The 72,089-nt window shown below is 45.7% G+C and overlaps 1 protein-coding gene and 1 long non-coding RNA gene across 2 annotated transcripts in view; both read left to right on the forward strand.

Annotated features, from left to right (window-relative positions):
- The first annotated feature begins 3,525 nt into the window (after positions 1-3,525).
- LOC149334677 (uncharacterized) lies at positions 3,526-42,316 on the forward strand. Its single transcript, XR_016285011.1, has 3 exons — positions 3,526-4,144; positions 41,516-41,624; positions 41,714-42,316. It is a non-coding gene; the product is annotated as an uncharacterized LOC149334677 (long non-coding RNA).
- A 14,557-nt stretch (positions 42,317-56,873) lies between these two features.
- LOC149334678 (uncharacterized) overlaps positions 56,874-72,089 on the forward strand; it is a 186,825-nt gene continuing 171,609 nt past the window's right edge. The window contains exon 1 of the mRNA XM_089555289.1: positions 56,874-57,359. Coding sequence (XP_089411415.1) covers positions 57,171-57,359 — 189 coding nt within the window. The 5' untranslated portion in view covers positions 56,874-57,170. The remainder of the gene's footprint in view (positions 57,360-72,089) is intronic.

Consider the following 72,089-nt stretch of genomic DNA (forward strand, 5'->3'; position numbering starts at 1 on the left):
CTGAGCTACGGCGACGGCTGTCAAATCTGCTGCTTTCGGGGGTATTTATGTTTACAAGTAACCTAACCTTGAGAGTGTTCATCAGCGCCACCAACGTTCATAAGCGGCGGACGTAGAACGTCCTGAGTTACCGCAGGTGTGACGTAGAACGTCATCGAACGGAGAGGGTGGAAGCTGCGTGAGAACCCTCTCACGCAGCTTCCCCTGTTCCCCTTGGTTTCTGTGGCTGTTGGCTTCTGTCATATTTATAACGAGCCCCTCAATCCCCTTCCCGTGTTGACAGTATGTTTAATACTCTTTTTATAGTGCCTATAAATGCCTATTTTGGGTGTTAGTGCCTATAAATGCCTATTTCCGACTTCGGTGCCTATAAATGCCCTATTTTACAGAAAAGGGGCCTGAAATATGCTGTGGTTTTGCTTTAAGATTCTGTTTGCTTTCGGATCCAGTTCGGTTCTGAATAGAGCACAGACGTGGCAACATTAGATGACCTCGTCAATTGGCTGTGGTGAACACGGCACCTACGCCGGCTGCGGACATAATACCAACCACGTCAGCCGAAAATATCGAAGCAACCTTTTTCCTATCTTCCGCCATTTTATCGTGACAGCTTGTTGATGACTTTGGCTGTTAAAGTGGTAGTTGACCAGATGGCACCACATTTCGGAGTAAGTTATAGGTTCTACTAAATAATTCCCAGTTTGTTCCAATTGAAACGAACTGTAAAATGTTCCATAAACCTGCTGGAAACAGTTTAACTGATTTTTTTCTGAAGATTTTTTTCTTTCTGAAGAACTTAGAAAGCACTTCAAGGACGTTAATAAACTCATTGCTTCAGTCAAGGGTGTGTTTTTGAAAGCGCCTTCTCGTGTGTGCGCGTTTAAAGATCAGTTGCCGGAAGTGCCTCTCCCGCCAGAGCCTATCATCACACGTTGGGGAACGTGGCTGGAAGCCGTTGAATACTACAACTACCAAATTTCTGACCTGAATACCGCCATAAAATTTCTCAGGTGACGAAAGTGCTCTAGTCAGGAGGGCTCAAGCTGCCCTCTCTCAGGACAACCTCTAAGGAGACCTCGCGTACTTGTGCGCTAACTTCACTTTTCTTGCGAGCACTATAAAAAAAATGGAATGTGGAGGTGTAATGCTCACTACCAACATTGGACTAATTGAGAATGTGCAGCAACGAATCGCTGCTCTTCCTCACGGAGAAGTTGCCGAGAAAATCCGCGTAAAGTTACAGTCCGTCTTGGACAAGAACGAGGGGTTCTCAGTTCTTTTAACAGTACCTTTTGCTGGGCTAGTTGGTGTGACATTGTGTTCAGAAAAGAAAAAACAGCGCTAAATTCTACACAAACCACACAGAAAGACGGACAGGACGGGATAAACTTAGTTGGAGTCAGCGCCCGTCCTGTCCGTCTTTCTGTGTGGTTTGTGTAGAATTTAGCGCTGTGTTTTGTTTTCTGCACACAAGTTCTCGGTTCTCAAGCAAATTTCAGGAGTACTTACCGGTGAACATTCTATGATACCGAACAGTGTAAAGCCATCAAATGTTCCTAAGTACAAGCACGCTCCTGGAACATCCGTTGATGGTGAGCGTTACTTTTCAGCATACAAGCTTGTTCTTACTGATAAGAGGCATACATTTGAGTCCATCGACCTGGAGATGGTGCTTGTCTGCTACTGCTTCCATTGCTTTAACAGTGATTTCTAGATGGATGATGTTTATTTTACCATGGATGCTCGTGGATGTACGTAGGCGCGTGCTGAATTATAATTCTTCTCGGCATATTCTGCATCAAGCAGCACTGAGTGTAACATTTTCTAGCATCTCGTATTTATGGTTTCCAGACCCTTCTAATGGCAAGCACCATATGATAGTCGCGTGGCTCCAGACACGTGAAGCCACAAACTATAAAACACTGTTCAATTCCTGTGTGAGCGAAGACTGAACTCATTTGTCAGATGCTTTGAATTGACAATGTCTCTATCAATTTCTATATCCATGGCCTCCTGTTAAGGTGTTCATGGCTTCTACTTTGTAGACAAGCTAATTGTTTGTTTTGAGGTATACCAAAGTGTTTTAAAACGGTTGGTAACCGTCCCTTTTGCTCTGCTGAAGCATGTGTATTGTACGAAAAGTTGCGCGACAGCATTTTAAAAAACGGTTTCTAATGTTCGCACCTTGCTTAAGGTCTCAAATCATGCCTGCTATGTTTTTGTTTTATTTTACGGCAGATATTGCGCGCTGAAGTTCGGGACTGCGCGCACTTTTGATAAAGTTTATAGTGCCTATTTTTCTCCGTTGGGTGCCTAAAATACAATTTTAGCCGCCTATTTATGGCGCCTAAAACGTGCTTTTTAGTGCCTAAAAATCCGGCCTCTAATTATGAACCATCTCACTTTTTCCTTATCGGGAGGGCCTTGATCATTTATTTAAGTTTTAATCTAAACAAAAATCAATATTTGCAGGCCTTTGAAATAGTTTTCTTTTACAAATACTTGGTTTACCAATTTTAATATATTCTGATATAAATTAGAGCAATAGGTGAAAACTGAAAAAAATTATTGTGGCTTAAATGTTCACAATGTTTTTCTAAAACAATTCTGAAAGCGGCACATTTTTTTTCTTTTATTTAGTCAACCAGGAAAGCGTGGAAAATTCTTGCATGGCTTCATTAACAAAATCTGATTAAAGAACAAGGCAAAGAAAAATTAAAATAACATTTAATTTAATCTGTTTCACGTTTGATCTTAAAATTCTTAACTCCAACCAACATTGCTTCTTTGCGAGAACTTCAAAGAGCGCTCACATGAACAACAAAAATTGTTGCAAGGAATCTTTTGATGAAACTATAATCATGTCACGGGTTCGGTGATCACGCGAATCATGGCAATGAAAGTGTGGTCGTTCGATGCCCGGCGTAGCCGGTAAGCAAACGTAGTGAATGAGACAGAGGCCTGTTAGGAGGTAACAACAACAAAACAATGTTTATAGGTTCGACACGAAGAATACGAAGTCTTTTGCAGGAGCAGAATGGGCATTCTACAAGACAATTACCGTTGATTGCGGAAAAACAAATCGCATTAAATACACTAAATTAAGCTATACACAAGAATAAACGCTTTTCTACACAGATCAGAATGAAAGCGAGAGTCAGCGACATTCGAAAGAAAGTTGAGAAAGGGGAACGAACAAGCTGACTGCGGAGCGCGGTGGCAGGCGACGTCCTTCCTCAGAAGCTTCCGGTTTCGCGGATGCGGGGCGGCGGCTCGTGGTCCCGGGAGTACGCGGCGTCGGCTTTTCCTCGTGCCCATCCGGCCTCTTTTTGAAGTCCTCGGGCGCTAGCGGACGAGGAACTCGCGGCACGCTGGGTTACGCACTGTGATGTGCACACCACACTGGTAAGGGATTTTTGGAACGCGGCGTGTCGGCAGTAGTGCGTCGGACAGCGGAGCGCCGTGCGTGCCAGCCCCGCGTTGCGCGTGTGTAGGGTGTGCGCGAGGCAGGCACGAGGAGCGGATTGCTGACGTGTCAGCAAACCCAGGTGTAAAGGAAGACACCCTTGCACAAGTCTGGTCGTTCAAGCGTGGAAGTGGCAGCTGTCGGACGTTGGATCCGAGCTGCCGATGGCTTCCCTTGAATCACCGACTCAGGTCCATCGAGTCCTGGTTCAAGCGGGGAAGTGGCAGCGGTCGGACGTTGGGTTCGAGCGGCGAGTGACTTCCCTTGGATCACCGACGCAAGAATATTAAGCCTCATTCAAGCGAGGAGGTGGCAGCCGTCAGACTTCGGGTCTGTGCTGCCGTGGACCTCCCTGAATCAACGACGCAGGCCTACTGCATCCATTTCGAGGTCAGAAGAGGCAGCAGCCAAGGCTTCCTTGGATAGGCTGCACAAGCCTACGGTGTTTTGGAACGCCATCGACAAGACCTGGCCACGGTTTTCCCGCTGCAGCTGCCCAGTTCTTGAGGGCGACTGACAAGCGTTCGTCAGCGTCTCCCGTGTCATCTCCGTTCCTCATCTCCTGGCTCTCTACCATGCCCTCCCTGAACGCAACTCCAGCGACGCATCGCAACTCCCGAACCCGCGTCTGTGCTACCTGCAAGGCATTCCCGCACCACCTGGGACGCTTTGTAGCCGGTGAACTCTCTCCTCTTTATCTGTTGTGTTTTACGCGTGCCTAGTGTGTGTTTTCCTTAGTGTTTTCGCTTCTTCTATTGGCTCTCCTTCCTTTAAAATATGAACACGGCTTCGTTTTGTTTAATTTCTTTGTTCCTTTCTTCGAACCTGCATGCGAAAGCGTTCCCCTTCACCAGTCGGGGACGCGTCACCCCGATTCGCGACAATTTGGCGTCCGCGCGACAGGACGAAGCCGTGTTTTTTTTATGCGAAGCATGTTACTAGAGGCACTATAGTACACTACAGCCCTTCGCCGTGGTTACGCGCCGTGCACACCACGTGGTACAGTGACGTCACACCACGTGACATACCACGTGACACATGACGTCACGACAGAGGAAGACGGAGGTACACTACAGCCCTTCGCCGTGGTTACACGCCGTGCACACCACGTGGTACAGTGACGTCACACCACGTGACATACCACGTGACACATGACGTCGCGGCAGAGGAAGATGGGGGTCCACCTCGTGCCGTCGCTGTGGTTGCACGCCGTGCAGACCACGTGGTACAGTGACGTCACACCACGTGACATACCACGTGACACATGACGTCACGACAGATCACCGTCACGCGCTGGGAGAGGGAGAACGATGCCATCGCACAGACACCGGAATGTCCTCGAGCAGCATTCCCGCGCATTTCGAACGCGCGTTCACACTCGGTGTAGGTGAAACGCTCGCTCCACCGGGCAGGCGGACGCGGCCATGTAATTACCAAGCCTAGCCATCAATTTGCTTCGCATCTGACCAGGGTAAACCAAGTTAAGCCTCAGCCATTTTCTTTTTCTTTATAAAGCGCGACAATGGCAACGCTAAAGGAGTTGGTTGAATTAGGCGAAAAAATTACGAGGAACTTTAGCGGCTAAAGTGGCGAAAGGCGAAAGCCTGAGTGCTGCATTCTGCTACGCGATTGTTCACTGTACATTATGTTGGTGCATTAATTAACTGCCAATTAATGACGCTTAAGCTTCGCCTTTAGGAGTGGAACGCGACAGCGTGTTGTAGCGCTGCCACGGAGTCCAAGGAACGCCACCACCCGTTCGGCGCGATGCGTTGCCCTTTGAACGCAACTCTTTTTGAGGAAAGGAAATGGGGCTGTAATTCTCTGTCGGTGGACACCTGAGCCGCACCGTACAGGAAGGGAGGAAGTGTGAGTGAAAGAAGAGGGGCCGTAATGAAGAAAATGAAAATTGTATTTGAGGAAAGGAAATTACGTAGTAACTGTTTCACATATCTCAGTAGACACCAGTCGAAAATTGTATTTGAGGAAAGGAAGTTGCGCAGTAACTGCCTCACATATTTCGGCGGACACCCGTCAAAATTCGCGCGCGGTGACGTCACGCCAATTTGGACCAATCTGAAAGGCGGACAAATACGCCTTGCTCGTCGGTAAATTGGTTTTTGAGGAAAGGAAGTGTATCTGACTCTGATATATTGGTGGACTCCTAAACCTCACCGCAACGGGAAGAGAGGAAGATGGGAGTGAACGAAGACACCGTATTTACTAGACGAACCTTTGTTCATTCCAAACCATCGAGCTGGCATGGCGGAGTGGTAGCGTGCTCGGCTCGCACTCCGGAGACCGGGGTTCGATTCCCAAGCTCGGCAAATTTCCTACTCGGTTTTATTTATTTATCTAGTCTGACTAGAAAGGTTAATTAGACTGATTGGTTAAGTAAGCAATTAACTAAACCGAATCAAACTTACTTAAAGCATCACTATATGATCCCTTTAATTGGTTGCGTTGTTAGCAGCCAAGGTACAATTGGCCCCATTCGAAATTCGCGCACTGTGACGTCACGACCGTTTCGACCAATTGAAAAGCGTGACATTTCTGTCGACAGCTTCTGCTTACAACGATGAGGCATTAAAGGCTTCCGCCTTAAAAGATGGGGTTGAGAGATGTCGAGCTGCGTTCGTACGTGGGTTTCTGCTGAGCAGGAGAAGGAACGCGCTGCACGTGCAGCAGAACGTGAGCACGAAAAAGCCCAGGCAGAAGCCCAACGCACTGCACGTGAAGCCGAACACGAGCATGCAAAGTCGCTGGCAGAGGCTGGAGAGCGGAGATTGCAGCTCCAATTAAGGCTTGCAGAAGCTGGTGGGGGTAATCAGAACCTGCACCGGGGCCCTCAGCAGCAGTTAGCCCACATAAGTTGATCCCGCCTTTCGACGACCGCAGGGATGACTTAGATGCATACCTCAAACGTTTTGAGCGTATCGCAGAAGGGCACAGCTGGCCCAAGGAAAAATGGGCTACAGCACTCAGTATGTCTCTGACTGGGGAGGCTCTCCGTATGTTCAGTCGACTATCACCAGCAGATTCAATGGATCACGATAAGGCGAAGCTAGCGCTGCTACAACATTTTCGGTTCACAGCGGAGGGTTATCGCGAAAGGTTTCGTGAAAGCAAACCGCTTGATAAAGAATCAGGCAAGCAAAACGCAGCACGCTTGCTCAGTCTTTTCGATCGCTGGGTCGAGATGTCGGGAACGGCCCCAACGTACAATGATTTACGTGATTTGGTGGTGGCCGAACAGTTCATGAGGAACTGCCATAGTCGTCTGTCGATTTTCCTCCGAGAAAGAGAATGCAAGACGCTGGACAAAATGGCTGAGGCAGCAGACAACTTTCTAGAGGCCCAGCGGCAAAGGAACTTGTCTGTATATGTGATGTGCACACCACACTGGTGAGGGATTTTTGGAACGCGGCGTGTCGGCAGTAGTGCGTCGGGCAGCGGAGCACCGTGCGTGCCAGCCCCGCGTTGCGCGTGTGCGCGTGCATAGGGTGTGCGCGAGGCAGGCATGAGGAGCGGATTGCTGACGTGTCAGCAAACCGAGGTGTTGAGGAAGACACCGCAGCACGTCTGGTGGTTCAAGCGTGGAAGTGGCAGCTGTCGGACGTTGGATCCGAGCTGCCGATGGCTTCTCTTGAATCATCGACTCATGACCATCGAGTCCTGGTTCAAGAGAGGAAGTGGCAGCGGTCCGACGTTGGGTTCGAGCTGCCAGTGACTTCCCTTGGATCACCGACGCAAGACTATTAAGCCTCATTCAAGCGTGGAGGTGGCAGCCGTCAGACTTCGGGTCTGTGCTGCCGTGGACCTCCCTGAATCAACGACGCAGGCCTACTGCATCCATTTCGAGGTCAGAAGAGGCAGCAGCCAAGGCTTCCTTGGATAGGCTGCACAAGCCTACGGTGTTTTGGAACGCCATCGACAAGACCTGGCCAAGGTTTTCCCGCTGCATGTGCCCAGTTCTTGGGGGCGACTGGCAAGAGTTCGTCAGCGTCTCCCGTGTCATCTCCGTTCCTCATCTCCTGGCTCTCTACCATACCCTCCCTGAACGCAACGCCAGCGACGCATCGCAACTCGCGAACCCGCGTCTGTGCTACCTGCAAGGCATTCCCGCACCACCTGGGAAGCTTTGTAGCCGGTGAACTCTCTCCTTTTCATCTGTTGTGTTTTACGCGTGCCTAGAGTGTGTTTTCCTTAGTGTTTTCGCTTCGTCTATTGGCTCTCTTTCCTTTAAAATATAAACACGGCTTCGTTTTGTTTTCTTTGATTTCTTTGTTCCTTTCTTCGATCCTGCACGCGAAAGCGTTCCCCTTCACCAGTCGGTGACGCGTCACCACGATTCGCGGCACGCACAGAGTCGGTGTCCAAAAAGTAGGCGCCAAAAAGCGTACCAAGTAGTTCACACACAACGGAGGCAGCACGTAGGCACCTACACTATGACACGGCATGGCCACCATCTTGGAGTCTGGAAAAACTAACGGATAACTCAACAGAAGCCCTAGGTTCCGACTCCGGATTCGGTGACTTTGGAACAGAAAAAGTAAGACAACTAAAAAAGAAGACACGTCCTTTCACAACTTCTGTACTGCTAGCAGTCTCCGTGCAGACGAGAAATGAACTAAGAACGTAAACCACGCAAAGGACGATACACAGGGAAGAAGTAGACAGGACGGGCGCCCGTCCTGTCTACTTCTTCCCTGTGTATCGTCCTTTGCGTGGTTTTCGTTCTTAGTTCATGGATTACCAACTAGCCCCCCATCGTACACTCCTTCAGACGAGAAACATTTACGAATACACAAAACGAGCACAAGAATTTGGCAGTGCTAGGGATGGCTTTTATCTAGCAAAAAGTAAGAGATAGACAAAACAAGCAGCACACCCGCGCCCGCTCGTGCACTGCGATGCAGTTGTCGCACTACAAGAATCTAGAGTGAAACATGTTTACGCAAAAGGCGTACTGGCGCTAAAAAACGAAGACAACACACACAACAGGACAGGACTGGCGCCAACTTCCAACTAGTTTATTCACAGAAAAAAACCACTTAAGAACCACACTGCATGCAAAAAGATACAGACAAACCAGAAACAAGGGGTGATTTAACAAAGATGCACGTGCCAAACGGACCAAAGGAATGATTATAACGCTGCAAGAGACCCACTCAGAAACCTAATCTCTTCTTCTGACAATGACACAGATGGCTTGCTTATGCAGATATCGCCCCTCTGCTTGATGTAATAGGCTTCTATTATTTCACGCTCTAATCTGTCTTTTGATCTTGCAATGAATTTGGTGTTCTCAAAACCAGGACGGCATTTGCAGCTTTTGCAGTGAGTGGCCATGTGGCTGCCATAGCCATTTTTTACAGCAATCTTGTGCTGCCTCACTCTTTCATTGTAGCACTGACCTGTCTGGCCGATATATTCCTTGCCGCAGCTTAGAGGAACAACATACACAACATCAGCCGTGCATTCAGTGGCGCGAATTTGGTGTTTCTTTTTGCACTGCTTAACCTTTCTTACTCTGTTGAAAGTGCAAACGCGCGACAGCTTGCAGGGAGCAGAAAGCACCACGTTGATCTTATATCTGCTGGCCACTTTCTTCAGGTTGTGCGAAAGCCGGTGAATATAGGGAATCACCACCGTCGGTTGTTTTTCTTTATCCTTGTTTTTTTGACCCTGTTCTCCCATCAACATCCGCTTGCGCTTCTTAACCAGGTCCTCACTAATGCTAGTGATGAGGTGTTCTGGGTACCCGGCTTGATGAAAGCGTTCAATTTGCGCATCGAAGCTCTGTGCCATCTCATGCTCACACGATTTATCCAAGGCTGCATTCAAGCATGTCGCAACGATTCCTCGCTTAATTAGCTTGGAATGTGCACTACTAAAAGGCAGTAGCCCTTTGCACGATCTCGGGTTGTAGGACCAACAAACATGGCGGTCCTGCTTAAATTGAAGTTTCAAATCAAGAAACTGCAGGCTATTGTTGTGGGGAACTTCATGCGTGAAACGGAGCCCTTTTGATTCACTGGTGAAAATGGTGACTATGTCTTCAAGGATGGCGCTTGGTTTTGAACCTACATGATCGGTTAGCACAATTAGGTAGTCATCCACGTATCTAAATACCCTAACAACGTTAGAGGTCAATAAAAGCCGGTCACTAACACGTTTGTCAACACACGATAAATAAATGTCACTTAAAATAGGGGCAAGGGACGACCCAATACAAACACCATCACGCTGAATGTAAAACTGATCGCTGAAAAAAACTGCAGTAGATGAAAGGTAAAATTCTAAAAGTGTTAAGAAATCATCACAGCTAATGCCTGTCTCGTCCTGAAATGACAGTTTGCCTATGCATGCAATCTTCTCTTTGATACAAATCAACATTTCGGTATGCGGTTTGGAATAGTACAGGTCGGTAACATCAATTGAAAAAGCAGACAGTGCTCCAGGCAACCCATTGCTTAGTTCTTGAACAACCTCATTGGAGCTGCGGATAAGAAAGGGGTCGTCTAGCGGAAGGGACTTTAAGTGTCGCTGAAGAAAACGGCCAACGCACAACTGCCAGGATCCTTTCTCTGAAACAATCGTGCGTAGGGGGCACCCTGGCTTATGAGATTTGCCCGTAAAGAAAACCTCCAGGAACTCTCTGTCAGCATCCTTAACCAGTTTCTTCAGCGGATCCAAATTCATGTCAGTTAACAGCTTTACTGCGGTGTTCTTAGCCTTGGCGGGATTGAACTTCACTGCGACGAAGTGCTTCTGCAGAGCTTCAGCTGCTTTCTCTTTCAAAAGCTTCTCGGGAAGGACAATAAAGCCCCCTTCCTTGTCGCTTTGAAGTATCTCAAGGTTGTTTTTCCCCAGGTAGTCCTTGATCTTCTTAAAGGGAGGATAAGAAGTCCGACTGCGACTCACATGGTGCATCAGGCAATCCAAGGCATCCGAAGTCGCTCGGTCTTCATCCTTGTCCCCAGCTCTTTTGGCGACATTCCTGGTCATGGCAAGGTACCCAGAACACCTCATCACTAGCATTAGTGAGGACCTGGTTAAGAAGCGCAAGCGGATGTTGATGGGAGAACAGGGTCAAAAAAACAAGGATAAAGAAAAACAACCGACGGTGGTGATTCCCTATATTCACCGGCTTTCGCACAACCTGAAGAAAGTGGCCAGCAGATATAAGATCAACGTGGTGCTTTCTGCTCCCTGCAAGCTGTCGCGCGTTTGCACTTTCAACAGAGTAAGAAAGGTTAAGCAGTGCAAAAAGAAACACCAAATTCGCGCCACTGAATGCACGGCTGATGTTGTGTATGTTGTTCCTCTAAGCTGCGGCAAGGAATATATCGGCCAGACAGGTCAGTGCTACAATGAAAGAGTGAGGCAGCACAAGATTGCTGTAAAAAATGGCTATGGCAGCCACATGGCCACTCACTGCAAAAGCTGCAAATGCCGTCCTGGTTTTGAGAACACCAAATTCATTGCAAGATCAAAAGACAGATTAGAGCGTGAAATAATAGAAGCCTATTACATCAAGCAGAGGGGCGATATCTGCATAAGCAAGCCATCTGTGTCATTGTCAGAAGAAGAGATTAGGTTTCTGAGTGGGTCTCTTGCAGCGTTATAATCATTCCTTTGGTCCGTTTGGCACGTGCATCTTTGTTAAATCACCCCTTGTTTCTGGTTTGTCTGTATCTTTTTGCATGCAGTGTGGTTCTTAAGTGGTTTTTTTCTGTGAATAAACTAGTTGGAAGTTGGCGCCAGTCCTGTCCTGTTGTGTGTGTTGTCTTCGTTTTTTAGCGCCAGTACGCCTTTTGCGTAAACATGTCATGCTACAAACAACTAGCTCAAATCAAAGTATTGCTAGAGTGAAACAGCGTGCACGTACTCGTGCTCCTCCAGACGCACATAGAGGCTACATGGGCACACAATGTTTAAAGAAACGCGGACACATCCGTTTATTGCCAACATAAGTCAAGTGCAAAATGTCGCCACTTCTGAGACAATTCACCTAATCTCTAAGTAGACCAATATTTTTCAAGAGAGGCGGCTTTCGCGGTCTGGGACGTTTCACGTGCAAGGACACCTAAGGAAATTAACTCCTAGTATCGTGTAATACCTTGGCGCTTTTCGATACCCAATAACCACGCTAGAAATTTTCCTTGCATATGCTGCTTACTAAATATAAAATTTTGCAGTGTTCACTTCGGGGCTTGTTTGCTCATAGTAAAGAACGGATGATCTTGCTTGCAATCGTCGAAATCGTTCAGGATGCATACGGGACTAGCGCTCATGCTTTCTACCTCTTTTTGCTATCTCATGGTAGCGCTAAATAATAATCTGTCGTGAATGGAAAAGTATGCTTAAAAAGGAGTTCAACCTTACCAACGAGGTGCGAATCAGAAGGCCGTGCTGAGTTTCACGTGAGATGAAACGTTTATTGATGTGTTAGTAAACGCAGCGGAAGAGAAACAAGACCGAAAGGACGAAGTTCGAAAAAGGTGCTAAGCTCAAACTTCCTCCGCGGATTGTTCGCTTTCTAGCTTCTGACTACCCTGCAATCAGGAGCTTACTTAAGTCAAGCTTCTATGGTTCCCGCGCAAGTGGTGCAGTAAAATAATGTGGCAAGTTCTTTATTGACTTTTTTTATTATTTGATACCTCAAAGGCCCCTGGTATGGGGCATTACATTAGGGATGGGCATGACAGTTATACAATAATGGTCTTGATGGCGTTCTTAAAATGGATGGCGTTGATGTGATGCACGGCGTCCTGTGGTAGATCATTCCAGTCCCGGGATGACGTGACGAAAAAAGATCGAGAATGAGCGGTAGTTCTTGCGTTGGGGGCGTAGACGGCCTTATGGTGGTTAATAAGGCTTGAGAGGCGATAAGCGGGTGATATGACTGATTCTCCTAAAGATGAATGATAAAACATATGAAAGAGGCACAATCGAGAAATTTTTCGTCGCGTTTCAAGGCTGGGTAAGTTAGCTTTAGTTTTTAAGGCAGACACACTAGTGTAGTACGAATAGTCAGAATAAATGAAACGGATAGCTCGATTTTGTATTTTTTCTAAGGTTAAAGAGAGGTTAGACTGGTGAGGATCCCATATTGCCGAAGCATATTCTAGTTTAGGACGGACAAAAGTTATGTATGCTAATGATTTGATGGATGGGGTGGCAAAACGTAGATTGCGCCGTATGAAACCAAGGGTACGATTAGCTTCGTTAGCGATGTTCGTGATATGAGATGACCATGTTAGGTTTTGCGTTACAGTAATACCCAGGTACTTACAGGAAGAGACGGACGATACTTCTGAACCGAAAAGAGTGTATTTAGAAGGAGTATGCATCTGCCGACGATGGAATGAGATTAAACATGTTTTGGAAATATTGAGAGACATTAACCAACGTTCGCACCAAGTTTGGATTCGGTTAAGATCTTGTTGAAGAATGCCAGCGTCAGTACTGTTAGTGATTGGGCGGTAAATTACACAATCGTCAGCAAATAAACGGATGGTAGAGGAAATACTGGAAGGAAGATCGTTAATATATATGAGGAAAAGCAAGGGTCCTAGGACTGTACCTTGGGGAACACCTGAAATGACCGGGTTACGTGGAGAAGAATGATTGTTAGCATAGACAAATTGCTCTCTGTTAGTGAAAAAGTTAGAAAGCCATTCTAATACTAACGAATTAAGATTTAGACACGATAACTTTAGTAGCAGTCTTTTATGCGGTACTTTATCGAAAGCTTTTTCGAAATCAAGGAAGAGAGTGTCAGTAGGAACGTTTAAATCAAGGTTGGAGCTTAGGTCATTAATAAAGAGAGCCAATTGGGAGTCACATGAGCGTCCTTTCAAAAAGCCATGCTGGTTAGTATGAAAGAATTTTACGGAGACAAGGAATTTGACTATGTGCGAATAAATAATATGTTCCATTAGTTTCGAACAGACGCTTGTGAGAGAAATGGGGCGGTAATTTTTGCATGAAACAGGTGAGCCCTTTTTGGGGACTGGAATGATCTTACCAACTTTCCAATCTTGTGGAAGGACACCTGTTGATATGGACTGCTGAAAGAGGTGGCACAATATTACACTTACAGTGTTTTTAGTATTTTTTAGGATTTTAGAATTTATGCCGTCAACACCAGATGAAGAAGTAAGTTTCAATGATTCAATAAGTTTCATGATTCCATTAGCATCAATTGTAATCTGTGGCATAGCTGAGTGGCCGAGAGCTGCGAAATCCGGTAAGTCACCGTCAGGTTCTTTAGTAAAAACTGAAGAAAAAAAGTTATTAAGAGCGTGGCTAGATTCGTGTTCCGGGATAAGATTGTTGTTGTCGTCATGTAATGTTATAGGCTTCGAATGTGATGGGTTTATAGTTTTCCAGAACTTGCGGGGGTTAGTGTGCAACATGGAAGGTAGAGCAGACGAGAAAAATGTACGTTTAGTTTTGCCTGTTAAAGATGAGTATGTTTTTTCTGCAGAATAATATCTTTCCCATGCAGATGCGGTGTCAAAGCGTTTTGCGGATCGAAAAAGCCTTTTCTTTTTGTTTCTGAGGCGTTTCAGCTCTTTGTTGAACCATGGTGACGATGGTTTTTCGGTGATGGTGATAGTAGGGACATGTTTATCTATAAGTTGATGCATTTTGTTTCTGAAAAGGGACCAGTTATCTTCGATTGATCCTGCTGAAAAATCTCGGAGAAACCACATGCAGAAATCAGCTAGTTCAGAATTAATGGCTGCATAGTTACCTTTGTCGTATAGAGTTAATGTTTTTTGTATTTTTTTTGTGTGTGACAACTGGCAGGAGTACGTGGATTGAATTACGGAATGAGCACTGAGTCCTGGTAAATGCAGAAGCGGCGGGATGTTATCAGGGTGAGAAGTTAATACGAGGTCGAGTATGTTGGAGGAATGATTGCTTTGTCTTGTCGGGTTTGATACGAGCTGGGACAGACCAAAGGTTAGGCACGTGTTGACAAAATCGCTTTCGATGTTATCTTTACATGTAGTGGTGGAAAGGTCGGACCAGTTTATTGCAGGAAAGTTAAAGTCGCCGAAAAGAACAATGGGAGTATGTTGGTGAGCCGCTGTTATCGCGCGAAGTGTTTCGTGAAAATTAGCAACAAAAGAATCGGTTAAATCAGGTGGACGATAGCAAACTCCGATGATTACGGGAGGAAATGAAGCGTGGCACTGAATGAACAATATTTCTAGAGGGGATGAAGTTTTAATTTCAGAACAACGAAGCGAATCATGGGTTCCTATTAGTACGCCTCCTCCCCGTCTATTAGTTCTGTCGCGACGGAAAATGGTGTAGTTGGGAAAAACGGAAAGTATTTCAGAGTCATGTATGGCTGATGTTAGCCAAGTTTCAGTGAGTATGAATATGTTGCTGTCTATTGTGCGCGTAAGGCTTTCAAGGGCGTCAAGTTTTGGCAGGAGGCTTCGGATATTAGTGTAAAGGAAGGACAAGGAGGAGAACTTCGGAGTGACGGGAGGTTTATGCAGTAGCTATGGCGTGCGGTCGGGGGAGGGAGTGCGGACGGGGGAGGGCGTGCGGAGGGAGGAGGGCAGGGGGTGGAGGGGGACTACTTTCTGTGAGGAATGGTCGAAAATATAGACAGTGTTATCAATAATTAGTTTATTATGGCGGAGTTTGTATGTCTGTGGTTGGAGTTTCGCAAATTGCAGTAACTGTTTCCTAACAAAGAGGGTAGGTTTTGAGTAGTCTTCCGAGATTCTGTAGTTACTGTTTTTTAGTTTCTTAGCGCAAGAAAGAACTTTATCTCTAGTTTTGAAGTGAGCGAATTTGACGATGATAGGTCGTTTCTTGTCGCTTTGAAACTTTCCAAGCCTGTGCACTCTTTCAACATCCATGGGGCAGATTGTGACGTCGAGATTATCCCTACATAACTCCGTAACCAACTTTTCAGACTCGGCCCATAATTCATTGTCAGTGTCTTACAAGCCGAAAAATAATAAATTGTTTCTGCGGGATCTATCTTCAAAATCAGCCATTTTGGAAGACAGATTTGCAACTTCAACTGAATTTTGCTCCGCAAGCGCTCGCACATCGCTAATATCTTTCCGAATCGCAGCAAAGGTTGAACAATCTTCTTCTATTTTGACGAGCCTTGTTTTAATTTCATCGAATGTTTTATCATTCTGGGACAATTTTGACCGAATGCTTTTCATTTCTCCTAACAAAGCTGCTTGCCCAGTACGTATTTCGTTCAAGGCTTCCATTATTTCATCTGATGCATCAGTAGAGCGGGTGTTAGGTCCGGGATTTTCCTCGACGTCACCTGCCAAGATTAGTAATTGATGAATGACACTGATGCAGTCATGGGCAATCACTAAACAACACTGTGGGCTTGGCAGCACAAGCAAGGCAGCATGACCGGTAGGCTTTGCAAATAGTGGGTAGCGGTAATTTACCTGTGCAACAAAGAGGCGACGCAGGTGAGCGGACGTGGCCATTGCTGCTGTGCTGCCAAGCCCATAAAAGGCGGCGGGAAGTGGAGTGGTCCTTTTATGCCATTCACGGGTTGGTGACGTAGTAGTACGTATGCCGATGATCGATGTAGAGAGGGGAGGGAGTGGTCCAAGGCGCGCATGCGCCACATTAAGCCAGATAGCCGAGTCGTTGCTGATGCAACAGTCCAAGACAGGCCACACGGAAAGCTGGGGGGGCCGAGGGCACTGGGAGTGTTGAGCTGGGTCATGCGATTGTAGGCGGGCTGGAAAGTGGATCCGAGTGACGACACGTACAGGCGGCGGCGCAGGAAGGACCGGGGCGCCCACGACCCATTCGATGCCGGCGTTGATACCCTCAATTGGACCTAGCGGCCCAAGAGCAAGCACCAGTACCTGTGCAACAAAGAGGCGACGCAGGTGAGCGGACGTGGCCATTGCTGCTGTGCTGCCAAGCCCAGGCCGATTTCTTCCAGGCCGATTTTTCTCCAGCTTTTGCCCTTTCAGCGGAAACCGTCACCAAGAGTAATAGTCCGAATTTATATCGTACTTACGTAGCAAGTGAACACTGTCTTGCTCTTACCATGAAAATCGGGGAGCAGTCTTCAGACAGAGACAACTCTCCGCCATTTCATTTCGTACCGTTTTAGTTATCAATGGCCGAAGTTCTCACCGACAGATGAACGCAGCAGCAACTGTACTTGTGCTATTAGATATATATCATTCATTTTATAGGTTATGTTTATAGCAGCGAAGTTAAAATTGATTTAACGCTCTTACCGGACAATGTGCCCGTCCAAGCAAGATTTTTGTCCTCGAAAATATTATGCTGCGTTACACAGAAAGACTCTGCGACCGACCTTGCTGGTCATAAATTTCAGGGCACAGAATGGAGGCTGTTTACATAGGGATGACGATGCGGTTATTATTCAGCTAAAGCCTCGATGTCACGAGCAATCGCGAGCGCATTTATCTCTGTGCAGTTACACTCGAGCTCTGGTAATTGTGAGGCTTATCGAAATTTCCTCATATTTGGAGCGAAAGAGAATTGTCCTTCTACACATCGACGTGAAAATGCAAAAATAATTTCAGAATATAAAATACCTCTCAATTTGCCTTACTTCTCACACTGGCGAACAACTACCGAAGTTGCCACTTTAAAGCGGCAGTTCTCCAAGGCTGAACTTTGATGTTGCTCCCATAACGGCGCGCAACAGCGATAAGCGCGTACATTTGGGCGATTTATGTGAGGTCATCTAGATATATCTTTAAGCGGTGCACTTTAAGTCGCGCATGCAGTTTGCCTTTCTAGTGCACCTTAGACCACCGATGGTAGAAGGGTGCTATTAGTACGGTTATTTTATTTGATTGTACCATTGCTATGGTGGGCGGTATCAAATAATTTTTATGCATACACAAAAATCTCACTCTGTCGAAACAGGCAGATCGCGGCAGACTAGACTGACCGGACTCGATGGTGGTGGTTTTGTTTTAATGGCAAAAGCGCCGTTGTGCCGCTTAGGTAATGCTCCATTGAGAAAAACTTTAAGGTAACAAAGTAAAGTAAACTGAAGAGCCATGGCACAAGGAGTTGTCTACATCCGGTGGACTCAAAGACTCTTTTCTTCAAGCATTTTCCTGCAGGGAGACGAGCACCAGACCAGAGGAAACCGTCTACTCGCTGGAAACCGGGCAGCACTGGGCATATCGAAACTTGCGTCTGCCGCATACGAAGCGAATGTTAGAACGACTAAGGCATCGCAGCGGCGGTTCAGCGAATCTCTAGCAGGTAGCAAGCTGCTTTATTACGCACACGAACTTGCAAGGTACGAGCTAACAATGATCATATTTGAAAATTGCATCAGCTAACTGTAAAGTTTCTGCAATGCAAGCATGACGAAAGAAAATAAATAAATAGATCAATCAATCAATCAATCAATCAATCAATCAATCAATCAATTCAAGAATTAATGAATGAGCTTCATAAAATTACAGCGCGCGTGCATAGAGGTACCTGCTACGTTCAGTAACTTTAAATTCAGACCGGATAGGAAACCAAGCTACGCTATCATGTAGGTTGCATCGATAGTTACCCTAAAACGAGAGTAAAAAAAAGATTTTGAAATAAACTTAAGTTTCGCCTGCAGTCCGTAGTTGTCACAGTTGGAGTCGTGAGGGGCGTAAGACAGCCTGGCGAAAACGAAAAGCCTTTTTCAGGGCCCATTGTCGCCAACATAGCTGGCCTGGTTCTATTGTGCTCACATTTTTTTTTTTTACGTAGCCGAATCATTTTTCGGTTGCATTAACTTGGTTGTTGCTTTGCGATTTCTGCACAGACGCGTTTATCAGTATTAAAGACGAGCCTGTCTCTCTTTAAGGGAGAGTGTCGTTGGGTGAGTCGGCCAGACAATACAAGAGAGAGTCGCATAGGCAAGGACAAGAAGGTTAACACAACTCTCCTAACGTAAGCGGTTCTTTGTTTTATTTTTTTATATCTTCTATATTTCTATATTTTCTATCGTAATTTCCTGGCGTCTTAGGACTATCCTAATAGCGTTTCAGAGGTTGGATTGTTCGAACTTTGCAGAAATATTATAGGAATAGAATTTGTAACGTGCGCAAATACTGTGAAAATATGTGCGGTTAGCTGGCGAATTCTACACAGTAAGCATTAGTCGTCACGGACGAGTTATCAACTACTGATCTTAAAGCAGCGCGATACACAGGACGAGAGAAAGAAACAAGGGAGGACACGAGCGCAGTCTAACAACTGACTTTTATTCCTAGAAGAGTTAGTTATATACGCACCAAACACAACGATAAAACACAGACACATCGCGATAGCCCCCACAAACCCGTACGCGCATGTAGCGGACTGCAAAAACCGCCTCATCCCAACAAAGCCATTCAGCATCTCAGCACATGACACGCACCTTCAATCACCCTGTCGCCACACATTCCCCGAGAGCGCGAATCTCTTTTTCTACGAGATTAATGGAAGGCGAGGTGACACATGTTTCAGACTCCTGGCTTATCAGAAACGCCTCATCTAACTCCCTGCAGGTCCTACCTGGGTGACAGAACAAGATATTAGTCCTGTCCAAATGGGGGAAACAATCTTTACATTTCCGCCAGTGCAAAGCCAGGTTCGATTACACTGCCCCTTTTACTAACCTGCGGTGCTCAAACAGCCGCTCATTAATACAGCGGCCTGTCTGGCCGATGTATGTCTTGCCGCAGGAGAGCGGTATCGAATAAACCACTCCAGTGTTACAAACGACCAGTGGTTTTTTGTGGGAAACTGTGCATTCATTCCTTGCTTGGTCGTCCCGGCACTCGATCTTCCTCCTTACCGCACTGCACACTCTGCTCAGCTTATCCTTCGCTGTAAAAACCACTTTCACCCCAAATCTCGAGCCTACCTTCTTCAACCGGTGAGACATGCCATGAACGTACGGAATCGCCACGGTTCTTGTAAGCGTGCTGTCTTTTCCTTTCGCTGGACATACGCCCCTAGTCAATATCCTCTCGGATATTTGAGCCAGAGCCATATCTGGATAACCAGCGTCCCTCAGTCTCTGAACCTGCCCCTGGAAGCTAGTCTGAACCCTATGGGAGCACGATTTCCGCAATGAAGCCGTGAGACATGCCGTCGCATTCTCATCTTGACCAACCTAGAGTGCTCTTAATTGTAACGGAGGAGCGGCTTAGCTGTTCTTGGGTTATATTCCCAACACGTTCCTGTGTCATGGCAATTGACTTTCAGGTCAAGGAACTGAATCGAACCCGAGTCTGGTAATTCAAACGTAAAACACAGACCCTGGCTCCCCTCTTTGAAAATCTTAATGACATCGGTAACACTCCTGGGGGACCCTTGGTTCAGAAACACTAAAAAATCATCAACATAGCGAAACACTTTCACAGCTACGTCCTCAAGATCTTCATCCAGTCTCATGTCCATCCTGCTGAGGAAAATGTCACTCAACACCGGGGCGACCCGAGACCCAATGCACACAGCAGACCGTTGGACGAAAACTTTCTCACCCTATCCAACGAAGGTGGAACGCAAGTAAAAGGACAGAAGTTCAAGGAAACTTTCCACTGAAATGCCACAATTGGCAATGAAGTTCCTTTCGTCGTTATCCTTGGCAATGCAGTCCTTGACCTTCTCCAACAGCTGAGCATGGGGTAGGGAGTAACCAAATCCACCACGTCCATGCTAAAGGCATAAAGCCTCTGGTCCTCCCTCTGAGATATGAAATCGACTACCTCAGTAGAGTTCTTCACCAAAAAAGGGTCGGACAGCTTGAGGGAGCTTAAATGACTGCAAAAAGCCTGAAACAGCATGCTGCCAGGTGTCACGCTCCGATACTACTGCCCGAAAAGGGACATCGGGTTTGTGGGTCTTGACCGTGAAAAACATGTCCAGCACCGTACCTTTTCTTTTGTTGACAGCAGCAGACAGTGCATCCAGGTTCATTCCTTGTAGCATACTCATGGCCGGCTTCTTGATGGCAGCAGGCTTCAAAGCCACTTGCATGAAATTCTTTTTCGCAGCTTCCTCTGCCTTCCTGGTGAACACATCTTCTGGTGCAAGAACGAAGAACACTTCTTTGTCAGAAAGGGGAGGCCTCAGGCGTTCAGCTGCCAAGTAGTTGATCAGTCCCTTCATAGGTCTTGACGCCTTCTTGCCCTTGTAGTGGCCGACGATTTCTGAGCACTAACTGATGCACCTCTGTCTATCGCCTTCGGGAACGCCGTGGGAAACTGTCCGCGCAAGCGCCATCCTATCCAGAGGTCTTAATGCTGGCTCAAAACAGAACTTGGGACCAAGCTCAAGAGTACGTCGGTGACGATCTTCAATTGTTCCATTGCCAAGAACACAAACCTTTCCTATCGCTGCTGAAGCTTTTCTCCTAGTGGGTAACGTAGGCCGCACGGTATTCCACAAAAACTCGGTGACGCGGTCCGCCGTCTTGGACCAGTCCGCGTAAAGCCGGAGTTGGTGTTTCTCATTCCTTGCAAGGCCGCAGTGGACTCGAAGACAAATCCTGTAGAAACGCGCCTGCCTCCACCACTCAGAGCAAAGGATACGGCACATCCGTCTCGTGTGCCCAGCTTTCCGGCTTTACACGGACTGGTCCAAGACGGCGGACCGCGTCACCGAGTTTTTGTGGAATACCGTGCGGCCTACGTTACCCACTAGGAGAAAAGCTTCAGCAGCGATAGGAAAGGTTTGTGTTCTTGGCAATGGAACAATTGAAGATCGTCACCGACGTACTCTTGAGCTTGGTCCCAAGTTCTGTTTTGAGCCAGCATTAAGACCTCTGGATAGGATGGCGCTTGCGCGGACAGTTTCCCACGGCGTTCCCGAAGGCGATAGACAGAGGTGCATCAGTTAGTGCTCAGAAATCGTCGGCCACTACAAGGGCAAGAAGGCGTCAAGACCTATGAAGGGACTGATCAACTACTTGGCAGCTGAACGCCTGAGGCCTCCCCTTTCTGACAAAGAAGTGTTCTTCGTTCTTGCACCAGAAGATGTGTTCACCAGGAAGGCAGAGGAAGCTGCGAAAAAGAATTTCATGCAAGTGGCTTTGAAGCCTGCTGCCATCAAGAAGCCGGCCATGAGTATGCTACAAGGAATGAACCTGGATGCACTGTCTGCAGCTGTCAACAAAAGAAAAGGTACGGTGCTGGACATGTTTTTCACGGTCAAGACCCCCAAACCCGATGTCCCTTTTCGGGCAGTAGTATCGGAGCGTGACACCTGGCAGCATGCTGTTTGAGGCTTTTTGCAGAGTCATTTAAGCTCCCTCAAGCTGTCCGACCCTTTTTTGGTGAAGAACTCTACTGAGGTAGTCGATTTCATATCTCGGAGGGAGGACCAGAGGCTTTATGCCTTTAGCATGGACGTGGTGGATTTGTTTACTCCCTACCCCATGCTCAGCTGTTGGAGAAGGTCAAGGACTGCATTGTCAAGGATAACGATGAAAGGAACTTCATTGCCAATTGTGGCATTTCAGTGGAAAGTTTCCTTGAACTTCTGTCCTTTTACTTGCGTTCGACCTTCGTTGGATGGGGTGAGAAAGTTTTCGTCCAACGTTCTGGTGTGTGCATTGGGTCTTGGGCCGCCCCAGTATTGAGTGACATTTTCCTCAGCAGGATGGACATGAGACTGGATGAAGATCTTGAGGACGTAGCTGTGAAAGTGTTTCGCTATGTTGATAATTTTTTAGTGTTTTTGAACCAAGGTTCCCCCAGGAGTGTTACCGATGTCATTACGATTTTCAAAGAGAGGAGCCAGGGTCTGTGTTTTACGTTTGAATTACCAGACTCGGGTTCGATTCAGTTCCTTGACCTGAAAGTCAATTGCCGTGACACAGGAACATGTTGGGAATATAACCCAAGAACAGCTAAGCCGCTCCTCTGTTACAATTAAGAGCACTCTAGGTTGGTCAAGATGAGAATGCGACGGCATGTCTCACGGCTTCATTGCGGAAATCGTGCTCCCATAGGGTTCAGACTAGCTTCCAGGGGCAGGTTCAGAGACTGAGGGACGCTGGTTATCCAGATTGGCTCTGGCTCAAATATCCGAGAGGATATTGACTAGGGGCGTATGTCCAGAAAAAGAAAAAGACAGCACGCTTACAAGAACCGTGGCGATTCCGTACGTTCATGGCATGTCTCAACGGTTGAAGAAAGTAGGCTCGAGATTTGGGGCGAAAGTGGTTTTTACAGCGAAGGATAAGCTGAGCAGAGTGTGCAGTGTGGTAAGGAGGAAGATCGAGTGCCGGGACGACCAAGCAAGGAATGAATGCACAGTATCCCACAAAAAACCATTGGTCGTTTGTAACACTGGAGTGGTTTATTCGATACCGCTCTCCTGCGGCAAGACGTACAGAGGGCAAAACGCATGTCTAGAACAGCCGAACTGTGTGTTCTGTGGCTCCCAGAACCGCTGCCACCAGGAAGGAAAAAAATGACGTGAAATCCTACGAGTTTAACTCAACATGCTTACATCCGGACCATTTTTAACCTAATGTTATCGCTAGACATCGCGTGTTCAGCCCTAAACACGCCCAGAACGTGTTGTAGGCAAGCGTTTTGCCCTGTGTACATCGGCCAGACAGGCCGCTGTATTAATGAGCGGCTATTTGAGCACCGCAGGTCAGTAAAAGGGGCAGTGTCATCGAACCTGGCTTTGCACTGCCGGAAATGTAAAGATTGTTTCCCCCATTTGGTCAGGACTAATATCTTGTTCTGTCACCCAGATAGGACCTGCAGGGAGTTAGTTGAGGCGTTTCTGATAAGCCAGGAGTCTGAAACATGTGTCGCCTCGCTTTCCATTAATCTCGTAGAAAAAGAGATTCGCACTCTCGGGGAATGTGTGACGACAGGGTGATTGAAGGTGCTTGTCATGTGCTAAGATGCTGAATGGCTTTGTTGGGATGAGGCGGTTTTTGCTGTCCGCTACATGCGCGTACGGGTTTGTGGGGGCTATCGCGATGTGTCTGTGTTTTATCGTTTTGTTTGGTGCGTATATATCTAACCCTACTAGAAATAAAATTCAGTTGTTAGATTGCGCTCGTGTCGTCTCTTGTTTCTTTCTCTCGTCCTGTGTATCGCGCTGCTTTAAGATGAATCCGTTCCAACTTGCCCAGTTTTCTGTTCTCGTTATCAACTACGAAAAATGCGCCCCGGTTTTCTGCCCTTCGCGCCACTAAAGAAATGCGAATGACAGCAGTGCTCCACACGGCGTGGTCTCCCTATACAGGAAAGATATCACCTTTTTCGTTCTACAATGAACCGTATCCACCTAAACAGGAAATGAGCAAAACACGGGAGATTCTCCTCCGCATAAACATAAGGGCTATCCAAGTTTTTATACGATGTGCTTTATACGTAAGTTAGCGTAAGTCTACTCCACATCGTACTGAAAGGTTATGCGCATAAATTGGCAAATATCAGCATGGAAACCCACAGAAGAGGGGTAACAGACAGGACGTAAGAGAACACAAGAGCTGTTCTTCTCTTACTTCCATCAACATGCACCAACCAGCTCGACTAAGCGTTTTTCATGACCCGGGTCATTTCCGATACATGATTTTGGTTGATTTAGTTTAGGTTCTGCTTATGAAAACAATGAAGGAAATGAACATGACCTGGATTGGGAAGATGAGCAAATTAAAACACTGATTGTGAGCAATCGAGTACCGCTGTACTTCACCAACAAAAGCAAGAAAGAAGTTGTTTACCGAGATACGGAGGCTGCAGCTGGCAAAGGACAGGCTTAATTGGAGAGACATGGGAGAGGCCTTTTTCCTGCATTGGTCTTTGTTAGGCTAATGATGATGATGTCATTAGCGCTCACGCGATAGTCCTCTCTGCTTGTGTTCCCACTTTGGCAGCGGAAAAGCTAACCAAAGAAGGACAGAAAGCTGGAAAAGTTGGTTACGATCCATTTGACAACAGCACAGAAGACAAAGGCACAAAACGAAGAAAATATGACACGAGCGCTGACTTTCAACTGAAATTTTATTACGTGCTAGTATACATTTCAACCCCTCCTGCCTAGACAAAGTTAACAAAAGACCAAACTTATCAACAAAGACTACTACCTATGTTTCCGCAAAAGCACCCTGCAAAAACCCCAATTCACGGCTGTCAAGAGATAATGACGGTTGGCTGATGCAAGAGGAACCACCCTTGGTAAAATGATAAACCTCAACCACCTACCTTACGGTCTGGTCGCTGTGTGCGAAAATTACTGACGTTTGATTGAACAATGGGATGCACGTGTGATTTTCTTGCCCACAATGAACATCAAGATTAGAACCCCTGCCTCTGCTCAGCGAATTGTTGTGTTGCATAAGGCGAATGTTTAAACACCGACCCGTCTGACCCACATAGTAGCCGCCACAAGAAAGCGGTATACGGTAGACAACGCCCGTTGCACAATCCACCATCCTACTACCATGTACAGATCTCATATCAGGAACGTACGCACACCCCTACCATCTGGCCAGCAAACAATATCCTGCCGGCCACGAAACATTAATTAAAGCCCAAGAAAACACCTGGCGCCGCTTACAGACAAATACGTACCATCATCCCACAATTTACTCGCACATTTACCCAGACAAGTACACGGAAAACTCTGCCCTCAGCCAGCCAACCTCACGCATATGATGTGGGGTCGTTCAAATCTTCCCAAAAACAATATGACCAACTACAGGCCGATATCGATCCTACCGGTCCTTTCTAAGGGAATTGAAAAATTGATGCACGATAGAATTAACCGTTTTCTCGCAAAACACAACTTGCTAACACCCTTGCAGTTTGGGTTTACTAAACACCGTTCAACCGAGACAGAATTACTAAAACAAAAAGAAATTATCCTGGACTCTTTCGAACATGAATATTACGTGCTAGGAATATTTGTAGACTTCTCGAAGGCTTTTGACCGAATTAATGATACTACTCTCACAACTAAGAACACTACGGATTTCGCGGCACATTCTTGAAACTTTTGCATAGTTACTTAAATAATCGACAGCAGCTAGTACAAATACACGGGTACACATCTAATTTTTCTGGTCTCGGGAGTGGCGTCCCACAAGGAAGTATTCTCGGGCCATTGCTATTCAATATCTATGTAAATGGCATTGTTAACATTAACGACGACACTAAATTTATCATATATGCCGATGACACCAGTTTGTTCTTTCCAGGGCCTAGTTTGACTGCGATCGAATCTAAAGCCAATGATGTACTTACGCTGTTAGCGGACTGGAGCATGGTGAACTCATTACTTATAAACGTTTCTAAAACAAAGGCAGTCTTATTCCGCCCCAAAAACAAGCCGATGAACGCAAGCTTTAATCTTAGCCTAGCTGGATCTAACATAGAAGTGGTGCCCGTTGTAAAAAGTATCGGTGTTCTTTTCCAAGAGAACATGACGTGGGACGATCACGTTCAAACGACCTGCTCTAAATTATCTCGTAGTGTTGCAATGTTATCGCGCCTGCGATTTCTTTTGCCCCCAAACATAAAATTGTTGCTTTATCATAGCCTCTTTTTTTCAACTTTAAGATATTGTTACCTAGTCTGGGGCACCACAACTGCTATTAACCTTGCCAAAATACACAGGTTGCAAAAGAAAGCTGTGCGCATAATTTCAAATGCTGCTTATGATGCCCACACCAAGCCCATTTTTGAAAGCTTGAACCTAATCTCATTACCAAATCTTTATAATTCAGTGCTTGCATCACGCTATCAGACCTCGATGAAAAATAATGATATTTATCTCAAGGAACTTGCAGAAATGAAATTACGGCACGCTGCTTATAACACAAGGAGCACAGAACAATGGCAGTTACCATATACACGAACCAATTACGGTCGCCAGATGCTGCGCTACACCTTACCAAGTGTATTAAATGCTGCCCATATCGCTCACTCGTAATCAATGTGCTCTGAAACTTCTTACCACACTTCTGGGATTTTTATTTCTATATCTATTTTTTGTGAGTTTTTCAAATTTCCTAGCTATTCCTTGCCTTGTAACTAGTCTTTTTCGCCTTTCTTATATCTTGTGTTCTTGCATCGTATTTTTTGTATTGTATTTTTGTATCTTGTATTCTTGTATTTTTTCGCCTTTCTTGTATCTTTGCTACGTGCACTGTAATTCCTGCCTTGATGTATCTTTGTTTCTTCTTTTTGTTGTACATGAAATAAGAATGTACTTGCCTTTTTTTTATCATGTCGGTTTCTGCGTCGCTCCGCCATCTGCAACGGGGTGCAGGCCCTGTCAAGCCTTTTTTCAGGCTTTTTGCTTGCCCCCCCCCCCCCCCCTCAACATCACACCTGTCGAGCGGACGTTTGATGTTGTAAATAAATTTGACTTTGACTTTGACATAGCAACATTGAAAATATGGAGCAGAGGGAGGCATTGATGCGCAGCTCGGACCCAGCCGTCCAAGTGGCGGCATGCGAGTGGGCTGCGGAGGCCGCCGGGGCTCAAGGGCTCCCGTCTGCCTGATCCCATCACCCTTCCCTTTAAAATTTGCGCACAAATAAAATCTTAAACAACAACAACTACCATGCCTTACAGAGCACGCGTTCTGCTCTATCCTTGCGTCCGGCCGCCGCATTCGTAGCACTGCTGGGCAGATATTGCTGGGCACTGCTGGGCACGCAGGTTCGAGGCCCAAACTCCGGGAAACAGACCGGCGAAGGGTCGCTGTTATAACATACGTGCACAGGCTGGCGCCATGAGCTTTAGAACATAGCCGGGCGTTACAGCGTTCCTGTAGTGTTTTCCGCCCCTAGAAAGTTGGCTTCAAACTGTTCACAGGTGAGCAGCCGGAAGGAAGGAGGCGGCAAAAGGAAAGGAAGAAAAAATGAGTGCAGTATCAAGAGCACAGCCCCGTTTGTTCCTTGTGCCAGGGGATTTGTGTATAAGCTGCCGCTATCCTGCGGTGCAGTGTACAACGGCCAAACCGGGCGATGCGTCAACGAAAGATTAGGTGAACACCGAAGATTATACACAGAGGAGATTCCCTTGACAACCTCCCAAAACATTGCCGCGCTTGTGATACGAGCGTTAAGAAGATGCAGTGTAAACGCTTTTGGACAAAGCAACAATTCTGTTCAGGCATAGGGATCAACATGTGCGAGAACTGATGGAAGCGTTTCATATGCGTATCAGCGGAGATAAACGGATCAGCCAGGCTTCCGTCCGCTTCTCTGATAGGTAGTTCCGCTTTTTGGCCAAATAACTCGGGTATCTAAGGGGGTGACATGTGATATTCTTGATGCTAGCTTGGTGTGGTCTGTTTTGTTTGTTTTTTTCCTGTTTATATGTGCATGTGTTTTGGAATAAATCTTCAGTTGTGAGTAGCGGTCGTCCTTGTCTGGTCCCTGCTTTGTCCTCGTGTTTCTGAGCAATTTTTTGAGTATAGATATCCTCCATTTTCCAGCGCGAAGAAAAAAAACTTCATCGTTATACTTCCTGCCCACTTTTCTTTGATTATCACTTTTCTTGATTATCAAGAGTAAGTGTCATAATAATCGCTTGCCCAAGGAACCTGATTCAAAAAATCATAAAACGGTTGCCATAATTCTATACGCATACATACTTTGTCGCACAGAATGAGAAAAGTGGCGAGGAAGTACACCGTTGAAGTGGTTTTTTCTTCTCGCCGGGAAGTGGGAAATATCTGCCCAGTAGTGCTGCGAAGACGGCGGCCAGATGCAAGGAGGGATCAGAACACCTGCTCTGTAAGGCATGGTATCAGGATGGTGGATTGTGCAACGAGCGTTGTCTACCGTATACCGCTTTCTTGTGGCGGCTACTATGTGGGTCAGACGGGTCGGTGTTTAAACATTCGGCTTATGCAACACAACAATTTGCTGAGCAGAGGCACGGGTTCTAATCTTGATGTTTATTGTGGGCGAGAAAAATCACACGTGCATCCTATTGTTCAATCAAACGTCAGTCATTTTCGCCCACAGCGACCAGACCGTAAGGGAGGTGGTTGATGCTTATCATATTGCCAAGTGTGGTTCCTCTTGCATCAGCCAACCGTCATTACCACAGACAAAACCCATGTTTCTACGTGGCATCGAGGTATGCAACCTCACTGTCATATAATGAAATAGATGGCTTACTGACACATAACCTTGTTTTTTTCCTCACGTGATATGCTTCCATGATCTCACGTGTTAATCGGGACGGGTGTTTGTAGAGGATATCACAGTAAGGCAATGAAGGAAAACAAGATTGGCAGTCTCGAACATGGTCAACTAGATTATTAGACTTGTTAGCTTCCAGATAATTTGGGGTGTTGCATCAATACACGTTTGAAAGATCATGCAAATAATCTGGAAGCTAGCAAATCTAATAATCTAGTTGACCATGTTCGAGACTGCCAATCTTGTTTTCCTTCATTGCCTTACTGTAATATCCTCTACAAACACCCGTCCCGATTAACACGTCATTATCACTTGACAACCGTGAATTGAGGTTTTTGGAGGGTGCCTTTGCGGAACATAGGTAGTAGTATGTGTTGATAAGTTTCGTTTTTTGAACTTTGTCTCGGCAGGAGGGATTTAGTATACTAGCATGAAATAAAATTTAATTTGAAAGTCAGCGCTCGTGTCGTATTTTCTTCGTTTTTTGCCTTGTCTTCTGCGCTGTTGTATAATAAAAGCTAACCGTATAGAGTGTGTAAGATACATAATTTATTTTAATTCATTTGCAGCATCCCAAATTCACGACTAGTTGCGAAATGGTAGATGCAGACAGCACGCGGAGCGACAGGACCACCGCTAGTCCTTTCGTTTCCTGTCGGCGTCCTGCTAGTTCGCTGGCAATAATGAACTTAACGATCCAAATATACTGCGCAAATACATACGGGGACACAAGGAAGACAAACAGAACACACGTGTGCTGGTGTCTTCATGGTGGAAATGTACAGCGCAAATACAGACGAGCACACAAGGAAGACACATACAACACACGAGTGCTGGTGTGTTCAGCGCTCGTGTATTCTATGTGTTTTCCTTGTGGGCTAGTCTGTATTTGCGCTGTACATTTCCATCATGAATCGCCAACAAGCCCAGACTTAAGAAGCGAACGTCAACAAGCCCAACAAACACTTTTATCTATTTATGTTTTGCAATATTCTCCGGGCCCTAAGGCGTTCAGAGAGGGTGGGTGAAAAAAAAAACAATACATAGTAAAAAGTACAGGCAAAAGGAAAAAATCAAGATGCAGACGCTTGTTCGATAGAATATTTGGTGGTGAGTGGCTTGAAGGATGCTGCGTCTTGAATGCAGGCGATACGGGGTGGAAGGTGGTTCCATTCAGGGCTAGTCTTCGCTAAGAAAGGTTTGGTTTGGTTTATGGGGTTTAACGTCCCAAAGCGACTAAGGCTATGAGAGACGCCGTAGTGGAGGGCTCCGGAAATTTCGACCACCTGGGGTTCTTTAACGTGCACTGACATCATCGCACAGCACACGGACCTCTAGAATTTCTCCTCCAAAGACGTTCAACCGCCGCGGCCGGGATCAAACCCTTCGCTAAGAAGGTATAAAGATGCACATTCATTTTACAAGTATTCATGGCAACTTTATGCAGATGATGAACACGTATGAAGGTCTAGAAGAAAAAAATCCTTTTTATTGCCTCATTATGAAAGTAAATGCTATGGAAAAGAGTGAGGCGTGAAATATTTCTGCGAACTGCGAGCTTAGTCAGGCCAAGTTTAGATAGAAACACTAGCCTTGCGAAAATAATTGGAAATGATTAATTGAGCTGACTGATTCTGAACAAATTCTATAGCATCGATAAAAGTGAGTTGCGCAGGGTACCATATTTATGATGCTTATTCTAACTTTGGCCGTATTAGTGTTTGTTATAATAGTAACTTCATATCGGATGGAGCCTGAGAGAAGTTTCTGCGCACGCAACTAAGGGCACGGTTTGCATTGTTAATGAAATATTCTATGTGAATGCGCGAGGATAAATTGTAAGTGATGGGAACAACTTGATATTTGTAAGATAAAACGTTCGCGAATGAAGCTGCATCATTCCTTTAACCGAACGTTTTAAACGGGTTAGATTGGAGTGAGACGGACATAATTTTGCATTTTGATGGATTGATTTGTTGAGAACCATAGACCATCGCAGACACCAAATTAAAACGTTGTCAAGAGTGGACTGACGGAGGGAACTACCGTTTACGTTATGTATTGCACGGAAAAGAACGTTTACAGTGAATTTACCTGAAGCGAATCTTTGCTTCCTCGGTAACGGGTTAATGATCATTTCGTCATCTTGGTATCGTCTTCTGTGTTCACGTCTTCTGCCGGCGACTTAATATGCGACAATAAAACTTGGGTTGGGCCTAGTTGGTACATGATGTTGTGAAGGAATATGCTACGCAGTCAGTCAGTCAAGGGCTATAGTTGGAAAAGGAATAAACAAAGCCACAGTCCAAATAGTCTAAGCTTTGAGGTTCAATATTACAAAGGAGGGTCTCAGGTGTGCATCTGCCTTATTTTTATCTGTGTATCAGCAGGACGTGGTTTATGGCTTGTCTGAAAGGGGTTTCCCGGCAAGTTTTTTAGGCGTTAGAGGATTTCTTTCAGTAGCGAATTTTACGAGGTAAAGGTATGTGCATATGCTTCTCATTACAGTATAATCTGACTGATTTTGTGTTTTTGGGGGTGGCTTCTTCAGAAAAACGAACGAAAACTTCCTTATGTGTACGGCAGCCAGCTAATTTCAGAATAAAGCCCGGCTTTCTTCAGCATTTATTCTCAGCCACGATGTCGTGTTGTATGATACAGTTTTGACCATACACTGTAGATGGCTTAACCTTCCGATGCGGAGCCATACCACGCTTGCGAAGCGTGTAGTTAAGTCTGCCTTAGGAACCAGCAGCATGCATTTAAGACAGCAGCAGAGCTACAAGTGTCCCGAGGGACCTGCAGATATCTTGATTGCTCTGATGCTATAGTACCATATGTGAAAAAAAAAATGCGTTGATAAGCAACTTCCCGTTGAAAAATTGTGCTTTTCCACAGTTCATGTACGAGTAACAATTATTCAGTACACAAGAGTTAGCAGCTACGCAAACCGCTCCTGTGCTTTCCGTCCTTCGCCGTGACAAATGAATGAGGTGAACAACAGCTCACTCGATGGCGTGCTCTCCTTCTGCACTGCCGGCCTTCGCTGGCGCTTTCTCTTACCCGATGATCCTCCCGCCTGACAGCCCTCGAGAGTAGAGTCAGCCACCATCCTACGTCGCGTGCTTCGAAGTCATTTTTTTATATTTTAACTTGCGTAATGAAATAGCTTATGCATGAAGAAAGCGAATAGCGCAGGAGGAACACGCGGATTCAAGCGCAGTTTTAAGCATGTCAATGAGCTGTCGCTTCTGAAAACAATTTGCTGCTGTCTAAGTTCGTAATCGTTGTGATGCAGCGCAGTAGTAGAGCTCTTTGCGCAAGCTTTACGCTGGCTGTACATTTGTATAAAAGAATGACTTCCCCATCGCCGCTAGCTTTGTTGGGTTGTCTTCATCACTGCCCTCCTGCTCTCATTCGGTTATATTCTTTTTCTTTGCCCACAATTTCCACTTCAATATTCCCGCTTGCAATTTCAGTTCCCTTCTTTCTCTTTTTTTTTCGGCAACAACATTTGGAACCATGTCCCTTACAGGGGCATTTGACGACCCCGAATCCATGTAAAAAATTTTCACAGGTGACACTCAGCGGCATGGCACCTCCAACTGCATCTTTCGAAAGCTGAAAAAAAATAGAGCTTTTTGTTGAGTTGCCGATTACACCCGCGGAAAGACGCAAGGCACGCCCAGGCAGCGATGGCCGGTTTGCCATAATCTCCTTAGTCGAGGTGAAAATCCTCGGCGCATGCTGCCAGCGCACGTCTAGCATTAGATCCTCTTCTCGTGCTGTTTGTCATGTACGCCGCTCACAGCGAAACTGGCCACCACCCGAAAGGAATCTGGGAATTTAGACCATTGTGGCACACCTGCGCAAATTAATTTGATGTCAGAATGTTTTTTATTTATGACGACCACCTACTGATCGTAGGTGGCCTAGTTTTTCAGTATATTGATGTGATTAGTATGATCAAATGCTTTAAAGTAATCTATGGATATGCCTACAAATAGACTGACAGCGATTGCTCACGTTCTCACCTTTCATGGGGGAAAGTGGTCACGAGCGTCAGTGCGGTCGATGATGCAGCTGTTCAGCGCATTATTCATGATCCTTTCGGTACAGCCTCCCTGAACTTTGAAACATTCGATAAACCAAGATGCCAAGTCTACAAACCGTTTAATTTCAAGCTCTGCCGACCTGCATAGGATTGCCTAAATGTGCCTTTAAAGTCGCAACCGTAATCATCGCCCAGAAGCATCCAGTCACTACCTACCTAACAGCTGTCGCACTGAGGGCACATTTTGGACACATTCCTGACCCTGCTTTGCAAGAAATCACAGCAAAGCTGGCTGAGGTTACCGCGAGATGCAATGACGCAGAGAACAGGCTTCGGCGCTCGAACTTGCTGTTTTTCGGACCTCACGACGAGGAGAATGAGAGCTGGGATGATTCCGAGCAAAAAATAATCACCTTCTGCTCCGAAAAGCTGGGAATTACGGTTACGAATGCCCAGTTGAACGTGTCGATCGGCTGGGAAAGTTCGACGCCGAGAAGATTAGGCCCATCATCGCAAAATTCTCACTTTTTAAAGATAAGCAGCAAATTATTGCGTCTGCGCACAAGCTGAAAGGCGCGAGTCACTCTATCCAAGCGGACTTTTCATGGTCAACCAGGATAGCACGGAAAAAACTGCTCGAGTTCGCCAAACAGGGTAAGAAGGGCAGGCTGGTTGCTGATATACTGCGCATTGACAAGAGAATATACATGTACGACAGCGCGACTGACTCAGTGGTATTATCCTCAAGGTAGCTAGGCCGGAGCACAAACATTCCGCCATTGCCCAGGTCATCTTTCACTGATCCACAGTTATCACTTTCTTTAACAAACATATCCGCAGCCTGCTCCCTAAGCGTGACGAACTATGTTCTTTCTTGGATGATGCTGACAGCGATATCGTGGCACTCACAGAAATTTGACTGCATCCAGATGTAGCGGATGATGAAATTTTTCCCAGTCTTGATAATTACAATATTTATCGCCGTGATCGTTCCACTAAAAGAAGTGGTTGTGTCATTTTGTCGCCATCAAGAAAGCATTGCCTTCATTTCTCGTCAGCACTGATTCCATCCTTGAAATAGTGTGGGCTGCTTGTACAACATCATCAAAGAAAGTTTTGGTTGGTGTCTGCTACCGGCCACCTGATTCTGATCATTCCATCATTTCACGGCTTCATATCAGTGTTACGTCCGCTATCCAAAAATGCCCAGCTGAAATCATTTACCTGGTTGGCGACTTCAATTTCCCTCGGATAGACTGGTCAAGTTTGTCATCCGCATGCCACACCTCAGTTGAGCTTATCAACCTCATGTTAGATTTTAATTTTTTTTCAAGTTATCAATCAACCAACTCGTGGTTCCAATATTCTAGACCTAGTTTTCTGCAGCGCGCCTGAAACGGTCCGCGAAGTGCTATTCCTAGATGGTTTTAGCGATCATAAGCTTATCCAATTGCAGCTTACTGTCCCATTAAAATTTCAAGGTACTACATCTAGGCAAATTCGGGATTACAATAGAGCCAATTATAGCGATATGAATATCGCACTTAACGAATTTTTCACTACAACCTTCTTGCCTACATTTTCGGACAGGTCTGTTGAACAAAACTGGATGCTTTTTAAGAACACTATAACAAATTTAGTTTATAAATATGTTCCCTTGGTTTCTGTCTCAAGCGATAAATCTAACCCCTGGTTCAATAGGTCTCTGCGCCGTCACCGAAACAAGAAAAAATCGTTTGTACCGAAGGGCTAAACTTGTGTCCACGCCATTTGCTTGGCAAAAATACCGTGAATGCCTAAAATCTTACTGTACGGCTATTCGCGCTTCTAAAAACAAATACTTTTCTCATGACCTGCCTGCTCTCTTAAAATCTAATCCGAAAAAATTTTGGCGTGTGATATCTCCTGACGGGACTCGTAACCACATTTCATTGTGCAATGCCGACCTCACAGAATTTTCGGACAGTGAATGCCCGCATGAATTCAACAGATATTTCGCGTCTGTATTTACTCGGGAAGATCATTCCAACGTACCCAGTGTTCCTGACCTTTATTATCCCTATATGGCTCCTATTAACATCTACGCTGAAGGTATATCTCATCTCATTACAAACCTCAAGCTCTCCACTAGCGCTGGTGTTGATGACATTAATTCTAAAATATTAAAGAACACTGCATCGACTTCTAGTCAAATGCTTTGCCATATCTTTCAGCAGTCATTATCATCTGGCTTGCTCCCCGCAGACTGGAAAATTGCCAAGGTCGTCCCTGTTTTCAAGAATGGACATAGAAATTCGCCAGAAAACTATCGCCCCATTTCACTCACATGCATATGCTACAAGTTACTTGAGCACATTATCGCCTCTCACATTTACGACCACCTGGAACTTAATTCTTTCTTTTTTACTAAACAGCATGGCTTCCGAAAAGGATTTTCTTGTGATACGCAACTACTAGAATTCACGACTGACCTGCACTTCAACATGGACGCTAACCTACAAACTGATTGCATCTTTCTGGACTTTGCTAAAGCTTTTGACCGTGTTGCACATTCCCGCTTGTTCTCGAAATTATCTGCTCTTTGACTAGATTCTTTAACACTGACATGGCTTCGCAACTTTCTTTCTTTTCGTCACCAGTTTACAACAGTTTACAATTTCTCCTCCTCACTCTGTGACGTAACATCTGGTGTGCCTCAAGGCAGTGTTCTTGGTCCTTCATTGTTTCTAATATGCATTAACGATCTACCCGCTGGCATATCTTCTTCCCTGCGACTTTTTGCGGATGACTGCATCATTTACCGTCCTATCAATTCCATGAATGATCACCTCACTCTCCAATGTGACCTGAACCTCATCTCGGACTGGTGTACGAAATGGCAAATGTCGCTTAACTCGACAAAATGCAAGATTATCTCTTTCAGCCGCAAGCATACAAACTCTAGCTTTTCGTACATCATAGATAGCACTACAGTGTCTCGGGCATTATCGTACAAGTATTTAGGCATTCATCTGACGCATAATCTTTCATGGGCCACACATTCAAGCCATCTGTGCCAAAGCCAGCAGGTCACTAGGGTACCTGCGTCGGAATTTGCTAACCTCCCCTAACAGCGTAAGAAAACTGGCATATCTCACAGTCGTACGGCCGCAACTAGAATTTGCATCACCTACATGGTCTCCATATCAAAAATACTTAATCAGCATGTTAGAATCCATCCAGAACAGAGCCGCTCGCTTCATTACACGCAAATACAGCCCTCACTGCAGCATAACAGCAATAAAACTTGATATCGGTCTCGAGCCTATAGACATTCGCCGTTAAATTGCTCTTTTGTGCTTATTTCATAAATATCTTTTCAGCACAAAGCCATCTCCATTACCTCTTGAAACGCCTACACGCATTTCACGCCGCCTACATAACCAGAAGAGCATAAAACGAATTCACGGTAGAACCCTCGATTTTAATTCATCTGCACTTCCACGTGCCATCGCTCTTCGGAATGATCTTCTTGACAATATCGCATCCATCGTCAATCATCAACCATTCCAGGATCAGCTACGTAGATATCTCACATGACATCGCTTTTTCTCCTATCTTCGATTTTTTTTGTTGTCGCAGTGTACTTTCGTTCCTTCGTTGCCATTACGTTTTGTTTTGGCCGTACGTCCGGCATTCATGCTACTAATAAGTGCATTGTATCCTTGTATCCTTTAAGTACATTAGTTTCTTTTTACTTAATCTCTTGTATCTCATGTTGTATTAATTAGTTTCTTTTTGATATTTGTCGTTCTTTGCCCCCTTACTCAAAGCCCTTCTGGGCCCTATAAGGTATTGTGAATAAATAAATAAATATCCCGGGTTCCCTCTCACCATCTTGCCAGTCTTCCTATCACCAGGCCGAGCACATCGTTTACATACATCACTGATGCACATCGCGCCATTCTGCCGTTTCAGTTTACACCCGCCTCTAGACCATCCTCGCCGCTTTGGAGCCTGTGCAATCCCCGTGTGCTTCTTCAAAAAAATTCAGGGGCGGACTTTATTGACCTAAAGTGCGGTGAGGAGAAAGCCTTAAGGGCAGTGTTGCTGCTTGTGTCACTGATGTGTGGTTAATATGTTAATTAAGTACACAATTTTTTGTGAATCTTAAAGTGCCGGAGACACTGGAGGGCGTTTGGGAGGCATCCGTCTCATTCGATGCCTTTCTGCAAACACTCTCCAGCGTCCTAGAAGAGGATAATTACATATGCGTTGCACGAAGTAGCGTAGCCATTAGCACGCTCGGCTGCGGAACGGAAGGATGGTGGTTCGAACCCCATCGCGCAGAATGATTTTTTTCTGGTCTGAATAGAAAAGCGTGATACCTCTGCTCACAACCTTCTTCTGACAACCTTCTGTCGGCAACCCTCTGTCAACAATGATGAGGCATTAAAGGTTTTCGCCTTAATACCTGGCATCCGGAAGAAGACCGATCTATCGCCGATAGAACTAAAGCAAGTCGCTCTTGAATATTTCCACGAGCACCATACTAACCGTGTGCATGTCTACAACGACAGTCCAGTGAGCCCTATCAGTTCTCCGGGCTCCGTTGTCAACCCTGACTACAGAAATTACAGTTAAGACAGCTCACCCGACTTCTTCGACGGGTGCAGAACTCACCGCTCTTCGTGTCGCCATTGAACAACTCAATCAGCAGCGCCCTCAGCAGTGGTTACAAGCTGCTCTTCGCCGTGATGCCCATGAACAACTGGTCGCAAAAATTCGGCAACTACATTACTCTGCCATCAACAAAGGACATGACATTATCTACCAATGGCTACTGGGGCACAGCGGTATAGAACGCAATCACTGCGCGGACGAGGTCGCGCGCACTGCTCACCGAGACGGCGATTTTGTGTCGGTCCCCATTTCAAGATCAGACGCAGCGAGCGGGCTTCGCGCACTTGCGCGGGGGATCACGTTTGCCACATAGAATTCAGGCCAATAAAGCCCTGGACGCTGATCTGAAGCTCCCGCTTCCACCGGGCCTACCACGACATGCAGCTACTTTGCTGTTCCGCCTGCAGCTTTCACCGACCATTACTCTTTTACACCATTACTTTAATTTCCTTAAAGACCCCTTGCGGGGTGTTACATAAGGGGTGGGTTTTTATGAAGTACAGGTGTTCACTGCGGTCATGAATGTTCCAGGGAAGGTGGTGGCAGCGATATCGTGCGGAAGGCCGTTCCAGTCAGCTGCTACTCGGGAAAAAAATGAATTAGAGAAAACAGTACTACGGGCACGTGGGCGCAAAACTTGAAGAGGGTGACTGATGCGATGAAATCTGCGCGGCGGGGGTGCGTAGATGTAGGGTTCTTGGCCGAGTGGCGAATAAAAAAACTTGTGAAATAAGACGAGACTGGCAGTGCGACGGCGAGCAGAAAGATTAGATAGACCTGATTACAATTTTAGAGATGATATGCTAACGTCGTATGAATGCGAGGAATGAATGAATCTGGTGGCTCTGTTCTGCACAGCTTCGAGGGCGTTTTTTTGATATGCTTGGTGAGGGTTCCAGATGGCCGATGCGAATTCGAGTTTAGTTCTTATGAGTGAAATATATGCTTGTAGCCTTACATGTTGAGGGGCATCCCGCAGGTGACGTTTCAAGAAGCCAAGTTTTTGATTAGCTGATGATATCAGGTTACTCACATGCAGACGCCAAGATACATCATTACAAATGGTGATACCTGAGTATTTGTACGACTGGACGAGGTCGACAGAGGAGTTAGAAATTGTGTACTGCAAAACAAAAGTATTTCGGAAGCGGTACAAAGACATATACTTACGTTTGTTAGGGTTGAGGATAATCCGCCACTGCAAACACCAATTTTGCACATGGTTTAGGTCAGCCTGTAGGGATTCTTGGTCAGAAGGGTTAGTAACTGAACGATAAATAACGCAGTCATCAGCAAACAGACGGATATGGCAAGATACATGCTGGGGTAGGTCGTTAATGTAAATAAGGAATAACAAAGGACCGAGGACAGAGCCCTGCGGGACGCCGGAGGTTACTGGAAGCGGGTGGGAGGGCTGATTATTAATGAAGACAGACTGAGAACGATGAGTGAGGAATTCTTTAATCCACGCGATGATTGGATCTAGGTTCAGCTGAGAGAGTTTGAGAAGCAAGCGTTGATAAGGTACTTTGTCGAATGCCTTAGCAAAGTCTAGGAATATGGCGTCAGTTTGTAGGTTATTGTGAAGGTTGGCGTGAATGTCATGAACAAAAATGGCTAATTGAGTTTCGTGGAAAAACCTTTCCGAAATCCATGCTGGGACGGATGGAAGAAGTGATTGAAACTTAGGAATTGTATGATGTGGCTGTAAATGTCATGTTCCATTAATTTGCAGGGTACACTTGTTAATGAAATAGGGCGATAATTAAGAGGTGAATCAGTAGTACCTGTTTTGTGCACGGGACCGACCTTCCCCACTTTGCAGTCGTCAGGTATGGTTCCTTCAGACAATGATTGCGTTAAACAGTGCACAAACGATACTGGAGCAAGCTAGTTTAGCGTTCTTTAAAATTTTTGAGTTTGTATCAACTATGCCGGTAGCGGATGAGTTCTTTATTTAATCAATTATGCATGCAATTCCGCTACTGTTGAAAGTAATGGGTTCCATGGCTGTAGTGATAACAAGTGGTAGTGTAGAACAGGGTAATTCGAATTTGTCAGTAAAAATTAACGAAAAAGCAGTGTTAAATGCGTTTGCACATTCGGTATCAGTCATTGTAACACCAGCGTTGTTAGTAAGGGTGATAGCGCGTGTTTCTTCTGTGTTTATCACTTTCCAGAATTTTTGGGGGTTATCGACTATCATTTTTGGTAGGTCTACTTCGTAGAAGGAGCGCTTAGCTTTTACAATCGCGGCCAAGTACAAGTGTTCGACTTCATTGCATTTTACCCACGCATTTGGGCTTCCTTGTCGCTTCGCTGTACGAAATGCGCGTTTTTTCTTATTTCCGAGTCTTTTTAGTGTTTTGGTGAACCAGTGCTTCTGATTACGCTTCCTAAACTGCACGTTGGAATATATTTATTGGTTATTTTATGTTTGAAGAGTGTCCAGTTTTCATTTACACTTCCGCTATGAAGGGAGGTTTCAAACATTGACAAGAAGTTATTTATTTCATTGCTGATCGCTTCATAGTTTCCCTTGTCGTAGAGCATAATAGTTTTCCGGGAAGCTTCTTTTAACACAGGTGTAAAGCTGAAAGTGGTATGAACTACTTTACGGTCGCTGATTTCGCGGAGGTGCGTAAGGGATTCTAAGCTATCTGGATGAGTGGTCAGTATGAGGTCTAGAGTGTTAGCTGCTTCTCCTGCGTAATTTGTAAAATTGTAATTTGGGCAATGAAATTGCTCAAATCTTTGATGAAGGTATCACTGAAATTGTTTGCCGGTGATTATGTCATTTGTTTTGTCAACAAGAATTTTTTCTGTCAGCAACTACTGAATGCCAATTTATGTAACCTCGCGGAATGGTGCGAACAAAGGGCGATGAAAATCAATTTTCTTAAAAACCGCGTCAATGACAATTACAACAAAGAAACATCCCTTACAGTATCTTTACCAAATTGGAGATGAGTGCATAAATACAGTCACATCCTTTAAACACCTAGGCCTGACAATTACTATCAATCCTAAATTGGATACGCATCTTAATTATATATGATCGAAATCATTCAGGAAATTATGCTACCTGCGCAAGAAAATAAAAGGGCTCCCGTTCAGAGTAAAACTTGTAGCATATCGCACTATGATTTGACCGGTCCTAGAATACACCTTTATTGTGTACGTACCATGTGAAAAACATTGAGCTGGTGGAGCGCATCCAACGGTATGCAGCCAGGTTCAACTCATCCGATTACCGGAAACGTCCATCCGTTACTAATATGCAGAGGCAGCATAACTCGGAGCGGCTCCAGTTGCGCAGACAGGTGGCCAGGCTAAAAATCTTGCACTTACTATATTATAACAAAACAGGATTTCCACGTGAATCGTATTTACATTCTGCGCCACAAAGATCATCAAGGCTGAACCAAACAAAAGTGATAAGGCTACACAATTCTAGGACTAAGCAGCTGGAAAATTTTTTTATCCCATGCACAATCGAAAAATGAAATCGCTTGCCTGCTTCGGTTGTTGCATGTGCTAACATGGATACCTTTGAGCGCTCTTTGCAAACTTACCATTTCAATACCTGGGCAGCACTGCTGTCTGCAGTATTTGTAAATAAATAATAAATAAATCAAATCATGGCCTATTTTATTACTATGACAAAGATTTCTCCACCCTGTTCTTGGCAAAAGAAACGTTTCGTTTCGCGGCTGCCGTCTTATGTTTACAAGCGGTAGCAAAGCCTAGACTTCCAAAAGAAACTTGTGACAAATAAGCGTTTTTACCAATGGCTGAAACTTTTCATGTACTAAATAAAGGACGTGCTTTCATATCCAATATATTTGACTCAGCTTTTGTATTTTTGTATCAAATATAAAGCATGAAAGTTACAAAAATATTTGATGTAATATAAAGACGCCAAAAACCTCACACACAGACAAGAGAACAGAACAGGACAGAGCGCCACCCACAAGTGGTTTATTTTGCAGAACCCAGATACATATATGCACTCAACCGGCGCCTGCGCAAGAAACAAATTTGCACATCAGTTTCTAAATGATAAAGATCGCTCAAAAACCTTTTTCCCCCTGATACAGAGATGTTTCGCTGACACACAAACTGCCTTTCTTGTTCATACAGAACGCTTCAATCAGTTCCCTGGCTTTGATATTGCTGCTTCTGATAAGGATCCGCATGGATGAGAAGCATGGCTCACAAGAGCGTGAAGTGCAGGATCGGATATGTTTCGGTAAATTTGGTCCCTCCTTATCTTGCTCTACGTCTCGTTCATGTTCTCTGATTCGCTCATTAACACAGCGCCCTGTTTGTCCTACATAGGAACGACCGCACGAGAGGGGAATTTCAAACTACCTCTTCAGCACATATCTCATGAATGGTCGCCCATGCTTGGTACCACAGCCTCTTGTTCTTTTCTTTTGCCTATTTGAGGGCAAACGCTTCCGAGCTTCAGGAGGCCTGAAATGACGGGCGGGACACCATGCCTGCTCGCAACCTTCTTCAGATTGTGGGACAACTTTTGCACGTATGCCACCGCCACAGGTCTCACCTCTTCTCGAGGGACCTCTGCCCCAGCTATCACTGCCCTAATCTTCAACCTCTTCAAGAGGCTCTCGGCGACCCCTGTCACAAGCGAGACAGGGAATATGGCTGAAGCCAGCCTGGACAATTGGCTTTAAAACTCGGTCGCATCTTGCGAACGCATGCGACCGAGTATGTATGCGGGTTCTGTAAAATAAAAAGGTTGTGGGTGGCGCTCTGCTGTGGTTGTGAGTGGTTCTCTTGTCTTGTGTGTGTGTGTGGTTTTTCGCATATATTAAAATAAATTACCAACCAGTCCAGCAAGAAGTTCTCTTAAAAATAATCACAATTTTGAAATTGTTTATCCGGTTTCTGTTCCTATAGCAGTCATTTCAACTATTATTCGGAGTTCTCCAAAAGGCAAAGAAGCTGATAAAAATGCTTCAGAGATAAAAAAAGGCCGCCACCGTCTGGAAGACGTTGAAGTAACGAGAGTTAACTGCTTGGTTTACAAGAATTGATGTGAATGAGATTAAAGGAAGGTACACCAATGGAAATGCGAATTTGTACGTTTATTTGCCCATGTAATAAAGACACTTCCAAACATTTCTCTTGTACATATTTCAACCAACTATCACACAAACCACTGCTTGACATCTTCACTGGCACCTACATCTAATTCTTCACTTGATTGATTAGACGAACTGTCTTCTTCCATAGCACTTTCGTCGTCATGCATGGATTCACATTCTTCCTCTCGGCTCTTATATTTAGCACAAAGACTGTCCTGTGATCAGTGAAGTAGTTAGCTACGAAACTTATTCGGCCCATGGAGCGATTCACCGGCCAAAACAGGGCGTTAAAGCGACATTTCGTTTTGCCCTTCTCATAGCAATTCCATTGTAGATGGCACTAAAAGTCTCATTTCGAGAAGTGCTCTTTTCTTGCTGCCATAGATGGCGCTGAGATCTCAGGGTGGTAGCAGACCCCACGAAATCTCGAAACGTGATGCGCAAAAGCTAACGCTCTAAAAAAACGCAATGTTTGTCGGCAAAAAACTATATTGCTGACGCATATTCAGCGGTCGGTTGCCAAGTGAGGTGGTCCTCATTTATTTTGTAATGGCAGTGACGTTTATTTTGAAAGTTTAACTGGAGTAATTTTTGTTTTAGGCGAGATAATAATTTCCAATTTCAGTCCATGCGTTCAAACCTAGCATTGCACGCTGCTTGCTCGTCAGTGCGCTGCGCGCTATAGCAGGCGTCATGGAGACACATAAGCTTCGCTGCGCGGTGCTCTAGGTGGGTGCTGCTCATGTTTTCATTTTGAAAGATCTGCTGTCACGTTCATTCACCTTTGGTCACTCCAAACTAGAAAATGAGGTAAGTCCATCATGCACCGTTGACAGAGATATAAATGCTTGATCTGGGGAAACTTGGGTATTCCTTTCAATGGTAGCGATCTTGTAAACCGCCTAGTTAGGTCATCTTCGTTTTCTTGCATAAAATTTTGGGGCACCCGAAGGCTACGGCACGCTTAATGGTTTTCTCCGGCCATGTATATAGCTCATGCAGGATCAGTGTTTTACCTCTGTATGGCCCCTGAATACCTTCCCTGCTGCCAAGGTCCTGAAAGTTCCACCAATACCGTTACACGCACTGTTCCAATGTGACGCGGCGAAAAAGTTCATTACACTGAAAATGTGAAGTCATTTTCATGGCAGAAGAGGTTTTAACTCTGATTGGTCAAGCCACAAAGAATGCTTCCCGGCTCAGTATTGTTTGTGTTGAGGAGCAAGAGCCGTTCTGCCTTCACTTTTACTTTTAGTGAATGCACCGTACCGCAGGTTTCTGTACTGCCGAAGCTAGCGGCATCGAAGCCCCGCACACCATAGTATTCGACCAGTGCAGTGTTGTTTTTGTGTATATTTGCAGCCGGCAGGAAAATGTGCTGAGTGAAGAGGAAGAACGGAGTAATGTCGATGTTGAAGGCAGGGACTCGACTTGCAAAAACGTTGCGTCGCTGAAAACAAAGAATGCTCCAATTAAACCTCTAGAAATAAATGCCATTAAGGGAGTATAGACAACTAAATTTTTAGTGCGTGTTTTTTTCTTTGTAGTGAGGCGTAAAGCATTATTTTACACGGATTACCATCTGGTATAGACCTACGACCGCTAAATAACTTATAATCGAATTTCTTGCTCCTGCTAATTCGCTTGAGGTTTCAACAGGATCTTGAGGGCTGGCTTTAGCCCTGTAGTGAATCAAAAGGATGAAGCAGTAACTGCATGGGAGTTTTTCCATGCCTCACGTGACCTATAACCTCTCTTTCACGTCACAGCCATCGTTCGGCTGTCGACACAAAAACAGCGTAAGAGGAAAGTTTGGTTATAAATTGTGTACCGGTCGTAGGTCAATACTACATATTAATGCTCGCGTAGTTGTGTCTTCCGCATCATCAAGAAAACATGCCACGAAAATTGTGTGTTTATACCCATTTAAATCATACTGTGCATCTTTCTATCTTTCATAATTTAGTTAAAATCACTTCATTATGGAGTAAACTACTGAGTATGTCTCAAAAAGCTAATATTCTCAACTTTAGAATTATTTCGCTGATACCTCTGAACCTGGGCAGTTTAGAAAAGTACTTGGAATAACTACTGTAAGAGCATGAAATTTCATAAAAGGTTTGAAATTTTCTCTTTTTGTACCTTATTACATAGTTTATTAAAAACAAAACAAGTTCAGCTCACTGCATATAGAAACACATTACCTTTGGTTTATATAAAAACTACGAGGAACTTTAGCAGCTAAAGTGGTGAAAGGCGAAAGCCTGAGTGCTGCATTCTGCTACGCGATTGTTCACTGCACATTTTGTTGGTGCTTTAATTAACTGCCAATTAATGACGCTTAAGCTTCGCCTTGAGGAGTGGAACGCGACAGCGTGTTGTAGCGCTGCCACGGAGTCCAAGGAAAGCCACCACCTGTTCGGCGCGATGCGTTGCCCTTTGAACGCAACGCTTTTTGAGGAAAGGAAATGGGGCTGTAATTCTCTGTCGTCTCGGTGGACACCTGAGCCGCACGGTACAGGAAGGGAGGAAGTGTGAGTGAAAGAAGAAAGAGGGGCCGTAATGAAGAAAATGAAAATTGTATTTGAGGAAAGGAAATTGCGCAGTAACTGTTTCACATATCTCAGTAGACACTAGTCGAAAATTGTATTCGAGGAAAGGAAGTTGAGCAGTAACTGCCTCAGATATTTCGTTGGACACCCGTTAAAATTAGCGCGCTGTGATGTCACGACAAGCGGACAAATACGCCTTGCTCGTCGGTAAATTGGTTTTTGAGGAAAGGAAATGTATCTGTCTCTCATATCTCGGTGGACACCTAAACCTCGCCGTAACGGGAAGGGAGGAAGATGGGAATGAACGAAGACACCATATTCACTAGACGCACCTTTGTTCATTCCAAGCCATCGAGCTGGCATGGCGGAGCTTGCTACAATCTCTTTGTAGTAACCAAAAGTTCCACCAGAGAGCTCTTCTGTGAATACCACAAACTCCGGCAGCAATCGCCGCAGCTTCACTTGGCACACGGTGCGCAAGAACGGGTCTGTGACGTCGCGTAAAAACAAAAAACGGTTCACCAGTTGCCTTAAAAAGAGGTGCCCTAGCCCTAGCCCCCCGTCGATTGTAGCAAGCGTTCGGTTTCTTTCGGCACGTTTTTCCACCGATTATTTGTGGAAAAGTAAAAGGAAAAAGTTGTACAATGACCTTTGTGATATTGTTTTCCCAGAGCCCATGTTCAGTGCCTTGTACAGTGGAGGCCCGGGAGGGGATGTTTTAAAAAGGGTGAAGAAAATGCAGGTGCCACCAGGAGTAAAGACTTTCTTTTTTAAGTTACACACCGGGATGTTACCAGTTAAAAAGTTTCTAGAGGGAAAGGATTTCTTTTTACCGTGGGGATCGAACTGCTTAATTTGTAAACAGCCTGAAACAATAGACCATGATTTTTTGCATTGCTGGGAAGGGATTTATTTTTGGGACGTGTTACAAAGGACCATAAAGAAAGAGCTACCACTTGACGCGCACGGAATTCGCTATTTAAGCACTGATAATGAGGATGGGGCACCTTTTGATCTCATAATGCTCTTGGGCCTCCACTGTATATGGCGCTTCAGAATGGCAGGCTACCATTGTGACAAAGACGCACGACCGGCCCGAATTTATTTTCGGGAAAGCATGGACTGGTTTCTTGCAATCCAAAAAGCAGCTGCGGAGCCTCCTGAGTGGCTCTCAAGACTAGAGCCATTGTGTATGTTGCGGGAATTTTAAGCTGACGCAGCCAGTCTCGTGCTGGCTGACCACGACAGTGTCGTATGTATATAGCGTTATGTGTATTTTTGTTGTGCAATGTCATGAGCCAAAGCCAGGCAATCAAGAAAAAAAAAAGCTGGCATGGCGGAGTGGTAGCGTGCTCGACTCGCACTCCGGAGACCGGGTTTCGAGTCCCAAGCTCGGCCAATTTCCTACTAGCTTTTATTTATTAATCTGGTCTTACTAGAAAGGTTAATTAGACTAATTGATTAAATAATCAATTAACTAAACTCAGTGAAACTTAATTGGATCACTATACGATCCCTTTAATTGGTTGCATGGTTAGTAGCCGAAGTACAATTGGCCCCGTTTGAAATTCGCGCACTCTGACGTCACGACCGTTTCGACCAACTGAAAAGCGTGACATTTTTGTCAACAGCTCCTGCTCACAACGATGAGGCATTAAAGGCTTCCGCCTTAAAAAGTTTCATAGTCATGCGTAAGAATGCTTCTTTTTTTTTAGCAAGGCTAGGTTTGGCTACCGCTTACAAACGTGAGATGGCGGCCATGACACGAAAAATTTATTCCGCCAAAATCAAGCTGAGATAATGTTTGCCATAGTAATGCAATAAGCCATGATTTTTTTTTAAATCACAGAGTGTTCAGTGCTAAGTCTGGGTCAGTTGGCGTGGAGTGACCCAATGACATTTAAATGCCAATTGTGTGCTGCCTTGAAGGAGCCTTATGGTGTATTTGTAGCTCAAATAATACTGCAGTGCAGGTGAAATGTAATTTGCTCTTTTTGCATAATTGTAATGGTTCCATATCATGCCGTTTACGCTGCATCTTATGTGCGAACTTATATTCCGTTGCCACTAACTTTGCTGCATGCATTCACATATGCATGCATGCATATTGTCACGCAGTTGTCACTGCAGTCCGCCTAACAGGAAAACAGAGAGAATCGCTTCTAAACGAAACTCTTTATGTGGGCTGACTTGCGCCCGCAAAGAACTGGATCATTCGGCGGCGGCGTAGCAACAGCGTGCTCGGCGGTCGTCGAGCAGAATGCCCTCTGCTCTCGGCCGTGCCCTTTTTAAAGCGGATAGCGAACTTTCGAGGTAAAGCATGGAAAGTTACTAGAACACTCTGGAACAACGTAGAGTGGGCTCCGCCTGGATGCGATCGATCGAGATAAATCTAGGCGCGTCTTGCATCACAAACAAAGCGATGAAGCGGCGTGCCGGCCGCTTTCAAGAATAAACAGACACACACTACAAATATTCGCGGCATTACTCCCCTCTCAAAGAAGCATCGATCCGATGCTTTAGTACATAATGCGGCCACAAACAACTAAAACGAACTGCGTAAAAATAAACACCAAGGGTGTAAGCCCAACATGCCCTAGCGCGCATAATAGGGCTTTAGACGGAAGACATGGACTACTTCTGGTCGTGCTCGTACGCGGCGTAGCTGGGATGCAGTCAATTCGCCAAGGACGACATCATAGTCCAGTTCACCCAGCCGACGAGGAACCTTGTAAAGGTCCAAATAGCGGCGCAATAGTTTTTCAATGCGCGGCGGCGAATGGGCGTCTTGTATTCAACGTTGCGTCTTCGTTGGTTGTAGCGTTTGATGTCGGTCCGTTTCTGGTCTTTGATCCGTAATCTGGCAAGTCCTCGGGCTTCTTGTGCGCATTGAAGGTGGGCGGCGACGTCGACGTTATCTTCTTCGGTAACATTGGGCAGCATGGCATCTAGCGTGGTCGTGGCCTCCCTGCCATGGACGAGCCTAAAAGGCGTCATCTGGGTGGTCTCCTGCGCTGCGGTGTTGTATTCGAAGACGATGTAAGGCAGGAGAACGTCCCAGGTCTTGTGTTCGGCATCGGCATACATGCCGAGCATATCGGCGATGGTTTTGTTCAGGCGCTCGGTCAGTCCGTTGGTCTGCGGTTGGTATGCAGTTGTCCTCCTGTGGCTGGCTTGGCTGTAACGCAGGAAGGATTGCGTTAGTTACCCCGTGAATGCTGTTCCTCTGTCATTGATGAGCACATCGGGGCGCCGTGTCGCAGAAGAATGCACTCTATGAAAAATTTGGCGACTTCTGCTGCTGTTCCGTTCTGTAGGGCTTTTGCCTCGGCGTAGCGGCTCGGATAGTCAGTCGCTATAATGGTCCACATATTTCCAGATGTTCACTTCGGGAGAGGGCCATGGAAAGTCCATGCCGATCTGCTGAAATGGTCTTCAGGGGGGTTCCAGGGGATTCAGAAATTCTGCGGGCCGAGAGGTACGGGGATCGATACCCAGCACCTCCACCAGATGTCACGTAGTGGTGACTGCAGTCCGGCTAACAGGAAAACAGCGAGAATCGCTTCTAAACGAAACTAAGGTATTTGGGATGACTTGCGCCTGAAGGAACTGAATCACTCGGCGGCGCCATAGCAACAAGCGTGCTCGGCGGTCATCGAACAGAATGTCCCCCCGCTCTCGGCCATTCTCGTTTTCAAGCTGATAGCGAACTTCCGAGATAAAGCTTGGAAAGTTACTAGAACACTATGAAACAACGTAGAGTCGGCTGTGCCTGTATGCGATCAATCGAGATAAATCTAGAAGCGTCTTGCATCCCAAAAAAGCGATAAAGTGGCGTGCCGGCAGCTTTGAAGAATGAACAAGCAGACACTACAAACATTCGCGGCAATATGGCTACCGCTGATCGTGAGCAGCATACTCAACTGATCCACTAGAATGGTATGACTGTGTGTGCGTGTGGTAAATTTCAGGGAAACGTTTATTTATGCAGTCATCTGGCTGCTTGGTACTTTCATGTTTCATATGTACTGGCCGATGACACGCAGATCTCTCCTAAGGATGAATTTGGCCATGTATTAACACCATTTTAGTGTAGTGATATTTGAGAAATGATTGAATCTGTCTATCTAGTTTGTACTTTTTCTCACTTCATGGTGCATCTATGTCTCAATGAAAGGGAACGGCAACCCGCTGCTGAGTAAAAAATTGGCCTGACTTGTTTGTTGAGGACATTATCATGCCATAGCCAGCATTCGTGATCTCCAAATGCATTTGATGTGAATGTATTTCAAGAGTGGGTGCAGAAAGGAAAGAGCTTGGAAGCCCCTGTGGTCGTTCTCCAGATCTATACTTTATCTCTTGAGAATGTGTGGTAGTATAATAGTCTTGGCAAAACAGCGCGCGGGTTAACAGGGGCACAGCCAAGAAGACACAGACACCGCGCTGAGTAACAACTGAGGAATTTGTTGCTTTGCTCACAATAAATGCACGAAGCATCATCCAAAATACTGAGAAAGACTGTCATGGAATCCTCATTTTGTCGCATCTGTTGTGATTATTTATCCAGATAGTCAGTTTGTTTTTTCGTTGACGTTAGTGACAATGTGCTTATGTAGGTTCAACAATTCTTATGCATGATTTACGTCTCACATATCTCGAGCAGAGCTATCGTATTATTTCCATGGAATTTTACATCGCCGAAAGTGTGGAATGCACTCAAGTTCGACACGTGTCTTGCTAGCTTGCTCACATATCCTGTCTGTGTTGCCGACATTTTCCACCAGAGGAATGTTGACACGCTGACCTTATTTCCGAACATATGACGCTCCGCATGACTGAGGGATCTCGTAAACTGCGTCACTGTCGCATGCTTGGATTTTGGGCTCTTTGGTGCACCTCTTCTGGGTGCGTTGCACGCTAAGTACACCTACTTTCAGCGAAAAAGCAACTGAAGCCATCGCAAAAAAAACTTCTGCAAGCTGCAAAAGAAGGTCAAGCTCCAAACAGTGAAGAACGAAGCCTAAAAACTTGCGTGAAGCCAACAACTTGATGAAACTAGGGCTGGCTGTGAAGGAGAGTGAGGGCCTCTTTCTGAATGCCTTCTTTGTGCCAAAACACACAAGGATAATTTGCCTTTCAGAGGAATTCTCTCTGAGCAAGGATCATGGCAGCAACCCTTAATGCGGTAACTGCAAGAATTGCTATCCTTGCTCACCGTGAGAGACCCTTTCCTGGTAAAGAAGCCACAAGTCTCCACATTTCTCCCGAACAGCTTTCCAGAAGGATTGTCTTCTTCATTGTCACCAAGGACTTACATTACACATTGCCACACTCCGCCTTATTTGAGACGGTAAGAAAAGGCATTGATTCCATAGGAGCAGTACGATTCAAGAACAAACGCTGAATTAAAGCGCATAGATTCCTCGAGTTACTAACAATCTATTTCCGTTCTACCTATGTAAAGTATAATAATCTGCATATACAGTGGTGAGGAGTATGAAGCGATTGCTGCGTTGCCCCAATTCTCATTGACCGTCCGCTAGCATGTCAAAATGGCCAACTAAAGAAGCTTTGCGCTGCACCAAATTGATAACGACCTTCCGATTTGTGTACGACTTCCTAGTAATCCACAGGCTTCATAACCAAGGGCAACAGAGGGGCATTGTTTACATATTCAAGACACTCTCCGAAGTTCTTGCCAACTTTCAGCTGACCAAAGAAATGCCACTGTAGGTATAGCTTCAGTTTCTCGATCTATGGCTGTACATTGCAGAGGCCCTGTGTGCTGGTGTTACGTCCCGCCATCGAAAAAAAGGCAATTGCTAAAGGCGCACAGAAAAATGTCCTTAACAGATCGTGCATTAACCGTCAGCAGGAAAGCGTTGAGGCCCAGCTGACACGTTACCTAAGCTGGTTTCCCAGATGACCTCATCTGCAGCCTTGGTTTCAAGATACTGAAAGATATTTGCCGATCTACCCCCAACGAGGCTTCAGAAAGAAGAACGGAAGTTAGCTGTCTTGGCATATGTGCATGGTGTCAGCCACGCGCTAAAGCAAGTGGTCGGGCGGGCTGGTGCGAGCTTGATATGCAATTCATACTGGTGTGGCACCACAGGGACAGGGACAGAGACAGAGTGACAACACAAGTGCTCACTAACAACTGACAAAGTTTATTAAAAGCACAAAAATATATAGACGAAACCTAAGGTTACATGCACAGTCATATCATGGTTACAAAGGTTACAAGCATGTCCCTGTCCCTGTGGTGCCACACCAGTATGAATTCGTACCAACTCGCCCAATTTTCAACCCTTTTGATATGCAACACGCTTCAAAGGTGCTTCAAAGACAGCCTGGTGTAAGAGAAAGCTGAGACAAATCCACAGCATGCGACAGTGACTTAGTTTACGAGATTACTCTGTAATGCAGAGCGTCATATGTTGGGAAATAAGGTCGGTGCGTCAACATGTTTCTATTGGAACCTTTTGGCAAAACTGAGACAGGATGTAGTTGCAAGTTAACAAGACATGTGTCAGATTCTGAGTGCATCGCACACTTTCGGCGATGTAAAATTCTGAGGGAATATACTCGACAGCTCATGGAAAAGATATATGACACGTACATCACACATAAGAAATGTTCAACCTGCGTAAGCACATCATCAGTAAGGCTAACGAAAAAAGCAATTGATTGTCTGGATAAATAATCACAACAGATGTCACAAACTGACAGTTCCATGACTTTCCTTCTCTATATTTTGGGTGATGCTTCGTCTATTTATTGCGAGCAAAGCAATAAATTTCTCAGTTGTTAGTCAGCGCCCTATCCATGTCTTCTTATCTGTATCCTGTTACCCTGGTCGATTTTGCCAATAATCATGCACCTAGTGGCGCCGCTGCTTTCCGTGAAGTAGTTCGCTGACCTCGTGCAATTTTTTTACAGATCTTCGAGCTTACTGGCTGCAGACATGGGAGATATGTTAACTTAGCAGAGTTGCCTGCTTTCAACATGTTACATACTTGGTATAACAATCAAAACATGCTTTGTGTTACCACTGTCATGGAATGGGTTGCGTAGTTAACTTTGACACAGATACTGTTTTCTGCTGTCACAGTGATTGTTAGACATGACAAGTCAGTGATGTGATTGTAAAGCATTTTGAAGTGCTCAATCATCGTCTTTGTTGTAGTGGTGGTTTGTGCCATTCAACATCATTTTACTCGCCAGCCATGCCGTGCAGAATTAATTGTTCGTGCAGAATTAATTGCATGGCCTGACCACCTTTATTCCATTTCATAACTGGTAGCTTTTTAGCCAAAACATTCTTTATATCATGCCGTTTAGGGCTATTTTCTCTGAAACTACAATGGCCTCTTTCGAATGGTTCAGGGAATAACAGTTGGCGCTTGCTCGCCACATGGGCAGATTTCATTCTTGTTGTTAGCATTAGCATGCGCAATAAAACAAATTGTTTATGAGCTTTATGTTACCATTTTGTAACAATAATTGAGCAGTGTAAACTTATATAAAATGCAGACTCGCACCATGTATGCCGTTCTCCGAAGAAAAGCCTACACAGCAGGCTCACCACTTGGGTTCACTCCACAACTATCATCATGTCAGGAATATAAATGTTCATCATAAGCTACAACTTTGCGTAGAAGCTATTATGCATCCGGACACTTATTCCGGCGAGTTACTGTCACTGTCCAAGCCTTCCACAAGCTGGTTTATAATGCTGCACAAGCATGAATTTTTTATTCTCTTTGCTCTGAAAATATAAGAAGGTGAAGTAAGTGCAATGAAATATTAATCTAGCAGCACCATAACACCAATAAAAGCAGGTATGGTCCTGAGGCTCCTTGAAATTATTAGTGTTCCTTGGATCGCAATAAGAAAATCATTGGAGGAGCTTCTGCTTTTTTTATCGATGTGTTTTGTTCTGATAATAAGAATTTTCAATATTTCTGCAGTTTTGTGACTTGTGTGTCAATAAGTGTTTTTCCTTAGTGCACGCAGCTATAAAAAGCTCCAGTAATACAGGTATAATATATTTTGTTACCATTATAATGGTAAATTTGAAGAACGCCTAAGAAAAGCAATGGGTTCATAAGTGAGAACAAATTACAAACCCATTGCATGCACTTTTTCCTGAAAGTTGTAGGGGTGTAAGAAGCTTTGTAATGCCTGCGGCTGGGCTGTAACAGCGTGTAATTTACCTCAACGCCTTTTGGTCACGTTGTTTTTTTTCTTTTCGGACTGATTCTTTCTCAGAACAATTCCCGTGAAATGTGTATGAAAGCACAAGACTCCCTTCTGGGCCGGGTGCAAGGGTGCGAGTTATAGACACCTGGAAACGCCTATAAAGACGCTTTTTTTTTGCATTGCTTAAAGAGCAGAAAACCAAAGTGTTGTTCAGCAGTCTCGCAAGGCAACAGCAGTTCACAAGTGGTAGCGAGGAGCTGGAAGTGTTAACGGAATAGGTCTACTTAGGGCAGGTAGTGGCCGCCAGTCCGGATCATGAGAAGGAAGTAAGTAGAAGAATAAAAATTACATGGATCACATATGGCAAGTGCTCTCAGATTATGAATGGCAAATTACCAATATCCCTTAAAATAAAAGTAAACAACAGGTGTGCCTTACCGGTACTCACATATGGAGTAGAAACGTGGAGGCTAATGAAAAGGATTCAGCTTAAGTTAAGGACGACGCAGTGAGCTATGTAAAGAAAAATGATAGGTGTAATGTTAAGAGTCCGGAAGCGAGCAAAGTGCGTGAGGGAACAAACGCGAGTTAATAACATCCTAGTCGAAATCAAGAGGAAGAAATGGACTTGGGCAGGGCACGTTAGGAAAGCAAGATAACCGCTTGTCCTTAAGGGTAACGGAGTGGATGCCAAGAGAAGGCAAGCGTAGCAGGGGGCGGGAAAAAGTTAGGTGGGCGGATGAGATCAAGAAGTTTGCGGGAATACGGTGGTCCCAGCTGGCAAAGCATAGGGTTAATTGGAGAGACAGGGGACAGACCTTTGCCCTGGAGTGGCGCTGTCAGGCTGCTGATGATGATGATGATTGGGCTGACGCGTGCCCACAAATAATGGAATGACGCGGCGACGGCGATAGTAACTAGTGTGCTCGGGGTAGTCGAACAGAGGCATGCCATTCTCACTCGAAATCTTGCATGGGACCATCGAGATAAGGCGCCAAAGCAACTGCAGCAGTCTCGAAGAGCGTGAAGTTGCGCAAGGGTGCGATCATTTGATAGAGGTCTTGCGTCACAAACAGAATGATAAAGCCGAGTGCTGGCGGCGGGGACATGCACTATACATTGTTTTCATGCAATAAAAACATCCCTTTATAGGGCGACTATTCAGCGCATAAATGCAGAATTGAGCTACCATGATTGCGACTTCTGATTTTTTTATTTCACTCACTTGTCATAAAGACATAATTTGGGTCCGCTGTATACTACTGAGAATCATGCAAGGCATTCTCGTGCAGGACTCGGGGAAGGCTCCTGCTCTTATTGTTACTTGATTAAAAATTTTTTCTCAAGAGTTGCAAGTGGTGCACGAGAACGAAATTGTGCATCACTTGCCTGTAAAACTGTCGTCGTGTTGTTTATCAGGCCACATCTAATTTATTGTTCTCCTTTCATTTCGCAGCACTTATGCACGAAAAATACAAATATAATGAATAAATATAAATACTCTGGCGTTAAATGGGCACATTGTATATCGCGCTCTAAAACAATGAACATTTTTTTCATACACCTATGGAGAGACTGTAATAGTTGCGCCGCACATTACCTGTTGCCCGACCGGACAGCAAGCAACTAAAAAAAAGAAACGCTTTTGTCTGAATTGCTTAGTACTGCTATGCAATATTGTAGGATTAGCCATGGCTGTGAGTCTTGTCAAAGTAAGTTCATCCGACTCTTTAATTCTGTGATGAGCGTACGGTCATTATCCAAACTGTGTTTGAGCGAGTTCATCTTGCTTTTGAAAATAATTTCGCGTTTGCACTAAATCATACATTCTGGGCGCGAAGGACAGGGAGGATAAGCCTACAATATACAAGCAGCGCTTCAAGAAATAAACCTGCCAAAGCAGCACCGTGTTTCTGAAGAATGAATAGTTTGGTTGGTTTATGAGGATTTATCGTCTCAAAGCGACTCAGACTGTGAGGGACGTCGCAGTGAAGGCCTGCGGAAATTTCGACCACCTGGGGTTCTTTAACGTGCATGGACATCGCACAGTACGCGGGCCTGACTCTAGTAGTTCTCCTCCATCGAAATTCGACCACCGCAGCTGGGATCGAACCCGCGCCGTAACCACTGAGCCACCGCGGCGGCTTGACGAACGATTAATATATGGCGCTGCATTTCTTGGGCACTACGATAACTCTCGCTTAGGAATGTTGTGCTGTGAATATGAAAATCACTTTTGCAAAGTTTATGGGCTGCTTCGAAATTCCAAAAACAACGTAAGGGATAGCACGAAGTGAAGACAACGAAGTGCAACTTTGCTCCCGTTTGTTGGTTGCGTTTCGTTGTGTGTGCTTCGGGCGCTCCTAAGTGCTGTTCTGTGAATTTCTAATAAGCGCATATACACCTTTTCTATAGTGTAAGGTTACACCAAGTAGCCTGCATACAACCTTTGCTGGTCTCAAATAACTCGCATTTAGGGATCTATTTGGGACTGGAGTGGGACAACAAAGTAGCACGACTTTTTCCTTTGCGAAAGTTTCTCAAATACAAGGGATCCTCAGTTCAAAAAAAGTGGTTCCTGTTCCGTTCATCGCTGGCCATTACGTAGGAGATCAAACGGTGGTTTGGTTGAACCGTTCATTCGCTGATTATTCTCGGCTTACAAGTGAAAGCTTTGCAGCGAATAACAACGCTGCAAACGGAGAAAAGCAGCGACTTGACATATTGAAAGTGAAAGCGCTCAAAAGAACAAGGACGACAGAAAAGTGAGGACTTACAAAGCGCTTACTTTCACCTCTTTTCATTTCATGCGAAAAACAATTTTATACTCATGGTAACCATCTGCGCATGCTTACAAGAACATTACCAAGGCATGTTTCTTACATTACCTTGACATGTTTACGCAAAAAGCGTACTGGCGCTAGAAGACACAGGCAACACACACAAGACAGGACTGGCCAGTCCTGTCTTGTGTGTGTTGTCTTCGTCTTTTAGCGCTAGTACGCTTTTTGCGTAAACATCTCATGCTACAACCAACTAGCTCAAATCAAAGTATTGCTGCAGTGACTTGAGCTATATCGCGCAGCAGACCCGCCTTAACCTTGCCAGACCAGGGGTGTTTTCAGGTTGCATTCACTTTCTGATAACTTCTCGGTATTCAGATCTTGAAGCATCCTTTTCATTCATTCCAGAAATATTCTCTTTACACTCGCAATTTTATTCTTGCCAGCAACCCGGCTATAGCCTCATTTCGGGCAAATCGAAGTGCCGCTTCTCAGTCTCGTGACGTGCAACTCTACCTGGCTCGTTCCAAGAAAAAACTCGCCCTGCAGCCGCGTCAAAGTAGCCGCTTTCCAGGAGCCAATTGAAGGAGCCGTTGCGCGAACTAGGCCGCCGATCGTTCTCCGGGTAAACGCGGCGAGGGGGACCCCGCAGAGGCCACGCAGCAGGAAGGGAGCGAAGGGAAATGGGGCGAAAGGGACGAAAGGAGCATTGATTTTCGAATCGGCGTCCCTCTGGCGCCCGACGGTTGGCGTCGTGGAGAGGAGGAAGTCTGCACTCGCCCTCCTTCAGATGAGCAGGGCAGCAGGAAAGGGGGCTCATTCGTTCGTGGAGCGAAGATGACTGGACGAACTTGTTCAGTGCCGCGCGTTCAGTCACGAAGCAGCGCTTCGAGCGGGGAAAGATACCTCGGAAAGAGGGAGCTGCAAGGGGAACAGGGATGCGTGAGGGTAAAGCTCTGCGGACCGTCAACTTGAGGCAAATGAAGTTCCCCCGGCGGGCGAGCAGCCGTTACGCGAATTACGCTCCTCCAGGGCAGTTGTAAGGGTCCCGTTGGAGAATACCGCGCGCGCCGCAGGTACAGATCAGCGCCGCTGTCGCCCGAACTGGATCCCGGCTCCGAGGGGAGTTGTCGCGCTGCTGCCGATGAGCGCGGTGGCGACGTGGCCGGACGCCGTCGCGGCGAGCACTTTTTTGCTGCTGGCGCTGGCGGTGGCCGTGCGGGCGCTCCGTGATGCGTCCGGCGCCGTCGGGCCCCGCATCGACGAGGAGGATGCGGAGCCGCTGCTCGCCACCACGGACACGGCGCGGTGCAGGGCCGCGTGCCTTCTGCAGGCGAGTCTGCCTCCGCTTCTTCTCGTATTTGCCAACGAAACGAAGGAAAGAAATGGCTGCGGTCATGGTTTCGCTCTGCACATGTGTCTCGAACGGGGCGTCAAAATGGGCATTTCGGCGGGTGAGGGCATAGCGAAGGTTTAATGCTACGCAAGAAGTGTATCAGAAAATTTCTTTGCCCCTCTGTCAAGCTTACTCTTTTCTTCGGGTAAGCTCTTTTCTAGAAACGTACTCTCAATGTTCATTTTGCACATTCAGTATTGTTTCTTTGGCCAGATGACACGTTTTCAAATTGATGTTCTTTTGGATGTCTCCATACTCTTAACGTTGAAATGCTCTCAAAGATATTGACCAGTGTTGCATTCGCTTTCATATCCATGGCGAGTAGTACCGGCCTAAATTTTATTTGGAATTTATGCGCTGAGAATGCGCCAGCTAAGTATGAGATTTCATAGTCCCCTGAAAACTTGCCTGCTTTTTGTGTTTTTTGTTTTCAAGTTTCATTGCTTATAATTCTGTGTACTTTCATGAAAATGCTAAACAAACTCGCGGAGAGATGACAAAAATATTACTGGCTGTACAGCATTGCTAACCACGAAATACTGTGGGAAAGCAGGTTTTTTCAGGCGGACACAAATTCCACGTACCTGAAAGCATGATTGACATGCGAGTATGTTTTTGCAGGCTAGTTGGTGCCTAAGCATTGTGGGTTTTTTGCGCAAAAGACACGACACAGAAGAAACGAGGTAGACAGGACAAGCGCTTACTAACAACTCAGGTGTTTATTGACATAACATTTGCTTAAATACAGCAGCTGCTCTTATCAAACACGAAAAGGGAAAGAAAAGACTTCGCATACATATATATCAGATCAGCACAGATCCCACCATCGCACGAGTGAATGCATGTTTCGAGCTCTAATTCTGCGCAAGATAACTGATTTCTTTTTTTGAGAGCAAAATTGAAGGATTACTGACACACGAGTTACCCGATTTTCCTATCTCATTGGCCTCAATTATCTCTCTTCCAAGTTGTGTCTTGCACCGGCGCAGTACTGAAGTTTTTTCGAGCGCGGGAGTGCAGTTGCGGCAATTTCGAATATGGTCAATCATTTTGCTACCTGACTTGTTCTTGACATCTCTTGCGTGCTCCCTCAGCCTTTCATTAAGGCACCTGCCAGTTTGGCCAATGTACTGCTTACCACAGGCAAGTGGTATCGAGTACACAACGCTCTTTTTACAGGCCACGAATCGCTGCTGGTGCCGCTTCGAACAAGCGACGGCCGCATCCTCCGCATTCACTCTCCTGCAAATCCTGGAGAGTTTTTCAGGAGCGTTAAAAACCACTCTAACACCAGCCCTAGCACCGATCTTCTTAATATTATGCGAGATTCCGTGAATGTACGGAATAACCGCCACTTTCTTCCGGTTGTGTACTCGATACCACTTGCCTGTGGTAAGCAGTACATTGGCCAAACTGGCAGGTGCCTTAATGAAAGGCTGAGGGAGCACGCAAGAGATGTCAAGAACAAGTCAGGTAGCAAAATGATTGACCATATTCGAAATTGCCGCAACTGCACTCCCGCGCTCGAAAAAACTTCAGTACTGCGCCGGTGCAAGACACAACTTGGAAGAGAGATAATTGAGGCCAATGAGATAGGAAAATCGGGTAACTCGTGTGTCAGTAATCCTTCAATTTTGCTCTCAAAAAAAGAAATCAGTTATCTTGCGCAGAATTAGAGCTCGAAACATGCATTCACTCGTGCGATGGTGGGATCTGTGCTGATCTGATATATATGTATGCGAAGTCTTTTCTTTCCCTTTTCGTGTTTGATAAGAGCAGCTGCTGTATTTAAGCAAATGTTATGTCAATAAACACCTGAGTTGTTAGTAAGCGCTTGTCCTGTCTACCTCGTTTCTTCTGTGTCGTGTCTTTTGCGCAAAAAACCCACAATGCATGATTGACAGCACGTTTCTTTACGTCTCTTTTCGTGACTTGAGCACAGATGAAAGTTGCCAAAGACGACAACGCGCAATGCACAGCGCGAGAGTGTGTCGCAGTTTAAGGCGAGGCGTCTTCTGCTGCGGCGACAGCACAGGGTGCAGTGGCCGACAAATCTGACCTGTTCGCGCCGCCGCTCGTTCGATTCTTGTCGCGGCAATTATTTTTTTCTCCAGGTTTTCCATGCTCACCCTCACTCAAAGGCTGGTTTATTTCTCGCCGTTTCCCGCATCATGTGACCAACTTCAGAGGCTTCCTCACAGACCCGGATTTTCCACGTTATGGAGCCAATAGTTATTTCGCACTCAAAATGAAAATGACGCTGTGCACCGACGATAACAAGAAACGACGAGACGCATAGTCTGCCTCCGTTTCCATCGTTACCGGTTCGTGTTATAGGTGAACGGCGCAACGTGCATCTGTTCGTCGTCGCTTTGTAATTTCAGTTTAAGATTTATCCCCGCCGCGGTGGTTGAGTGGTTAGCGCGTTCGGCAGCTGACCACAAGACGCGGGTTCGATCCCGGCCGCGGTTGCCGAATTTCGATGGAGGCGAAACTCTAAAGGCACGTGTACTGTGCGATGTCAGTGCACGTTAAAGAACCCCAGGTGGTTCTTAAAGCAACTCATAGTCAAAGCAACGCATAGCCTTAGTTGCTTCGGAACGTTAAAACCCAATAAACCAATGAGTTTAGGATTTAAGCAATGCACCCCAAAATACCGCTAGACGCCGCCAGGTGAACTTTCGTCATCTAAAAATAATAGTGGTGCAGTACGCGGGACTCGCCGCGGTCTATCATACACGTTACCTCTTGAAGCGGACTGAAATGGTGGAAAAACATTTGCACAGGGAAACAAGGAAGGAAAGGAAACAAAACAAGGCGCAACAGTAGCTAAGCCACAACTATTTTTTTTTTGTTGTTGACGGTGGTGTGAAACCAAATGAGACACAACCAGCTTACTATCTACTGAGTACTTACGCTCGGCACTGCTGTAAAAGCGACACTGTCCCCCGTCTAGGGGATAGCTATACCAGTGTAAATTTACCTGAGTCAATTCCTTCGCACCCTTAGCAAAAACTAATATGTTTGGAATATACGGTGGGCTATTTAAACTGTATTCTAAACATATTTTGTATTCATGAATTCACTAAAAATATGCAAGAAATGTGTTCCTGAAAATTCATGCTTGGTATTCGAAATATATTCTTAAAATATGCAAGAAATACCTTACTTAAAGCATACTTCAAGCACTTTTCAAATACGTGAAAAAATATGTATGCAGTTTTAGCACCTTTTCAGTGTATTAAAAGTGTTCTTGCTTAAACATGAAATCAATTCGTCCGAAGTATAATTCAATACTAACAAACGGGCAGTCCTTTTAAGCGTATTTGCAGCACACGTCTAGCTGCCGTTGAACAGTCGAGTGCTCGAAATCGTGTTTCGGAAAATGCAATTTGCGTGTTGTCAACGTATTTATTCTTTTATTTTATTTCATAATACTGCAGGCGAATGGATTGGCCCATGCAGGAGCGGCTATACAAGGCATTGAAAATGACAAATACTAAGAAAAAACATGGGGTTACAAACAATCAGCAGAATAACGAAATACAACGCTCATTCACTTGAGAAAATGCTTCTCAAGAGCTTAACTAAAATTTGAGGACTGGAAAATGGCCTCGGGAAGAGAGTTCCTGTCGGAAACAGTCCGTGGAAAAAAACTGTGCTTGAATGAGTCAGTCTTTGCAGAAATGGGTTCCAGCAAATGAATTCGTGAATGGGGTGTTCGGCGCGACAATTGTTTGAGAATTACAGGGCGGGGTATTTTTAGTTTATGTGTTAAAAGGTTATGCATAAACCACAGACGAGAAATTTTTCTGCGTACTTCAAGTAATGGAATATGGTTGGTTTTCATTAGTTTTGTTGGTGAGTCTAACCTCCTGTATTTGTTATAAATAAACCTAACCGCTTTCCTTGAAGTGTACTTCCGTAAATACGCCATTAATTCGTGCAAAAATTACTTACATTCTAGCAAATTGGCAGTCTGCCTTAGCATATGTGCAGCACACTTCGAGCTGTCTTTGAACAACTTGAGGGGATGTTTGTAGCGCGACAAAAACTGACAAGGGACAGAAGACGAACGGGACAGGCGCTACTCTCAACTGGTTTATTCAAGATTCCGTCGCACACATTTGTACATTCCCTTCTCCTTCAAGAACATAATCACGAGAACAATCATGCGAATGACACGCAAAAAATCCACACGCTTGCATCAGATCAGGCTATCTAAAAAGTTATACACGAAAGAGTACATCTTCACCGAAGGGCTGCTGACGCAGTCCGGCCCTTTCTTTTTGATATGGAACGCCTCTATCAGTTCTCGCGTTAGCGCGTCTTTGCTTCAGCCAATGACCTCTGTCTTGTTTAAAATTGGTGAGCATTTGCATGATTTGCAGTGAATTACCATATTTGTTCCGCTCCCACTGTCAAGGCATTTTTCATGCTCGCGCAGGCGCTTGTTCAAGCATCGTCCGGACTGGCCAATATAGACTTTGCCACATGAAAGTGGAATCTGATAGAGAATTCCCACCTTGCAGCCAATATATCGGTGTTCATGCCTCGTTTCGCATTCCTTTTTGGCTTTTTCCTCATTCACCTTTGGACAAAGGCTTTTTAGCTTGCAGGGCGCAGAAAAAACCACCGGAATTTTGTATCTATTTGCCACTTTTTTCAAGTTGTGGGCCACGCGATGCGAATACGGAATGACCTGTGGCCTTATGTTGTTTTCTCTCTCTCTCTTCTTACCTTCTTAATCTTTTGCAGCAATGTTTCTGCAACCATAACCAGCAGAGACAAGGGAAAACCTGCTGATAGCAGCCTCGATACTTGCACATCAAAACTTTCCTGGACAGCAAGAATACACGACTTTTTGATGGCTTCTTCAATGCACATGGTTGCAACGACTCTTTTTACTGTCTTGGACTGGGCTGAGTCGAACGGCATTATTTCTTTCTGGGCACGAGGCTTATAGCCCCAGGAAGCGTGCTCGTCATACACATAAATTTGAAGATCTAAAAACTGCAACTTGTTGTCTTCGGCAACCTCATGAGTAAAGCCCCCTTCCACAGTTTCTAAAAGTAGCTAAAATTTCCACCACTGTCTCGTGGTAGGTCACAGTTTCTAATTTTTCTAAAAACACTAAAAAATCGTCAAACGTACCTAAAGGCTTTAATTACTTTTTTCTTGTCTAAGGCTTCGTCTAAAACGCGGTCAATGGAAGCGAGAAATATTTTGCACAACACACGGGCCACACATGACCCAATACACACTCCACTCTTTTGCACAAACGCCCTACCTACGAAAATTAACAACCGTTGCACCCAGATAAAATTCGAGAAGTGACATGAAGCATTCAACAGTTATGCCAGCTGCATTCTGAAAAGCTATGACGCCATTCTCTTCAATGCACTTAAGAACAGAGGTAAAGAATTCTTCTTGGAGAATAGAATAAGAAAGATCTACAACGTCTATGGAGAACATGCTCCCAATTGAACGGTTGTCTTGTAGAAAACTTGCTATGACATGTGAATTCCTGGTCTCAAAAGGATCTTTGACACAGAGTGGGTTCAAGTTTCTTAGGAGGTAGCGGCTCAGCATTTGCTGCCAAGTGTATCGTTCACTTACGATACTCCTGAAAGGTATTCCCGGTTTATGGGTCTTAGCAGTGAAAAAAATTTAAGGCTATTCTCATTGCAATCCGCTATGCTTTTTGCAAGCTTATTCAACTCCAATTTGGTAAACAGGGAAACAGCTGCGGTCTTTACCTTAGCAGGCTTTAGTTTCGTGGCAATGAAGTTCTTCTTGACAGCCCGCATGGCTTTGTCGTTGTACATCCCCGCAGTGAGGACAACGAAGCCTCCTTGTTAAATTGAATTCAGCGCAAAAAAAAAAACAGACAAGGGACAAAGAGAGACACACTGAGACGTTCACGAGCGCTTCAATTTAACATGCTTCACCAACTAGCCCGGCAGCTTGCTCTCCTGAAGCCTCCTTCCTTGTCACTCTGCAGGATTCGAAGGGAATTGTCTTTGAAATAAGCCACAACGTCGCGCACAGAGTCCTTAGGCCGCATCGCGTTCTTTGAAACAGTTCTAGAGAGGCTGTCCACACCATCGATAAGGCATCGTTCTTGGTCTTTTGATTCTGCTCTGGAAGCTAAGCGCCTGCTCAACGACAGGAGCTGAGGGGCACTGGTTCTTGGTTCCTTACTGTACTTGGGTCCCTTTTCGATGAAACTTTTCACCTGGTCCGTGAAGTGTACTCCGTCAAGTGTCTTCAGTCCTGCCTCCTCCACAGGATTCTTGGGGAACTTGGGTAGGTGGAGCAAAATGCACCGCCACCAGAATTCCGTCGCTTGGCCGGGAAGCTTGCTAAATGAACGCAGCTTCCCCTCAGCAATTTTTTCCGGGAAACTGGAGTAAATGGCACCGCGTAGAAGGTAGTAGTACAGCCTCACCTGTCTCCACAACTCGGACCGCAGGATTCTGCACAGACGCTTCATATGACGCACAGAAGGCAGTACACTCCCAAACCAGGCAGCCAACTCTACCGGCACCAGCCCTTTCCTTATGCAATACGCCAGGCGTCTTGCCTTGCATGTCGTCCTAGCGATGTGGGTGATTAACACAGATTCTTGAGATGTAGAGGAAAACACGAAAGAAGAAGGGGATGTTTGTAGCGCGACAAAAACTGACAAGCGACAGAAGACGAACGGGACAAGCGCTACTCTCAACTGGTTTATTCAAGATTCGATCGCACACATTTGTACATTCCCTTCTCCTTCAAGAACATAATCACGAGAACACTCCTGCGAATGACACGCAAAAAATCCACATGCTTGCATCAGATCAGGCTATCTAAAAAGTTATACTCGTTAGAGTACATCTTCACCGAAGGGCTCCTGATGCAGACCGGCCCTTTCTTTTTGATATGGAACGCCTCTATCAGTTCTCGCATTAGCGCGTCTTTGCTTCGGCAATTGACCTCTGTGTTGTTTAAAATTGGTGAGCATTTGCATGATTTGCAGTGAACTACCATATTTGTTCCGCTCCCATTGTCAAGGCATTTTTCATGCTCGAGCAGGCGCTTTTTCAAGCATCGCCGGACTGGCCAATATAGACTTCGCCACATGAAAGTGGAATCCGATAGACAATTCCCACCTTGCAGCCAACATATTGGTGTTCATGCCTCGTTGCGCATTCCTTTTTGGCTTTTTCCTCATTCACCTTTGGACAAAGGCTTTTCAGCTTGCAGGGCGCTGAAAAAACCGCCGGAATTTTGTATTTATTTGCCACTTTTTTCAAGTTGTGGGCCACGCGATGAGAATACGGAATGACCTGTGGCCTTATGTTGTTTTCTCTCTCTCTTCTTACCTTCTTAATCTTTTGCAGCAATGTTTCTGCAACCATAACCAACAGAGACCGAAGGAAAGACCGACATTTGCCGAAGCAAAGACGCGCTAACGCGAGAACTGATAGAGGCGTTCCATATCAAAAAGAAAGGGCCGGACTGCGTCAGCAGCCCTTCGGTGAAGATGTACTCTAACGAGTATAACTTTTAGATAGCCTGACCTGATGCAAGCGTGTGGATTTTTTGCGTGTCATTCACATGAGTGTTCTCGTGATTATGTTCTTGAAGGAGAAGGGAAATGTACAAATGTGTGCGATCGAATCTTGAATAAACCAGTTGAGAGTAGCGCTTGTCCCGTTCGTCTTCTGTCCCTTGTCAGTTTTTGTCGCGCTACAAACATCCCCTTCTTCTTTCGTGTTTTCCTCTACATCTCAAGAATCTGTGTTAATCACCCACATCGCTTGGACGACATGCAAGGCAAGACGGCGTATTGCATAAGGAAAGGGCTGGTGCCGGTAGAGTTGGCTACCTGGTTTGGGAGTGTACTGCCTTCTTTGCGTCATGTGAACCGCCTGTGCAGAATCCTGCGGTCCGAGTTGTGGAGACAGGTGAGGCTGTACTACTACCTTCTACGCGGTGCCATTTACTCCAGTTTCCCGGAAAAAATTGCTGCGGCCAAGCTGCGTTCATCTAGGAAGCTTGCCGGCCAGGCGACGGAATTCTGGTGGCGGTGCATTTTGCTCCACCTACCCAAGTTCCCCAAGAATCCTGTGGAGAAGGCAGGACTGAAGACACTTGACGGAGTACATCTCACGGACGAGGTGAAATGTTTCATCGAAAAGGGATCCAAGTACAGTAAGTAACCAAGAACCAGTGCCCCTCAGCTCCTGTCGTTGAACAGGCGCTTAGCTTCCAGAGCAGAATCCGAAGACCGAGAACGATGCCTTCTCGACGGTGTGGACAGCCTCTCTAGAACTGTTTCAAAGAACGCGATGCGGCGTAAGGACTCGGTGCGCGATGTTGTGGCTTATTTCAAAGCCAATTCCCTTCGAATCCTGCACAGTGACAAGGAAGAAGGCTTTGTTGTCCTCATTGCGGGGATGTACAACGGAAAAGTCATGCGGACTGTCAAGAAGAACTTCATTGCCACGAAACTAAAGCCTGCTAAGGTAAAGACCGCAGCTGTTTCCCTGTGTACCAAATTGGAGTGGAATAAGCTTGCAAAAAGCATAGCGGATTCCAATGAGAATAGCCTTAAAATTTTTTTCACTGCTAAGACCCATAAACCGGGAATACCTTTCAGGAGTATCGTGAGTGAACGATACACTTGGCAACAAATGCTGAGCCGGTACCTCCTAAGAAACTTGAGCCCAATCTGCGTCAAAGATCCCTTTGAGAGCAGGAATTCACATGTCATAGCAAGTTTTCTACAAGACAACCGTTCAATTGGTAGCATGTTCTCCATAGACGTTGTAGATCTTTCTTATTCTATTCTCCAAGAAGAATTGTTTACCTCTGTTCTTAAGTGCATTGAAGAGAATGGCGTGTTAGCTTTTCAGTATGTAGCTGGCATAACTGTTGAAAGCTTCGTCACTTCTCGAATTTTATCTGGGTGCAACGGTTGTTAATTTCGAAGGTAGGGCGTTTGTGCAAAAGAGTGGCATATGTTTTGGGTCATGTGTGGCGCCTGTGTTGTGCAAAATATTTCTCGCTTCCATTGACTGCGTTTTAGAAGAAGCCTTAGACAAGAAAAAAGTAATAATTTTTAGGTACGTTGACATTTTTTTAGTGTTTTTAGAAAAACTAGAAGCTCTGACCTACCACGAGACTGTGGTGGAAATTTTAGCTACTTTTAGAAACTGTGGAAGGGGGCTGAACTTCACTCATGAGGTTGCCGAAGACAACAAGTTGCAGTTTTTAGATCTTCAATTTATATGTATGACGAGCACGCTTCCTGGGGCTATAAGCCTCGTGCCCAGAAAGAAATAATGCCGTTCGACTCAGCCCAGTCCAAGACAGTAAAAAGAGTCGTTGCAACCATGTGCATTGAAGAAGCCATCAAAAAGTTGTGTATTCTTGCTGTTCAGGAAAGGTTTGATGTGCAAGTATCGAGGCTGCTATCAGCAGGTTTTCCCTTGTCTCTGTTGGTTATAATTGCAGAAACATTGCTGCAAAATATTAAGAAGGTAAGAAGAGAGAGAGAAAACAACATAAGGCCACAGGTCATTCCGTATTCTCATCGCTTGGCCCACAGCTTGAAAAAAGTGGCAAATAAATACAAAATTCCGGTGGTTTTTTCTGCGCCCTGCAAGCTAAAAAGCCTTTGTCCAAAGGTGAATGAGGGAAAAGCCAAAAAGGAATGCAAAACGAGGCATGAACACCGATATGTTGGCTGCAAGGTGGGAATTGTCTATCAGATTCCACTTTCATGTGGAAAAGTCTATATTGGCAAGTCCGGACGATGCTTGAACAAGCGGCTGCGCGAGCATGAAAAATGCCTTGACAATGGGAGCGGAACAAATATGGTAGTTTACTGCAAATCATGCAAATGCTCACCAATTTTAAACAAGACAGAGGTCACTGGCCGAAGCAAAGACGCGCTAATGCGAGAACTGATAGAGGCGTTCCATATCAAAAAGAAAGAGCCCGACTGCGTCAGCAGCCCTTCGGTGAAGATATACTCTGACGAGTATAACTTTTTAGATAGCCTGATCTGATGCAAGCGTGTGGATTTTTTGCGTGTCATTCGCATGAGTGTTCTTGTGATTACGTTCTTGAAGGAGAAGGGAAATGTACAAATGTGTGCGATCGAATCTTGAACAAACCAGTTGAGAGTTAGCGCTTGTCCCGTTCGTCTTCTGTCCCTTGTCAGTTTTTGCCGCGCTACAAGCTATCAAGATATCGTGGGCGGCTTGATGTTTGGTTGGCGCCGAAATTATATTTAATCGGGCCAACCTGCCCACCACTGCACTCTCCGTAAGTTAGGAGGGGGTGGAGCGACAAACTTCTCCACCCCGTGTGCGGAAGAGGAGGTTTGGCTGCTGACCGGCGATAGGGGCCACGCCTGTTTAGCCGTTGACGGGAGGCATGAGGCGTATAGGCAAGTTTCTTTAGCAACCCCTTTACTTGGGTAAGAACAAGAACAAACGGTTACAAAACAAACCAAGCAATATTGCGAAAATACACAATCGCGACGCAAATTACAAACACAGAATGGGAAAGCAACACAAACAACTATTAACAAGAAGAGGAAAACATCAGAGTGAGAGCTATACAGCAACGCTACACAATTAAAGCAATGTACAAAGAATAGGACGAGAACAGTGACAGAACAAAGAAAAGAGTAACTTTCACATTGAGTAACTTTCAAGCGAGTGGTGAGAGACGGTGGCTTAGCTGCGTAGTGGCAAGGTCCGGTCGCAGGAAGCGTCGGGCTGCGGGGGCGCGTGGTGCTGAGGGGGGGTTGCGGATACGGGCGAAGTTGGGCCACGGGTCACGCGTCTTCCACGCGTCTTTCGGGGCCGCCGTCGCCGCTCTCTACGCGTCAGACACCCGCCTAGGCTCGCTTGCCGACCACTTCCCTGGCTGACCTCACACACGTCCGCACGCACCGAAATCTCCAGGCCAACTCCGCGGTTCGCGGTTCTCCCGCCACCGCGTTCTCGTGACTCACAACAAAAAACAAACAAACAAAAGCAAACGAATCCTCTCGGCCCCGGGCACCAACGATTTACAGATGTTGAGAAGTGGGGAGAAGAAACATGAAGAAACTGAGGGGGTGCGAAGGAGAGCTACGGTCCTAACGAGAAGCCTTCGAAGGTCGGGAATAGGGGGTGGGGGCATTCAACCGGCCGCTTCCCGTCTGTACCTCGTGAAAGCACTCGCTTCCCAGTGATAATCCTGAGTAGGGGGCGGCGTAGCCTTGACCCCCTAGCGTCGCGAGGGGTCAACCGACCACGCGGGGGGGAGGCAAAATCATCGCCGCTGCGTCGCGACATGCCCGCATACAACCGGCGCCGTGGCCAGCCGTGGCCACCTCGGTCGGAAAAGAAAAAAGAAAAATAAGGCATGCGCGCACTTTGTGACACAAGCATCCCCTCAAGCAAAATGAACCAACTCGCCCAGCAAAAATTTTACTGTCTTTGAACAACCTAATGCTCGAAATCGAGTTTAGGGAAATCGCAGTTTGGTGTTGAATGTTTTTAAAATGTACTTTCGTAAATACGCAATTAATTCGTCCAAGTATACTTCCATATCTGCACTGAAGAGAAGTTTATTTGGGCCCAGGAGCATAAAAGGGACAGCCGTTCCTCAAAAAACAGGAAAACACATTACCGTTCAGGCTACTGTGGAACAATCTAGAGCTCGAAATGACGTTTCAGGGAACAGTGAAACATTAACTTTCCTGTCGTCCTTTCGTTGCAACACAGTAATCACAGAGGGGGAACAACACAGGACAAATACGAGACGGTACGAGAACGCCTGCGTTATTCCCGCGCTATGATTCCTGTGTTGCAATGAATTACCAACCTTCCCAAGCCTTTTCTGTTCTGAAGTCCTTTCGTTTATGATAACTTCTAGAAGGAAGGTAATTACCACTTATTTACACTACGTGCGGAGAACGTGATAGCATGATACCGGCAAAGGCGCCTTGGGTATTTCAGGGCCCGAATATGCCAGCGAAAAGGACCACGACCGGCAAGGCCGACAGGCTGCCTTAGACGCCCGTGTATATGTTGGTTCACAGTTCGACTCCTGACTTATTTTTTAAGTAAAACTCCAGTTTGGGCGAGTTGGTTCATGTTGAAAGAAAAAACTGGTAATGGCGCAAGAAACGGGGACACAGAAGGCACACAAAAGACAAGACTGACGCCAACTTGCAACTGGGGTTTATTGCACCAAGCCTGCCTTTTATACCACAACCATGCCATATCAACAAAGGCGTAAACGTTTTACATATCAAACGGCAATTCATGAGAACACTGGCAATAAAGTAGCGCTGATCATTACAGAATCTAATCTAAACAGAGCTTGGGAAGCCAACTTATTTTCTGGCCAGCAGAAACAATAACATCTACCAAGGCAAAAAGAAAGAAGAAACAAGGCACTGGGGCATGACAAGTCCACACTAACGAATTATGAAACGCGTGATGAAGGCGAAAAAGAGCAAAAAATCGAACGACTATGAGATAAAACCACTTGAAAAAAGATGCCCAACAACCTTCATCCCTCCATATTCTTATTGTTGGTCATGTTTTTTCCGGGTTATTGTTGGTCACCTTTTTTCACGTGGTTTTATCTCATAGTCGTTCGATTTTTTGCTCTTTTTCGCCTTCATCACGCGTTTCATAATTCGTTAGTGTGGACCTGTCATGCCCCAGTGCCTTGTTTCTTTTTTCTTTTTGCCTTGGTTGATGTTATTGTTTCTGCTGGCCAGAAAATAAGTTGGCTTCCCAAGCTCTGTTTAGATTAGATTCTGTAATGATCAGCGTTACTTTATTGCCAGTGTTCGCATGAATTGCCGTTTGATATTGTTATAACGTCAAGACCAAGGCATGCCAGGGAAATGGGTACGCTTTATTCCAAGCAGGCGTACATATATACTGATAGGTGACGTCACACGGTTCACGCTCAGCGATGGTCGCGCCAGATACACATGTGGGCGTGTCGGCCGACTTGCTGCGTTATCACACTCTTTCCCGCTTAATTTAGTTACAAGCCATCACTCAAAAGTTCTGGGGTCGATACCAGTCTGGTTGTCTTCGCACGCGAGCACTTCTACGCAGCGCTGGCTCCTCCCCTGGTGGTGCAGATAGTGTTGGCGCAGATAGTGTTGGCGCGTTGGCCAAGGGAGCCTCGGACTGCTCCTGCGGAGCAGGCTCCACCGTGGCCGGCTGGGTTGATCCGTCCGGCGCGTCAGCTGCGCCACTGGCGGGCTCCGATGGCGACAGTGACAAGTCCGTGTCAGGCAGGGATGAGGACACTTCCACCGGTCGGGTTGTCTTAGCACCCACATTCTTGGGCGGAGGAGTAGAGCTGGGGTCGGCGTGCAGAGGACGCAGGTGATCGGCATGCGTGAAGCGCAATCCATCGCGCACTTGCACCACGTATGTCACAGCACTGACAACCTGGGACACCACACCTTCTTCCCAGGCAACACTTTCACCGCGCACAGTTTTCACAAACACACGGTCGCCCACAACAAACGCGCGCTCTTGCCCACGAACCAAATCGCGTTGTGCCTTTAACTGCTCCTGTTTGTGTTGCATGGTCTTTGCAAAATTAGGCTTGAGTAAAGAAAGTTTGACGCGTGGCTGACGCTTCAAAAAAAGTTCAGCGGGTGATTTGCCCGTCACACTACTTGGTGTGTTACGATAAGCCATGAGGAAGCTATCAATTCTTTCTTGAATCGTCAGCTTCGTATGTGATGCCTCGCTTTCAAGTACCTGCTTCAGCAAAGCCTTTTTCACGGTTTGTACAGTTCTTTCTGCAGCCCCATTGGATGCGGCACGATAAGGCGGGGTACGCACGTGTTTTACACCGTTGGTGCTCAGGAAGTCAGTGAACTCCGCTGACGTAAACTGTGGCCCGTTGTCGCTCACCAATACATCAGGCAAGCCGTAAGCGGCAAAAACACCCCTAATCTTCTCAATGGTTTTTAATGCAGACGTTGAGGGCATTGGCCATACTTCAATCCATTTTGAGAACGAGTCTACCAGTACGAGGAACACGTTTCTTTCTTTCTGTGCAAAATCCACATGCACGCGTGACCAGCTGTGCGCGGGGTATGGCCAAGGGTGGAGAGGGACCGGCCGGGACGCAGGTTGAACTGCTTGGCAGATTTTGCATCGCTGCACGTACTGTTCAATCGCTAAATCGATCCCGGGCCACCAGACAAAACTTCGCGCGAGCATTTTCATGCGGCTGGTCCCCGGGTGCTCCTCATGTAGCATGGTTAGCACACGTTCCCTCAGTTGCTCCGGAACTACAACTCTTACACCCCAGGTTACGCACCCCTGCTCCAGCGATAGTTCGTCACGGCGAACATAGTAAGCTTTTAAATCGTCTGCACAATCTCTAGGCCACCCGTTCAACGTGAAGTGTGCCACCCGGCTCAGCGTTAAGCTTCTCTCTGAGGCTTTTGCTATCTCGACAGCTGTCAGCGGAAGGCATTGAAACACTGACAGACATTCGGATGCCTCGTATTTCGCGGGTACCGGCTGGGGCAATCTTGACAAGGCGTCGGCCACTTCTGCATTTTTTCCCTTCCTAAACTTCAGTCGGTATCTGTAAGCTGCAAGCATTATAGCCCAGCGCTGCATA

The sequence above is a fragment of the Amblyomma mixtum genome, chromosome 8 (assembly GCF_055824585.1).
Source record: "Amblyomma mixtum isolate Tamu chromosome 8, ASM5582458v1, whole genome shotgun sequence".
Taxonomy (NCBI): domain Eukaryota; kingdom Metazoa; phylum Arthropoda; class Arachnida; order Ixodida; family Ixodidae; genus Amblyomma; species Amblyomma mixtum.